The sequence below is a fragment of the Lupinus angustifolius genome, chromosome LG07 (genome assembly GCF_001865875.1).
Source record: "Lupinus angustifolius cultivar Tanjil chromosome LG07, LupAngTanjil_v1.0, whole genome shotgun sequence".
Classification (NCBI taxonomy): domain Eukaryota; kingdom Viridiplantae; phylum Streptophyta; class Magnoliopsida; order Fabales; family Fabaceae; genus Lupinus; species Lupinus angustifolius.
The window spans coordinates 12,602,046-12,653,637 of record NC_032015.1 but is presented as its reverse complement, the minus strand read 5'-3'; the positions used below and the strand labels follow the sequence as shown (position 1 = coordinate 12,653,637).

At 34.7% G+C, this 51,592-nt stretch overlaps 2 protein-coding genes across 3 annotated transcripts; both read left to right on the top strand.

Moving 5' to 3' along the window:
* On the top strand, positions 5,553-14,155 carry LOC109352383 (protein argonaute 10-like). 2 transcript variants are annotated; one of them, XM_019594353.1, is made up of 23 exons: positions 5,553-5,680; positions 6,606-7,160; positions 7,577-7,785; positions 7,959-8,108; positions 8,194-8,327; positions 8,416-8,525; positions 8,627-8,733; positions 8,832-8,970; positions 9,056-9,172; positions 10,167-10,274; positions 10,345-10,416; positions 10,551-10,673; positions 10,759-10,918; positions 11,053-11,174; positions 11,516-11,653; positions 11,731-11,873; positions 12,005-12,067; positions 12,335-12,398; positions 12,479-12,614; positions 12,726-12,799; positions 13,131-13,257; positions 13,672-13,873; positions 13,909-14,155. In XM_019594353.1, the coding sequence occupies exons 2-22, from the start codon at positions 6,699-6,701 to the stop codon at positions 13,869-13,871; spliced, it is 2,958 nt and encodes a 985-aa protein (XP_019449898.1). In that variant the 5' UTR covers positions 5,553-5,680; positions 6,606-6,698; the 3' UTR covers positions 13,872-13,873; positions 13,909-14,155. The 2 variants fall into 2 exon arrangements, with proteins under 2 accessions (XP_019449898.1, XP_019449897.1); XM_019594352.1 differs by having other exon boundaries at positions 13,672-14,155.
* On the top strand, positions 21,850-24,593 carry LOC109352381 (stem-specific protein TSJT1-like). The gene is made up of 4 exons (XM_019594351.1): positions 21,850-22,167; positions 23,139-23,379; positions 23,474-23,594; positions 24,149-24,593. Exons 1-4 carry the CDS (start codon positions 21,968-21,970, stop codon positions 24,334-24,336), a joined length of 750 nt encoding a protein of 249 aa, XP_019449896.1. The 5' UTR covers positions 21,850-21,967; the 3' UTR covers positions 24,337-24,593.

Here is a 51,592-nt window from a genome sequence, read left to right as displayed (position 1 = left end):
AAACTGGTTGGTTGAGTTTATCTTCACTTAGTTGATTTACTCTCTCTAGTGCATGAATGCTTAGTTCGTGTGAATTTGTTAATCGTTTCATACTTTTACTGATTTCGCTTAGTTTGATGTTTAGGTTCTGGAACTTTGAATTGATTATCGCTTAGTTAATTGATTCTCAACAAATTCGGAAGTTAATGGTTGGAATCTGAAAATAATCTTTTGAAACCGAGGATTGAGTTGTGAACAAACGAACCAAAGGGATTTAGCCGTTTTATTACATTGTTTAACTACTGTTTCTGAATTTGATTTATGTTCATACTATCCAACAACAAAACCCCCCCTTGTGTGTGTGTGAGTATAAGGTGTTTGAAGCTTTGCTTGAAAGATAATCCTTGGGAAATGACCTAGGAGTCACTTCCTAGTACTGCAGTTTAATTGTTATATTATTTGTATCGGGTACGGCCTCGATCAGTAAGACAGCTTTTGCCTGAGCTGAAATATGCTCAAAGAAAACTGGTTGTTTTCTTGCTTAAGCGAGACAGCTCTCGCTTGAGCCACAAGTGCCTTATAAAAATGGTGATTCCCTTGCTTGAGCAAGACAGCTCTCGCTTGAGCGAGAAGGCTCAATACAGAAAAGACTTCTTAAGTCGTCTGAACGATAACTCTCACATGTGCGAGAGTCTAATGACATTTTTGCCATCACGAATTCATTTACTTCCAATCCTATTCAATAAAACCTAAAACACCTTTAATGGAGATAATGTTCTTTCAATAAGTAAATGTTGTAAAGATGAATAATTATATGAAATTCTTGGAAATGATACAAAGAAGAGTTGCCATATCTAAAATGATGTATGTAAAGAATTGCATGGTTAAGGACAAGGCTCGCAAGTGTTATATTATGTCCACGCAACAAGATCGTCTAGTTGTAAGAGGCTTAGCTTGAGAGCCGTCAATGGTGATTCAACGATGGTTCGTAGTGGTGTTGAGGTTTATTCTCTGTGGTTTAAATGTTAATATTGGGTCCTAATAGAAACATTCCCAATGGGACCTGTACTCTCGGTTATTTCCAAATAGTTATTGGGAGGATAATGGGTGTAAGGATGGTGGACATATGCATAACATACATACATGGTATTTATCAATATTGATTCTAAAATCATAAGTTTTATACCTCATTCATCATTAATATATGTGTGTATGATCATATGATATATTTGTACTTGTTCTTTATCTTGGGGTGATATTCTGTGTAATTCCACGACGTCAATGATAAGTTTTTCATTAGATGTTTTCATCTATCTCCTCCTTTCTGGTGTACTCGTATACATCCATGTTTAGATGGACAGATCGGCGATGATAAGGGGCTACTGCTTTACCATGTCCCAGGAGGGGGCATGAAGCGTTGAAGGAAACATATACATCTACAGTGGTCCCTGCGGCCTGGAATTGGATCTCGTATGTGATGACTCTGTATTGTATCTCCCGACATATTACGCTGTTCGGGAAGCATCGTTCACCCTACCATAGCAAAGGTCCGTACCTGCCGGTCCATCCGCACCAACTGAGGCACGAGACAGATCGGAGGTTGTCAGGACCTGGCTCCAACCGAGATTCTCATCTAATGACTCAACGTAAAGAGGGACAGAAGGAGCAGGCATGACTACCTCATCGAGGCTTAGGGGTACACCCCAGACACTTGGATGGATTGGGCAGCAGATGAGATGGTGGAGGACCAGGACGATGACTGTGTAGAGTTAATTTGCATAGAGGATTCGATGGAGGTTATAGAAATCTCTTTAGACTCGGAGATCGAGGAAGACCCGAGTGAGGTTTCTAGTGCACCACCGGTCTAGGAGCTCATTTCTTTCTTTTGATAGGGAACCTATGTAGGATACTTTTGTAATGCCAATGCCCCCTGCATTATTTTATTTTTATTTATATTTTTTGTCTTTGTTAGGGGCGAAGAATAGACCTCGCCTTGTATTTTGTTAAACATGATGTACATATTACAAATTCAAGAATTGATTAATGAGAAGTATTCAGAAAAGAATTGTGTTTCGTTCAATTACATTTTAAGTATTAAGAAATTATTTCCGCAAAGGTTTGAAAAATGTGACGTCTTGAAAGAGAATAGATAAAATAGAAAGAAAAAAAATGATTTGTAAGTTATATGTTACATAAAAGAAAAGAAAAAATTAACCATTTTTCCAAGAGATTAAATATAGTAATTATGAAATGATTTTCGGGGCGTTACATCATACATATTAAAATAGATTAATTCTTTACCCATAAGGTAATAAAACACCATTAGTGTACAAAAAAAATGTAATGTCATTATATCTAAAAGTTAATAATGCCATATCATCATGGCTTTCTTTAGTTTTTTGATACACTTTATAACGGAGAGGATACTCACCTCTGTATAATACATATTTATTGAGATAGCCGATCACCTCACATATTCTATTTGGGTTGAGATCTTCTCTAGTATTAAAATGGGAGGTAAATGATGAGTTTAATAAATAATAATTTTTTTATTTAAAAATAATTTAAAATTTGGTACGTCAAAATTTTTTAGGGACACATATAACCATTTAAATGAGTACTTGACCCTCGAGCACCATAGAGAATTTAGTTTCTTGCATGAGTGTAAACATATTTTTGTGTGGATGAAATGACTAAGGGCAATGTTAAACCCATGTATGTTCATACTTCTATATAACTTAGCTTGCATGTATATTCTTAAGAAGGCATTGGGTATTCATCATGTTCACGATCTAACATAGGGGTAATAGGATTATATTATTTTCTCTATATCATTTCTAATTGTGTATATCTCTTGTATTACTTCTACCCTATTCTCTACGGGTTTGATTTGTTGTACATGTATGTTTAGATAGCTTGCATATACTCTTCTACCATGTATATATCTCATGGAACCGGTACAATATAACAAAAAAATGTTAGTTTTTCATCTTCTCATAATTCTCATATGGGAAGCAAATCTCTTACTAATCCTACCATAGAAAAAAAATATATGTAGAGTTTGATAGATTTTCACTGTACTATTCTATTCATAATTAATTATTATTTTCTCTTAAAAAAGTAATCCAAATGAATAAAGTGAATAATGTAGTATAATGTCTGTGTGTAAAGATTTATATTAATACTTTCATCCTATAATTAGTTTCACAAATAAAAGTCATTTTTTATCTAATAAATCCTTTAAATATTTTTAACAGATGAAAAAAGATGAAACATCAAATAAAAATATAATACCTAGGGAACTAACCCTATTTTCTTTCAATATTCTCATCATTTTTTATCATCCTTAAAAAATATATGCAATGCATTGAATGCAATATGCAAGAAGCATTTTTTCCTCAAATTATGATATGATTTCATGGAGGTCAACATGTAATGATCGACCGATGAACCAGATTTCCAATTTTGCAACTATCCAAATTATAATCTTGCAACCTTCCAAATTACAATCAAGTAAGGTTTGATCAAACCTAGTTAATTTCCCACCATGGATATGATTTATCGTGGGACCAACTTAGCTCCCAAGTCCAGGATATCATCATACACAATCTCTGCTTTAATTGCCAACTCAAGTTTTGTCTTCACACACAACATAATCCAATGATTACCACTATCCAAACCCACACTACACCCCCACCTAGTAAAGCCATGTATCATTTTCAAGATTCATGATCCCACCACCACACACAATACTATTTTGAGTCTAATACAAAATATATTGTAAGCATATGTAACTATTCTTTTATATTATTTTTTTAAAAATCAATAATAATTAAATATAAATAATAGATGATATATTGATAATATATAAAATTTATACATAATAACTACGTATATTTTTCTCTAAAAAGTTTCATATGTACAAATAACCCCTTGAAAAAGAAATAAAAATCCAACTTAGCACTTGAATATCACGAATATGAATCAACATAGTTTATGTTTGAGGTAATAAAAAATGTTAATTCAACTTACATTTGATATTTGTGACCATTATAAAGTTTTCAAATTTTCAAAGTAAAATCAATACACACAAAAATTTTGAGGTACCAAAATATATATTTAATTTACCATTTATTTGGTCAAGAATCTCATCACTCAAACTCATGAATAGTGTATATATCCCTATGGGCCATATCGAACAAAGGTACACTAAGATGCATTGAATCAAATACCAAAAGCCCCAAATAAAATGAAAAAGTAAAGACATGGAAAGTGGACCCCACAATTGGGCAAAGACAATAAATCGACCGTTACGAGGCTTACCAAAGCACTAGCAACAGAAGTGGATAACAATGGATGGGCAATGTGTGAAGTGAAACACTTTAAAATGTAAACATTTTTGGGACATTTACATAGGGAAGAGGGAAATGTATATTTTTATTATGAAAAAGTGTGATAGAAACATAGAAAGAGAAAAATATAAAATAATAAAAGAAAAAAAAGGCACAAATAAGAGAAGCCTGCAAAGAAAGAACACTGCAAGTTCGAATTATTCTTCTTCCTTGTATCATTGCTTTTATAATCCTCAGTACCTCTTTTGGACTCATTATCTTCAATGCCTCTCTCTATCTCTCTCATGTTTCATAATGCTCCACAGTCTCTTTAACAAGAGTTTCCTGGAAATTGTTTCTCTACAAATTTTCAAATTTTTTATATAATAAAATAAATTTGTTGTTAAAATAATTGTTATTCATTCAAGTAATTTGAATAAAAAATGAAATGTTTTTTAGTTTTCTTATTAAATTGAGGAGTCACTAACATTTATATATTATCAATGTAAATAAATTTGTGGTATCATCCACCATTATATGTACTATTATCTCCTCCTTCATTTAAGCTTTGTTTCCGACTTAAGTTTTGGAGTTTAAAGAAACAAAATAAAATAATTCAGAATATCATGAAATACACTCGTAGAATGGATAAACATACCTTTTCATTGTTTTTTCCCTAAAACCTAACTCGTAAACATACTTTTAAAGATAATGTGAATGGTAGATAATAAGCCAATTTAGTAGAAACTATATTACAAATATAGAAAAATATACACAATAACAACATAAGAGATTTTTATATTATTATTATATCATCTACTATTCATATTTAATCAATTAATTTTTAAATACAAATAATATAAATGAATGATGAATGATAATAAAAAATAATATAAATGAATGATATATTGATTATAGAAATATTATTATATATATATATATATATTATACTCTATTACGTATACTCTTATTTGTTTGTTTTTTAAACAAATAAAGACCATGCTAGTGATGCTACATGCCCGAGGAGAGTGCTAAAGAGAGAGGGAGAGAGAGAAAGGAACTTAAAATGAAAAGTAAAAGAGGGACAGGGGGTAAAGGCTTTTACACGTGATAAAGAAAACACCAAAAGCTCTTTTGCATGCGTGTATAAGATTCATCATCATCATCTTCCAACAACAACAATATCTCCCTTTCTCTTCTTCACTTTTTTCTTTCAAATTTCTCAATCCTCTATAAAAATAATACTTCATCTTATTATTACTTTATTTTTTTTGCCTTATATTCCATCTTCTATTTCTACCACCCCTTCATTCCTTTTATATTTACCTACATAGTGATAGTATCCAAGTTTAACCAAGAGAAAAGAGTGAGTTCAACTTATGTTTTTATTTTTGTTTGGTTCTTATTCTATTCTCCTTGTCACTTGATGAATGAGCTTGTTGGTTGGTTTTGTGGGCTTTCATTTTCTATTTTGACTTTGTTTACACTTCAAGGCATTTAATGAAGACCATTTTACTCTAGACTTTCTATTTTTATTTTATTTTTTTATTTAATTTAATTGTTCCTACAAATCTTCTAGATAGTGATTTTGCTACCCTTTTCAATGTTTATTCCTTCACTTATGTTGTTCTTGATTTTTGTTCTCTTCTGGTTGTTTTATTCTCTTCTACAAGATAGTATTCCTTGCAGGTTTCAAACCTGTCTTCAAAATCATTTCTTTATTCTACTATTTTTCCTTTCTTTATCTTCAAGTGTTTTTTTTTTTAATTTTTATTTATTTATATGACATTATTCCTTAGTCCTCTTAGTGATTTTCAGTTTTTGGGTTTACCATTTGTCTAATCACATTATTTAACTATGTTATTTCTTCTCTCGTTTTCACACAATTTAAATGGTTTTTGCTTACGTTTGTCCTTTGCTCTTTATGATATATTTGGTGTTACAAAAGCATTGAAATTTCCTCACTCTTCTGGTGTCTTTGAAACTTGAATCAAAAGGGTGAGAAGAAATGTTATCAAAATTTGCTTTTTTTATGGTTTCACTGCCATCATCATTTTTGTGTTTGCTTCCTGAAACAAATGTGATTATTTGGATTTTCAGTTTTGCAACGGAATAGTAATGTTTGTGTCCTTAAACAATACCCGTAGTACTTCACAGTTTCACACTTTATGTATCAATCCATTGAGTACTCATCATTAACTCTCACTTTTCACTTTACTGCAATTACTACTACCACCTACATTTTCCATCTTTGTTTCTGTTTCTTTGGCTGAAACAATATACACTGTTTTGCAGATATTAGCAAAAACTAAACCTGAAAAAAAATTGGATTTTTCTGAAGCTTTGTTTATCAACTTTTGACAAAGTGTTCCTTCTTCTATAGTCAACATGCCATTGAGACAGATGAAAGAAAGTTCAGAACAACACCTTGTGATCAAAACCCATTTGCAGAATCATATGAATCCACCTAAGAAGGTTCCTAGAGCTGTTCAAAATGGAAAAGGTCCACCACTATTGCCACAACAAGAACCTCTTCATAACCAAACTTCACCACCTAATAGGAACAAGGGAAGAAGAAGGGGTAGAGGGGGAAGGAAATTTGATCAAGGTGATGTTTTGATGAGACCTAGTTGTAGACCTTGCACTGATGTGGTTACAAATACTGCAAATGGATCTGTTGAAAATGGAAACATGAATGGTGGTTGTGACATTGAGATGGGGTACCCTACTTCAAGCAAGTCTTTGAGCTTTGCTCCTAGGCCTGGATATGGACAAGTTGGGACAAAATGCATTGTGAAGGCTAACCACTTCTTTGCAGAGTTACCAGATAAGGACTTGAACCATTATGATGTAAGCACCTTACCTTGTTATTTATCACTCTACTCATAGCCTTCTGCAAAAAAAATTTGTTTGATTCATGTATCCTTGTTCTAAAAAGAGAAAGCTTTATCTATATGATTTATATATGATATTATGACATCGTTTGATCGGTGTAGTCGACCCCCACATGGTAGAATAGACTTATAGATGTTATTGTCATAGTTTGAGTGACACAACTATAGTGACCCTTTATGGAATATTTATGTTCTTCCTGTGATTTCCTCTTAAATGTACTGTCCAATTGCAGAAGCAATTGAATGTGGTTCTGTTTCTTGTCTGTTCTTTTCTTATGGTACCATTTATGAGTCCTAAAATTAGTCCTGCTTCTTTTTTCTTATTGTTGCCTTTGCTTAAATCCTATTCTTTGTTGCTGCATTTTTTTGTAGGTTACTATTACACCAGAAGTGTCTTCCAAAGTAGTAAACAGGTCCATCATTGCAGAACTTGTGAGGCTGCATAGAGAGTCTGATCTTGGGATGAGGCTTCCTGCATATGATGGCAGAAAAAGTTTGTACACAGCCGGAGCATTTCCGTTTACTTGGAGAGAGTTTAAGATTAAGCTCGTAGATGAAGACGACAGAGTTAATTGCCCGAAGTAAGAATTGATTGCATTTTGCACATCATCATCCTTTTAAGTAAATACAAGATAAAGCAGAATAATCAAATACTTTATATGGACTTGAGCAACAAAAATGATGGACTGAGATATACCTTTCTTCTTTTGTGTTGAATAAGTTCAATTTAATTGACACATCCATCATTTTTCAGAAGAGAAAGAGAATACAAAGTGGTGATTAAGTTTGTTGCTCGGGCAAACTTGCACCACTTAGGCCAGTTTCTAGCCGGTAAGCGTGCTGATGCTCCACAGGAGGCACTCCAAATTCTTGACATTGTACTAAGAGAGCTATCATCTAAGAGGTAGCTAGCCATGAAAAATTATAATTGAGTGAAAAATTGAAACTTTTTAAGTTATCGTTTTTCTAAAAGGGCGCATTTTCTCAAGGTTTTGCCCCATTGGGAGGTCCTTCTTTTCACCGGATATTAGAACACCGCAACGGCTTGGAGAGGGATTGGAGTCTTGGTGTGGATTTTATCAAAGTATAAGGCCTACTCAGATGGGCCTTTCCCTCAATATTGGTATATTACTTAATACTCATCATTCATTATCAAATGAAAGTACAGTTTAACCTTCAATTTCTTGGCATTATATTCTTGCATTTTACAGATATGGCTTCTGCTGCATTCATTGAACCTCTTCCAGTAGTGGAATTTGTTGGACAGCTATTAGGAAAAGATGTGTTGTCAAGGCAATTGTCGGATGCTGATCGCATTAAGGTACTTACTAGTTACTATTTAGTAACATGGACAGAGTTGTCCAGTTCATGTTATCCGTTAACACTGTACAATTTACCTATCTACTTTAAGATGTATAACAGATTAAGAAGGCCCTTAGAGGAGTAAAAGTTGAAGTAACACATAGAGGGACATTTAGACGAAAATATCGCGTGTCAGGTCTGACATCTCAACCAACAAGGGAACTGGTGTAAGTTATTTTTCTTTCTGTTTTTTTCCTATACTAAGTTCAAAGAAGCTGTAATGACTTTCACTAGTTCTCTTAATAATGAGGATGTATCTCCTTAGGTTTCCTGTTGATGAGAACTCGACTATGAAATCGGTAGTTGAATACTTCCAAGAGATGTATGGTTTCACTATTAAATATACTCACCTTCCTTGCCTTCAAGTAGGAAACCAAAAGAAAGCTAATTACTTACCAATGGAGGTAATAGAGTTTCTCTGTAAATGAAATAGCTTCTCTTCTTGCTCATAATTACGTTGATTATATTTATGTGTTTCTGTTTCTCCAGGCCTGCAAAATTGTGGAGGGTCAACGTTACACAAAAAGGTTGAATGAGAAGCAAATTACTGCTCTCTTGAAAGTTACTTGCCAGAGACCTCGTGATCGAGAAAATGATATTTTGCGGGTATTCAATATTGAACGCACAGAAACTTCACACCCCTGCATGTATTTGATTGCATAGACATTAAAAAATGAAAGACCTTTTGGTTATTATTTTTTCCAAATTCCTTGCAAAAGTACTTATTTTTTTCCAAATTTCTAGCCTTATGTGCGTGCCTTTTACTACTAGAAAGTCAGGGTCATAAAAAATTCACATGACTATACAGGGGCAGAGGGAGGGTCAAAAAAGTCACTGAAGTTATTGGTTTTCCGTAATGGTTTATACTATACATATCCTTATATATGTATTAATGATATACTTTTTTAGAAGATATTTTGGTGTATGTATATTTCATGTCTATTTGCGATGCCCCCGGTGCCTAAATTCTGGCTCCACCTCGATGTGTATCTCTGGTTGAAGAGTCATTAGAAAATGAAGGGCTGGCTCCTAGACCCCACTTGGTGGGAGCGTTGTGGACCGGGCCTCCCCTTTAGTGCATACCAAATTTGGCAAGTTCTTACCCCTGTATATAATTGGTTGCAGAGTCCTTAAGAAATGAAGGACCTTTAATGTGTTTTTTCATGATTCCTTCCAAAAGAAAATAGCATATTTATAATCTAGCCATTATGTGTATGCCATTTACCCCGAGAAATTTAGAATAACAGAAAGTTGACATCACTTAAACAGTGATATAAGCAGCGTAGTAACTGGAATGTTCATATAACGATTCAAAAGCTTATGGAGTTATGGTAGATGTGACAAATAAACGCTCCAATTACATCAGTAGGGTTGGTTAAGGAAAACTACATTTTATATCATTGTAAACGGAACATGTATAAAAGCTTATGGAGTTATGGTAGATGTGACAAATAAACGCTCCAATTACATCAATAGGGTTGGTTAAGGAAAACTACATTTTATATCATTGTAAACGGAACATGTATACGTGATATTCGAGAAGAAGCTACATGACCATGTTGTGGCATCATATTTATTTTTCAATTTTGTTTGCAAGCAGACTGTTCAACATAATGCTTATGATCAAGATCCATATGCAAAGGAATTTGGGATCAATATCAGTGAGAAGCTAGCTTCTGTCGAAGCACGGATACTTCCTGCCCCTTGGGTAAATGTCTTTCTCCACTAAAATATGTTTTCACCTACTGTTCATTGATCCTTAGCGCTTTTCTCCGCAGCTTAAATATCATGATAGTGGGAAAGAAAAGAACTGCTTACCCCAAGTTGGTCAGTGGAATATGATGAACAAGGTATTGTACATTGTCATATAATTATTTCTTCTCCCGAAGGTTGTAAAATGAAACTATTTTGCTTTGTTTTTTTGGCTATCTCTTTAATACCGAAGTAATGATCTCTTTCTCTCCAAATACTTTGAATGATACAGAAAATGATTAATGGAATGACTGTTAGCCATTGGGCATGCATAAATTTTTCACGGAGCGTGCAAGACAGTGTTGCTCACACATTTTGTAACGAGCTTGCCCAAATGTGTCAAGTATCTGGCATGGTAATTTTGCATCTGTTTTATTTTTGTTTAAAAGTGTACATATTTTTTTTCCTGAGATTCAGTAAGGAGGCTTTTATTGGTGTAGGAATTTAATCCAGAGCCTGTTATCCCCGTCTACAATGCCAAGCCGGAGCAAGTAGAGAAAGCGCTGAAACATGTTTGCCATGTGTCAACAAATAAAACCAAAGGAAAGGAATTAGATCTTTTGTTAGCAATATTGCCCGACAACAACGGCTCTCTCTATGGTAAGCGATATTTGATAATACATCTACATTACTGTCTCAATCAATGGTTGCCATTTTCTTTAGTTGTTAGAGCATTGAAAGATATGTTCTGAGTTCAAATATTGATTTTTCATGTGCATATCTTTTGTTTTCAGGTGATCTCAAGCGTATCTGTGAAACTGAGCTTGGTATAATTTCGCAATGTTGTCTGACAAAGCATGTCTTTAGGATCACCAAGCAGTACTTAGCTAACGTGTCTTTGAAGATCAATGTTAAGGTTTGTGTTCTCTCAAATCTAAATCACATGAAATAGCACTTTCCTAACCAAAACATTGAAGTATACTATCAATTTTCGTTAATTGTTTGACAATTATCTTCCTTATTTGTTTTCTTCACTATTGCAAGGATAAACTTGTAGTTATTGCAAATTCATGTGCACTGGTTAGAACTTCTACCCAAATCATATATAATATATATTAAGGAATTGTTCTTAGGAGGGGGAGCTTCCTAGATCAGTCCCTGCTACTCTGGATATTAATGCCATAGTTGCTCTCACGTCTCTCAATTGCTTTCAACATGAGTGCTAATTATTGATCATTTACCCTTTTCTTGGTGCAGATGGGAGGTAGAAACACTGTTCTTGTTGATGCTGTAAGCTGCAGAATACCATTGGTTAGCGACATACCAACTATAATATTTGGAGCAGATGTTACCCACCCGGAAAATGGAGAAGACTCTAGTCCCTCAATAGCAGCTGTATGATTACCTAATCTATTTGTCTTGATATTTAAGTGCAATGCTTTGGAAACTGATATGAATTGTCCAATCTATAGGTTGTAGCATCCCAGGACTGGCCTGAAGTGACAAAATATGCAGGTTTAGTATGTGCTCAAACTCAGAGACAGGAACTAATACAAGATCTGTACAAAACATGGCATGATCCTGTTCGTGGCGTAGTAAGTGGTGGCATGATTAGGTAATAGTTATATGACTTTCACTTTTCTTATTCTTAATGTTGTTCTGGGTTGTTTTTATGATCAGATTATGGAAATATGATTTTCACTTTCCTAATTTACGTTAATGTCATTTTTATGTGTACTCGTGTAGAGATTTGTTGGTTTCATTTAGAAAGGCAACAGGACAGAAGCCACTAAGGATTATATTTTACAGGTTTGTATATTTGGTTTATGATTTAAAGTATACATAATGCATGTTTTACTTTTTATAACAAAAATAATAGTGGTTTGGAACAGCATTGATTTCTCCTTAAGATTTTTAATAGATTATGTCAATAAATATAATATGCATGCCTTTGGAATGGTTGGCATAAAAGTAATCTCCACATTACTAAAATTCTAATGTATCCATAGAAAGCGGGGCATATTTCATGTTTGACAAAACTGTAGTCACCAATTTGTTGTCAAAATATTTGAACAGGGATGGTGTAAGTGAAGGGCAGTTTTACCAAGTTTTACTTTACGAGTTGGATGCCATCCGCAAGGTTAGAATTCATTGCTTACTTTCATCATACATTGTGAAAGGTCTTTTTATAACACTTTCTGATAAACATTATCTATGCAGGCATGTGCTTCTTTAGAACCGAATTATCAGCCTCCTGTAACTTTCATAATTGTACAAAAAAGACATCATACTCGGTTGTTCGCAAATAATCATAGAGACAGGAACAGTACTGATAAGAGTGGAAATATATTGCCTGGTATTTTGGACATTCCTATTGCTTATTCTCAAAAGAATTTGAGTCATTATTCATGTTTAAAAGTATTTGTTTAATAATATTAGTTTTTTCTTGCTTTTAATCTGCTTTCAGGGACTGTTGTGGATACTAAAATCTGTCATCCAACAGAATTTGATTTTTATCTCTGTAGTCATGCTGGCATCCAGGTAAGAGACATTGTTTCTCTTTGATACCCGGGTTTATGATTAAATAATTCATTATGAAAAGAAACATTTGAGCATAATTGATACCAGTTAGATCATTATAGGGAAAGTCAGAGAACCATGAGGTCTTTTTAGTGGTCTGCAACTACAATTACGGTTGCGGTATTGCAATTTTGAAAACCACATAAGGACCAGAATTATGGCCACATTGTTTCCACAAATGTCTGCAATTGCAGCAAACAGAACCTAACCGTAACCACAATTTAGAATCACTGTGCTTAGCTCATGTATCTTGAGAAAGGTTCTAATGGATTCTGTTTCCATTATCATGCAGGGTACAAGTCGTCCAGCCCATTATCACGTTTTATGGGACGAAAACAACTTCACAGCCGACGGAATTCAATCTTTGACAAACAACCTGTGTTATACATATGCCAGGTGTACACGCTCTGTATCTGTTGGTAAGCCCCTTTCATTAATTTTTAGTACTTAATTTTATCCTTGTCACTAGTAAAAAAGAAGCTAGAATGGATGAAATAGCATACATTGAGAGAAGATATGCAGTTATCAGTTACAAGTCCATGGATTTAACTGGTGGTATGCAACTGCAATGGTGATCAAATTTTCTAGTTTTCCGTACTTTAATATCAACCACAGCGTTGCATCGGCTATATGTTCCCACTAGTGCCCACAATTGCAATAAGAAGGAAAATGAGTTCTATGAACTCAATCTAGCATTCTAATATTAGGCTTTCAGTAAACCTTAATCTGTAGCAGAATTATCCACTCTTAATTTCTCTATTAAATTCATCTCATTGAAGCTTCAACTTGTTTTGCAAAATATATAAAACATGATGGACTTTCATCTTTTGCAGTCCCTCCAGCATATTATGCACATTTAGCCGCATTTCGAGCCCGTTTCTATATGGAACCAGACCTGCAGGAGAATGGCTCATCAGGCGGCGGTAGTGCAGGTCATGGTGGTTCCAAGGCAACACGAGCAGCCGGAGATTGCGGTGTCAAGCCATTGCCAGCCTTAAAAGAAAATGTGAAAAGAGTAATGTTTTATTGTTAGATCGCCTTGTCGCAGCAAGGCAGTGGTAGAAGCAGCCAATAAAGTCATAGAATGCAATGTTCAATCTCCCCTCTAATTACATGTTGTAACATTAGGTAGCTCTTCAATACATCCATGCTTTAGTTCATAGGCTTAGTTTAGGATTCCTTAGAGGAATATTTGGCTAGAAGTTCTATTAATCAAATCTTTATTGTATCAAATTTTGCTTAAGGTCTTTAAAGATGATGATTAGTAGAAATATTTCCATTTCCATTTCCACTTCATGTTAGCTAATGGAAACTTTTCTAACACAATATTACGTAAGCTATCAAATCTAGTCTAACTCAATCTGAAAAAAGTAAAGGAACGAATTATATCCACAGAAAAGAACACTGGTTATTTATGTTAGGAAACATTATATTTCTACTTGAGCATCATCCATGCATAAAATTTTTTACATAATTAATATATCATTTATTTGTATTATTCTTTCTGAAAAATATTGATGATAAAACATAAATGATAAACGATGTGGTGATGGTGTATAAAATTCATATATCGATCAATGTATACTTCTTTTTCCTCAGTTTCATTTGCTCAATATGATGGAGTAGATATACGAGGCATTGCTACCATTGATTTTTATATTTGTAATGTATGAAAAAATACACCATTTTTAATGTTAACATTGTATTTTTGAGTTTCTTAACTGGGAACAAAACTCTTACAAAATTACAACTGAAGCTAAAAACTAAAAAAAGTATTTAGTGCTAAAAGTTCATCTAAAATAAGCTTATACAGGTTTATGTCTAATTTAATCTAAAGAAATCGTCTGGTCTCTATCTAAGTTACTTATAATCGAGTTATATGAATCAATACAAGTTGTTAAAGTTAATTATTCCATTACTTTTTTGAAAAGAAAATGACATTTACCATTTTATTTAAAGATGAAACAATGTGGATCCTCCTTATTGTAAAACAGTAAAAGCATATAATAGTGAAAAATGAGTTTTCTCATAAATGAAAAAAATTATGGGGAAAATTAGGGAAAGAAATTAAATGTTTCATAAGGAGTATAAAATGCCTATACTAACTTTGAGTTTGGATGAATAATAAAGGATTAAATTTGTATAGCATAAAGATAATACATAATATCTTTGTTTAAAGATAATGAGATGTTTTGTATATTTAATGAATTTTTTTCATGTTTCCATATTAATTATATGATTTTAAGCTTTAATATTTTCAATATGTCTTTATGATCTAGTGAATTGGTGATACAATGATGTCGCTCGTAATCATAATACTTAAAAGTGATGATAGGTATCTTAATTATAGTGTTTTGAATGCGATAATGGGTCTTGGACAATAAACCAATCTTTAAAATATAAATATATTGGATTTCCTTTAAATAGAAAGTGCTTCCATTAAACCTAAGCTACCTTAATGGATCATGCATCGAAAGTCTTATTTGTCTAATAATGACTTAACACTTAATTTAAGAATAAAAATGTCATTATAAATGTAAATAAAAGAATATAATTGATATTTTATTTTAATTGTGTTTTTGTTTTGCATAACACTTCTATCTCCACAAATAGAGAAGAGTCTAACTTCTTAAATTTATATGTCCATGTGTCCAATACAAACTTCGTCCAAAGGTTGGTGTTATTATATCATACTCTTAGTCATGTGCGTCCAAAGCATGATATTATCAAATGCAACTCGTCCAGACCTTAAAAGTTTTATTTCTTATAGAATGCGTCCAAGAGCAAAACATCCTAAATGAATAATATTTTTTTTTGTTTTTCACATATATCATCGCACTGGAGCTAACTCTCGCATCGAGTATTTTTTCCATCCACAAGACTCGAACCCAAGATTTTGCTTAAGGAGAATCAATCACGTAGCACTTGAACCAATTGGTAAATGAATAATATTATTGTTCTTAGTATATGCATGAATATTTGTTCTTGCTGATTTTATTATTATATTCATTGCATTAAATACAAGTTTATGGCAGGAGAAACTCTACATAGCTAAAAAAAATATTATGTACATGGTAATTAAAACTTGTCATTCACTTCTAAGGACAAGTTTTCTATCAGATCCAATTGCAATATATCAAGACACATTGAAAAGAAAATCAATGCATTAAATGCTATACTTTCAACGAACAAAACTCTTCTTAGAATGGAATCAATGGATACATTCGATCTAGCGAATCATACAAACAAAGCTACTTGAAGAAGAATAAGAAGAAGATGATGATGAAGAAGAAGAAGACCATTAAACAACTAAAGACTATAATAAAGTATGCCTATCTGTTTTTGGTTTTGTAGGTTGCCTTTGCTGCTCAAATTGATCATCCCTGCATCTTAACCAAGTCTGCTTGGTGCAACAGGGGACCTTTTGATGCACCTGGTTCTTCTTATTGGCTCATCTCCTTTATTCATTATTCAGCAATATTTTACATAGGAATATCATTAGTATTAGTGCAGTGGGGCTCTTATTCTCACGTGCTCTATTTGTTTCTGTTAAGTTGTTATAGTTAGTTGGCTTTCTTGTTTTCCAAGCAAGATTGTTATTTATTGCTTCTCCTAGTATAAATTCTGCTAACTTCTGTATTTTTATAATCAATCAATAATGTACAAAATTTACATTTCTTCTTCATTATATTCTCCAATATGGTATCAGAGCTCTCTTATTGAGAGCTCTGCTGCACTAACCATTCCTTCCCCACATTCCTTCTTCTGCTGCGCCATTCTTCCCTTCTAACAGCCCCCTTTTTTTTCGTTTCTCTTTTCTGTCTTAACAAATTCTCACAATGGCCATGGACACTCAATCTGATCAAACCAATCACAATTACACAGTTTCTGATCCTACACAAAATCCGTATTATCTTCATCCAGGTGAAAACCCAGGTTTTGTTTTAGTTTCACCTCCACTGGATGGATCAAATTACCATACTTGGTCCAAATCAATGAGGAGAGCTCTATCATCAAAGAATAAGTTTAAATTTGTCAATGGCACAATCCAAATTCCACAAGAAACAGATCCAATTTTTGATTCTCGGGAAAGATGTAATAACATGGTAGTATCTTGGATTGCAAGATCACTCACACAACAAATTGCTCAAAGCACAATCTTCATTGACAATGCTCAAGAATTATGGGAGGATCACAAAGAAAGGTTTTCAAAGGGTGATCATTTTAGAACTTCAGATTTGCTACAAGAAGTGCATTCAATAAAGCAAGGTGAAAGAAGTGTATCAGTTTTCTTCACTGATTTGAAGACCTTGTGGGACGAACTTGATTCCCTTAGATCTGTCATCAAATGCACGTGCAGAATCCAATGCAGCTGTGATGCTTTGAAGTCTCTCAGGAATTACAGGGAATCAGAATATGTTATTTGCTTCCTCAAGGGCCTAAGTGAGCAATACAACACAGTCAGAGCACAAATACTCCTTATGGAGCCATTGCCATCAATAAACAAAGCCTTCTCTTTGGTGATACAGCAAGAAAGACAAAATGATGGAATAACTTCACATGAGGGCAAGAACATGGTCAACTCAATAAACTCCAACAAACCATGGAGAAGCCAAGGTCTTAGAGGCATAGGAAGGGGCAACTCAGATTATAATAACAAACCAGCAAGGAGATATCCAGGAAATGGAACCACATGAATTCTAGGCAAGACACCTGGATCAAACACCAACAACAAAATGTGCACATTCTGTGGTAAAGAAGGTCACACTGTTGAAACATGCTACTTCAAGCATGGTTTTCCTTCCAACTTCAAGTTCAAATCTAGACCAGAAAATGGATCTATCAACAACATAACTACTAAACATCAAGACCAATACAAACTTGGTGCCAACAACACGGATCAGAAGGAGAATAGTGATGAGCATCAAGACCAAACACTACAAATAAGCATCAACAATGATCACATCATCAACCAAATAAGTCATGAAACCACTTCTGATGATCATCTCATCTCAGGTAAAAATCTCAACAATAACTCTTGGATTCTTGATAGTGGGGCTACAGACCATGTCACCAATGATGCATCTAACTTCACTAATTTTAAAAAGATTCGACCTATACATGTTAGACTTCCAAATAATATAATTGTCTCTGCTGAACATTCTGGAAACATTCAACTTAATCCCAACTTCACTCTTTACAATGTCTTGTACATCCCTAAATTAAAATATAACTTGATTTCAATTCACAAACTTGCTTGCTCCCTTGGATGCAAGCTGGTTTTTGATAAATGTACTTAACAATCTCTACTGATGTTCTTAACAATCTCTACATACTTAACACGGATGAATTCCTGGACAAAATTACTCACACTGTTGGTTCTTTAGAAAACTGCATTAATTCTGCTTTTGATGTTTAGCATCTTAGATTAAGACACCCCTCTCTTTCAATTTTGCAACATGTTAAGAAACAATTTCCTTTTGTGAAGTTTGATGCTAATAAAGTGTGTGATTTCTGCTATCTTGCAAAACAATCTAGATTGCCATTTCCTAAAAGCACCTCACACACATCACATGCCTTTGAACTCATCCACATGGATATCTGGGGGCCCCTTGCTATCCCCACCATTCATGGCCAAAAATACTTTCTCACCATTGTCGATGACTTCACAAGACATACATGAATATTTCTTATGATGAACAAACTTGAGACTAGAAACATTATGCAGAATTTTTTAGGCTCATTATGACTCAGTATGACCAGAAAATCAAGGCCATTAGAACTGATAATGGCCTTGAATTCATTCAGCCAACCTTTTATGACCAACTTGGCATCATTCACCAAAGATACATGCGTTGAAACACCACAACAAAATTCTGTTGTGGGAAGAAAACATAGACATATTTTGAATACTACTCGCTGCCTTCTTTTCCAAGCTAATTTACCAAAAAGTCTTTGGGGATATGCTGCCAAACATGTTGTTCATTTGATAAACAAACTTCCCACTTCAGTCCTCAATTTCCAATCTCCATCTCAAGCCTTATTAGGAAAGAAACCTGACCTTGATGGCCTCAAAGTTTTTGGTTGCTTAGCCTATGCCTCAACCCTTGTTAATCATAGAACCAAATTAGATCCTAGATCAAGGAAATGTATCTTCATTAGATATTAACCAGGAACAAAAGGTTCTATCCTCTACGACCTATCCTCTAGAGACATTTTTATTTCAAGAAATGTTATCTTCCATGAAAACATATTTCCTTACAGCAACACTATACACAACAATACACCAATTGACCCACCTATTTTGCATCATGATCAATCCTCTTTCCTCCAGTTTGATGACAACCCTGTCCAAGTTATCCATCAACATCCCACATCTTCCATTCCCCCCATCACTGAGCCATCCAACATTAGAAAATCCACTAGAACATCCCACCCACCAACATATCTACAGGATTATCACTGCAACATCCTCACCACCAATCATCCTGATCACAACTCCTCTATCAAACATCCCCTCCAAACTGTTCTGTCCTACCATGCTCTCTCATCCACTCACCTGGCACACACCTTATCCACCACCACACACATTGAACCTAAAACTTATAAGCAAGCCATCAAGTCTAGCGATTGGATCCAAGCCATGAATAATGAGCTCATGGCATTACACCAGAACAACACATGGACCCTTGTTCCCTTACCTTATGATAAACATGCCATTGGATGCAAATGAGTTTATAAACTCAAATATCACTCTGATGGCACTATTGAAAGGCACAAGGCACGCCTTGTTGCTAAAGGATTCAATCAAACCGAGGGCCTTGATTATCATGAAACTTTTGCCCCTGTTGTTAAGTTAACAACAGTTAGACTCCTCCTAGCCTTGGCTGCTATTCATGGTTGGACCCTCCATCAACTTGATGTTAACAATGCCTTCCTTCATGGTGATCTTAATGAGAATGTCTATATGACACTTCTTCCTGGTGTCACTCCTTCTCAACCAAACCTTGTCTGCAAGTTAAATAAATCCATATATGGATTGAAACAAGCAAGCATCATGATCATTCCCTCTTTACTAAAACCACTGACTCTCATTTCACTGCCCTTTTAATATACGTTGATGATTTAATTTTGGCTGGGAATGACTTATCTGAAATTACTAATGTTAAACAACATTTGGATACCAAGTTCAAAATTAAGGACCTTGACACACTGAAATATTTTCTAGGTCTGGAAGTTGCAAGATCTAAGCTTGGGATCACCTTATGCCAAAGAAAATAGTCCCTAAACTTGCTATCTGATACAGGATTTCTCACCTCCAAACCTGTTCCAACCCCTATGGTGAAGAACACACATTTGGCCCAAAATGACAGTGATCCTTTCCCTGATCCCATCCTATATAGACAACTCGTGGGTAGGCTCCTTTATCTGACCAACACAAGGCCTGATCTTAGCTTTGCCATTCAACAACTAAGCCAATTCATGGCTGCTCCCACTAATAAACATTACAAAGCTATGACTCGTGTCCTTAGATATATCAAAGGCACCCCTGGTCAGGGTCTCTATTACCCTGCTTCCTCTACCTTACATATTAAGGGGTTCAGTGACTCAGATTGGGCAACTTGCCCCGATACTAGGACCTTTTGATGCCTATCTAGTTGCCTTTGCTGCTCAAATTGATCATCCCTGCATCTTAACCAAGTCTGCTTGGTGCAACAACGGACCTTTTGATGCACCTGGTTCTTCTTATTGGCTCATCTCCTTTATTCATTATTCAGCAATATTTTACATAGGAATATCATTAGTATTAGTGCAGTGGGGCTCTTATTCTCACGTGCTCTATTTGTTTATGTTAAGTTGTTATAGTTAGTTGGCTTTCTTGTTTTCCAAGCAAGATTGTTATTCATTGCTTCTCCTAGTATAAATTCTGCTAACTTCTGTATTTTTATAATTAATCAATAATATACAAAATTTACATTTCTTCTTCATGATATTCTCCAATAGACTAGAGCAAGACATTCACTATAGTACTGAATACTTCAACATCAACAACTTAGTGACTCATGTTGAACATACACATCTAGATAGTTGTTATAGTTGTACACTCTTTTCGTACATAACAATTTTAAATAATTATTGCAAAACTAAAAATGAGAGATAGAGAAAACGAGCTCACTTGTTAAAAAGAAATATCTTCAGAAAACTCTTAGAAGATAATATCATTAGAGTTTAACAAGTTCTAATCAAATATTCTGAATAGAGAAAAGGAAGAAGTGTTAGAGTTTGACACACTCTAATCATTAATTCTGTGTAGAGTTTAACAAGTTTTATTTTATTACTCACTATTCTTGACCTAAGAATTGTAATATCATTATGTGTGACTAAAAATAGATCAAACCCAATAATATATTATGTTAGATTGGATACTTGGTATGTTAGAATACTTTACTGAGCCTGGAGGGTCTTCGTAAGAAATAATACTTTAGATACATGTTTAGAGATACTTCTTTACTCAAGAATACTCAATAGACCCTAAAGAGGTGGGAATACTTGTATTATTGAACATAATACTTAATTTTCTTTCATTTGATACTAAAAAAAGATTTACTTCACAAAGAAGATGATGTATTACATAACTCAAGTCGAGCTAACCCATATTAATCATTGTGTTTATCCTCTCTCCTTAACTCCTTATTGCTTTTACATTGCAACTAACCATCTGTTTTGGATTTGAAGACGTGTAAACTTTTGCAAAAATATTTTAACATTTTCACAATTATGCATCATCCAATCTAAAAGCTTATGATGTAGCTAAAATGTAATTCTACATTTCCAACCTAAAAGCTTATATACCATTAAGAGTTGGGCTTACTCATGAGCCCAAAATATTCCTACCAATTATTCTACAAAAAATAATATCTAAGGTATCATCACTGAAACCTAAGATTCTAAATCAAGTGGTAAAACCTCACCAATTATTTAATGAATTTCTTAATATATCTTTAATCTAAGTGTAAGACAAAAAAACAAGGAAAAAGTCTTATCTGCTTTAACTACTTTGGGTTCTGATCTTAGATTTTTCCTTCCATTGAATTCAAAGAAAAAGGAAAAGAGTTTCATCAATCAATCATGCTTGCAGTTTTTGACAAATCAGTGGCTAAGAGCCCAGAGGCTCTGCACAATCTTCAATCCAATTCAGTTTCAGCACTCAAAGATGACTTTTTATCTCAACACTTTGCATCTCTTCACCCTTCTTCTGTTTCCATTAACCTTTCTTCTTCTGGTTTTTTTGCTTATTCTCTTCATAAACAGAACCCTCTCCTTCCAAGGTTAAATACCCATTTCTTCTATGACAAAAATATGTATGAAAAAATATACCTTTGATGCTTCTATGTTGTTGACATAATTTGGATTTTGTTATTTCAATATTTTTTTATTTTAAATTTTAATTTTTTTTATCTGTGTGCCTTTGAAGAGATCAAAGTTGGAACCTTTGGGATAAACCCTTCTCTGTTTGTTGAACATTGGATCACTGTCTCTGTACTGTTTTGTTCTTATCCATCCATGATTGGTTGCTATTTTTTTATCATGTTTTTGTTTATTATATTATTTGGTTTAACTTAGATCTATCTGAACATTATTATAACTTTACCAAGCCTCAGATCAACTATTAACAACCTCTTCGTTTACGATGATAAGACCGTATATATCTACCCTCCACAGACCGCACTATGTGAGAGTCTCGTGTAATGAGTCGGCCATGACATCTCTGTAGGTTGTTTTGAGATGCATACCATACTTGTATTCTTTACTTCACTTTCTGGCACTATCTGTTTAGTTTCTGTTGATGACTTTAATACAAGATAGAAGAAAGACTTAAGCATTTGACCTATAGATTCTATACAAGAACATTTTTTCTTTTGCAGTTATATTATATAAAAAGTGCAACGATTTGCACTCATGTAATATCATCTTTAGTAAAAGTGCAACATTTGCACTCTCATTCGTAATACCATCTTCGTTATTGCTTCTTCTTAGTGTGATTTAATGAGACTGAAGACATCAACTTATTTGAGCTACACTTGCCTAGTATTTTATCTCTAATGTCACATCTAATTTTCTTCTCTTATTTTCCTTAGAGTTGTGTCTTATACTTTGGTATTGAAATGTCTGGAAATGCCTTATCTGAGTCCAATCATAAGGAAGTGACTTTATGGAAGAGGATCAAATAAAGTTGTGTAAATTATGATATTTTCTCTAAAATGTGTCATTTATTTTTCTTACCTTCTTATCTTGGCAGGCTCTTTGCAGTTGTGGATGACATCTTCTGCTTGTTCCAAGGCCACATTGAGAATGTTGCTAATCTTAAGCAACAGTATGGATTGAACAAAGCCGCAAATGAGGTGATCATTATCATAGAGGCTTACCGGACTTTAAGAGATCGCGGTCCCTATCCCGTTGATCAGGTTGTGAAAGGTTTTCATGGCAAATTTGCCTTTATTCTGTTTGACAGTCATTCTCAAACCGCATTTTTCGCTTCCGTGAGTACTCCTTAACTTCATCTTATTCTTCCGTGCTGTATTTGTCAATATTTGCTGTTCTAACTTGGCGTACACATATCCTGGTCCTTTACAGGATTCTGATGGAAGTGTTCCCATCTTCTGGGGCAATGATGCTGATGGAAATCTTGTTCTTTCCGACGAGACAGAGATTATAAGTAAGAGCTGTGGGAAATCTTTTGCACCATTCCCTAAAGGTAATAACCTTTCTTTAGTTACCCCACCAAAGGATGCCGGAAGCCTAACTAAGCTTCCCAAGTAAGCATTTAACATTGAATTCTAACCATGAACCAAAAGAAGGGTCAGTTGTGAAAGAAAATCTTTTTTCGAGGACCTGATCCAAAATTTTAAAATGAGAGTCAAACCATAAAATTTTATATTTGCAGGGAATAAAATCATATTTATGCGTAAAGGCTACCATGTGAGTGTAACTGTGTAAGTATATTAAAACTGACATTGGATGAAGTAAGCAATGATGAGTTGCTGGCTTAGAAAGTGAGAATTATTGGGACATCGACATTATTTCTCTTTATGATGTGCAACAAATCAAATCTTGTTGGTTCTGATCCCCACCCTAGGATTGAATTTCCAGTTTTTCCTTTGCCATATCCTGCTTATTTTACGTTCTTTATGTTCTGTAATTGATTTTCATCCGTCAATGTTTCTTCCATATAGTAGTGAATGCGTTCTCAAATTATTTGATGCAAATGCGATACTTGAAGAAGTAACGACTATGTTTGTACATGTTTAGGATGCTTCTTTACAACATCTGGAGGATTGAGGAGCTTTGAGCATCCGCTTAATGACTTGAAGCCTATCCCGAGGGTCGACAGTTCTGGTCAAGTTTGTGGTGCAACTTTCGCAGTGGATGCCGAGTCTAAGAAAGAAACAACTGGTATGCCAAGAGTTGGGAGTGCTGCTAACTGGTCTAATTACTGATTGCAACTTCATTTACTTTGAGCTGAGACTTTTATTTAGTTGGACTGTGTTGAATTTTTCAGCTGTACTGATCATCTTTTCCTGTCCTATGGTATCTTTGAAGCTCTAGAGAGTGATTACATTTATCTTATGTTAGTTTAATTCCTGACCAGAGATATGATTTCATGAAGCTATATTTCTTGCAATCAATATTAAGCTGATACTTTCTTGGCATATACTATTTCATATTATCAACTTCAGCATAGGTTTTCCTTAAATATAGAATATGTGCTGTCATTGTGTGGTATCATTTACAAACTATTAATCTGATGGCTCTTCCCCTATAGGCTTAAAGGTTTTGTTTGCGAGATCAGTTTTCAAAGGAAAAGAGATGATTTAGAGCCACGAGATACATTTGTAAGATGACTATGGAGCCTTCATTTTTTATGCTTTCCTTTTAGAACCTAACTCACAAATAGACCCTAAAGATTAGTGACATGGGATTGGATCCTAATGTGATAGTTGCAGTCTGCACTTATAGAGTTGGTACTGATGCTAATTACTCGTTAGTAGGGCTGGAAACGAGCCAAACCGAGTCGAACCAGAGCTCAGTTCGGTTCAGTTCGATAAGGATTGATTCGGCTCGAAACTCGACTCGAGTTCGATACGAGTTATTTTATAGCTCGAGTTCAGCTTGGTTAAAGTTTGCGAGCTGTTTGGCTCAGTTCGAATTGGTTTAATTAGACAACTCAAATAATTAATTTATTTTTAAAAAATACAAGAAAAGGTTTTACATATATAAATGTAACCTTGTTTATAAATATAATAATATGGATCATAATAAACATAAAATTTAGTTTTTATATATATTGAGTTAGCTAATGAACCTAACTAGTTGAACTATATCCAACTCAGGTACGGCGAGATCAATTTTCAGCTCAAATTCCACTCATTTGGTTCATGAACCATGTTTATCGAGTTAAATCACGAATTGAGTTTTGAACGAATACCGAGTTGGTTCGATTCATTGCCACCTATACTTGTTAGTAAATAGTAAATTGTTTTCAACATTGCACCTTACTTTCTAAAGCACCATGCACCTTGTTAGAAATATCAACTTGAGAGTATTATCTAACCACTGTCCCTGATGTGAAATTGCATAGTTAGCCAAAAGGTATGCTATAGCTGCCTTTTCGAGCGAGCCTCTGGGATCTCCTGTAAACCTGTGAAGTAAAGTGAGGATATTAAGGAAGTAGTGAGTGGAGATTCTCCTGCAGAGAGCCAGATGAGGGGAGACCTTCACATCTGGTTCGGAGGGTGGGGATATCCCGACCCTACTATCATTATGCCTTTGCAATGTTACTTGGTTCAACTCTATTTGTGACCATTTCTCGTATCTGGGACTCTATACCTTCTTGGGTAGATAATCAATCGTCTTTAATTTTGACAGTAAGTAGTTTTTATAATTATAAGTCAAGTCAATAATAATAAGAATCGAACTAGAGGAGCGAAAAGCCATCCTGGTCTGGTAAGCAAGTGACCTATTATGTAGGCGCCAACTCCCATTTCTTTCTCTTCTTTCTTTTTAATGGTAGTTCATCAAAACAATTGCTAGATCGAGCACACGACGCATATAGTCATAAAATGAATCTGTCATCTTGATAGAGAAGATATGGTTTTACCTTGTCAGATATTTATTCTAGTATCTAGAGCACGAAATATAGAAAATAGATTTTAACGTATTAGAACTATGATTCATAACTTAATATTTAGACCTCGCAACCAGACTAATTTGTTTTCAAAAGGTTGGAAGTTATAATAAATAAATGTAAATATTTTTATTCTTTCAAACCATCGGCGATTATCTTTATTTTGATCAAAGGACAAACATTTCTTTGGGAATTTTTTTTCATTATATTTATATCTATTCATTGAATATGTGATAATCCAGGACTTCTTACTCGGGGAATTTTTGGGCTTTCGTGCCTATCTCACTTGTTTACAGCTCTTATGGGTCTTTTCGCTGCTTTCACATGATGTAATATCTGGGCCTCCTAGACCTGCTCTCTCGCCCAAGCCTCATAACATTCATATTCCAAGCACTAAGTCTTCCATGCCTGCTCAGATGCATCAATCCACCTATCGGTACCCTTTTCCCCGCATAGAGAACTTGTTTAGTTCTTGGTAAGAGGGAACTAATATTGTAGATAAGGTTCATTGCTATTTGCTCTCCCATCACGCTAGCACTTAAGAGATTACCTTAGCCGAGAGTGAGGGATCACAATAAGGATTACCAAAAGTAGGCATGCGGTACCAGTCCACGACTACCATTTCTATAACTGAACTTCTGTGCCCTCTGTCCACTCATAGTCTCCTTTTCGGACTTCAGGAGCATTGATTAAAGGTAGGCACGAGGGCTGGAAGATCTACTCATTCAAAGGGAAAGCGCACCCCTTCACTCCTATTCTTTTTTTTATCTCGTTTTTTTTGTCAATCGTTGTGAATGAAACGAGAATTAGTTCTAGTTCTATAAAACATCTTTTTTTAATCACACGTCGTAAATGTGGATATCATACAAAATTATAGCTACTAATATATAATATATTGACTATATCGAAATCTAATAAAAATATTTAAAGTGTTATAATTGAATGAACAAAAAAAGGTTCATTCGAAGGAAATAGAAATTGGTCAAACAAAGAGTATTTTTAGGAAAAATAGGAAAAAGATCTTTTATTTAGATAGACCATTTTCCTATTTTTTTTTACATTTCCCCGGTAATCGTTGATATTTTACTATTACACTTATTTTGAAACATATACTTATTGTATTTATCTACCTTATTGCTACATCTTTCTTTTTTTTTATTATAAAATTATTTTGTAAAATTATTTCTATTCTTTATATTTCATATAGTTATGTGTTCCTTAATTTGATTATCATGAATTGGAATACAATACATTGCAGCGGGCTAAACTTAAAATGGATTATTTCGAAAACAGGTCAATGATTGCCTTCCATGGATTCACCTACATAAGCCGCAACTAAAGTAGCAAAAATGAGAGCTTGAATACCGCTTGTAAATAATCCAAGGAACATGACCGGTATAGGAACTACTAAAGATACTAAAGAAACAAGAACAACAACTTATGAGAGGATTTTTTTAATCAAGCCAAGAGGAATCGAATTAGCAATCCATACCAGGTAGATTTAGGAGTGACTGTCAGTGAATGCCCGGTAGCAAAGGTCTCGAAGCATACTCGACTTAACTTCACTTTAGTTCGGTTTCCCATGGAAATGATGGAATAAGCTTTTCTTCCTCTTAGCGACTATGAGCTCATAGGGAGCCGGGAATGAACTTGGTTAGCTGGGACTAAGAAGGGATATGATTTGATTAACAAGCTTTCTGCTTGTCCTTTCCTTACTCTGTCGATGGTATACCTGAGATGGCAGTCTTTCTTCTTGGCTTGTACTCGAGATTCGATGTTCGAAAGACAACCAATCCTTTTCCAGTAACCATTTTGAGTAGGAGTTCAGATCTATGTTCAAAGGATGGAGTCTATTAGCAGAGCATCGATAATCGGGTTCTTGCCTTGCATTGGTTTTTATTTTATTTCACACTATCTGGTCAATGGTTTGAAGTTAATGCTCCGTGAGTGTGTAGCGAACCTAATGTTCTTATTTACTTGTTGGATAGGTTTGAGTGTGGATGGCAAGTTAGTGTCGGCTTTTCAAAGAGATATTTTGATCCATCCTTGCCAATAGGAGAAGGGAATAGGCCATGATTTAATAGATTTATTTTTTCTATAGATATATCATATCTTATAGACATAATAAAATTTAAATTGATATTTTTTTCTTGTGTTCGGAAATAAACGCTATTTAAAATAAAACGACTTGTGTATGTTGGAACTTGGAATAAGCCCTTCTATATGGAGGAGGGGAATACAAATTTATTCTGCTAGAACCTTTAGGACAAGACACGATTTAATAAAAAATATCGACTGATTATGGAGTCCAAACCAAAGAAGTATTAAAAACAATTGAAGATTCTAATGGACGAAAGACTTTGCTTTGTATAGGCTCCACTCATACTTAAAAACTTAATAAGTATCTTCCACCAAAGGTGTTTGAAAACGAGAAGCATGTGGTAGACTTCACTGATAAACCTCTTCACGATTGTAGAGAGAACACTATTGAAAAATCTTATTGCGATAAATTTACTTTTAAAATAGGAACTCACCTAGCCTATATGAATGGATTATGAGATGAACCCTTGAGAAGGAATTTTTCGTGTCTTAGGGCCTTGAAATAATAGGTTTTTTGCATCAAATCAAAAGGCTGTGAGGAAATAAGTAACATAGTTAAGAAGGAAGGGGTATGCATATTATCATCTTATATTCTAGAATAAGAAAGGAAAGAGAAATGCAACATTTTGATTAAATATTACACTCTTGATGCATTTTTTAAATTAATTACCAATTTGGTGTAGGTTTTCTAGACTCGTCGATGCCATTGGTGATTTATGAAGAACTCGACAATGGAGTTGATGAGTTTCATATTTTTTTTGCCCATATAGGAATCGACAATATGGTTGGCGATTTGTATATTATATGAATTTTATACAAACTCGTCAATTAAATTGTGTGTAATTTAAATGAAGTTGAATTCATGATTAGGGTTGACGAGTTGTGTATATTGTTGTCATTTTTATTAACAAGTTTATTTGTGCCCTAAGACTACCCTCTTCACATTATATATTCATGCAACTTCTTCAGAAAATATACATGGAAATATAAGTTGCTTCTCATATAAGTTGTTCATAAAATATAAAGCTTTCAGAAGGGAGATTTGGAGGAACTTTTGTGGATAATTGACAAGAATAATTATGAAAATAATAAAAAGGATTGAAATCTAATTTAGGAAGAGTTCCAGGATTAGGGTTACTGCCTTTACACTCGCAAATTCTTGTTTTGGTCCTTTTCATGAATTTTAAGTTGTGAGGGTGAATTGCTCTTTGATATGTGTCATCCTCTCTCAAGCTCCGACATGTGTACTCAATTAAGGTCACACATACTCTTGTGGTACGATTATCAATCGAATCCTTTACTTGGATCTTTCTATCCAATCGTTTCGTAGCAACCCAAGGTGAATTCCAGAAACTCTCGAGAATCCTAAGACTACTCTCGTGAATTAATATTCTAGTTTGAATAACTGAATGGTCAAGTAGTTGGGTTCACCTCTCGGTTCTTCCCCAATGTATCTAAGAGGTGTAATTTGTTGGCCAGACAACTCACACTAAGAAAACTCAGTTTAATGATTCAAATCACAACACTCAATGAAATATAAGTAAGAACAAGTGTTTATTGAATGTAAAATGGCATAGCCCCAATCGTAGAAAAAAATGGAATTACTCACTCATTATGGACAAGAGAATACCAAATTCTAAATAAGAGAATTGTAATGTCAAGTGTCCAATATCTTTGAGGGAGAACCGTTATTTATCATAATTACAAAATATTGGGCTAAGCCCAACAAAACAAATCTAAAAAATAGGAATAGGATATAATATCCACGACTTCTTTTGACCATTCAATTGGTCTTCGCATAGCCTCAATACCAAATTCAATCTTTTTGCATCCAATCTCTACTCTTTTTGACTTTAACCATTCAAACTGCACAACATAGCCAAGAACACCCGCTCAACCCGAACTAAAAGAAATAAAAGCTAAAAACAATAATAAATTCCTAATTATGTCCTAAAATGCATGTTAAATGCAATGCCAATATAGCATAATTTCACACTCATCAAATCAATTTTTGGCGCCGTTGCCGGGGTCTTTGTCAAAATTTCTTTAATTCTCAATTAATTCATTACTTTACTCTAGTGTATTACGCGTTTTCCTTTTTCTTGGTACCTCCGAAGGTTGCCCATTTGGTTTATGCAAAGTTCGAATTACTACTCAGAGCTAGAAAGGAGTTTTTGTAGAAGAAGAAGAAGGCAACAAAGAGAAAGAGCAAGAGAAAGACATGTGCGTGTACAAACAATGGTTGAACGGGATGAAAAACCACTTTGCGACTCTGCAACCCCGAATGCTCGTAGTTCACGTCCTGGAATAATCCGCCCAGCTATCGAGGTAGAGAACTTTTCTTTGCCATCTACTCTGATCCAAATGGTGATGCAAAACCAATTTGGAGGAGGAGCTCATGAAGATCTGAATGCCCATATTGATCAGTTCTTGGAATTATGTGAGATTGTAAGGATCCATGGTGCTTCTGAAGATGCCATTCGTCTCCGCATGTGTTCATATTCCCTTAGAGATAGAGCCAAGACGTGGCTAAGAAATAAAAATTCTGAAATTCAAGCAACATGACGAACATTGGAGGATGCTTTTCTTAACATATACTTTCCTCCTTTCAAAACTGTGCACTATAGGCACCTCATCCAAAACTTTAGTCAAATGGATGAGGAGTCAATTGCTAAAGCTTGGGAAAGATTAAATGAGTTGACTGAAGCTTGCCCTCATCATGGTATTCCACCTTGGATGTTGGTTCAGAACTTCTATAGTCGGTAGACTTTCCATCACAACAACTGTTGGACTCTTGAACAAGTGATGCCTTTATGTGAAAAGGAATTGATGCTGGTTTCCAATCATCACCAATGGGCGAATGAGAGGATACAACATCCAAGGAGAGACTCTGGTGCACAATATTCAGGAAATCAAATGGGAAAAGTAATTTCTACACAAGAGAATCTTCCTTAAAGGTTTGGAAAGCTGGAAAAATACCATGCTAATGTTATTGGGTTTACTGCAACATGTGTGGGGTGTGGAGCAAATGGGCATGAGTGGTCTGAATGCAAACAATTCAATGAACCTGTACATGGAGCTTGGGACAATGAACAACCTGAATCATGCAATTACTATGACTATAAGGAGATGAGCAGACAACAATTCAACCCACCATACAGACAGAACAATCCCAACCTTTCCTAGAGGAGCAACAACACTTTAAATCATCAACATCAAGATGAGCAAGGTAATAGAAAACCTATAACTTTGTTTCCACAGGTACAATCTTCTTCTATTGATCCTACTCTTATAACAATAACGGAATGTTAGGAAAAATTACTGGTTAACCTTAAAATTTTTCAAGAGGATCAAATCACGATTAATAATAATGTTACATATATGTTAAATGATTTAAATTCTAAGATAGGAAGTCTGGCCATCCATGGAAAGATGTTAGAAACACAAATTGCCCAACTTTAATAGGCAAACATGGATGTTTCTGGGGCAGCCTGAGAGAAACCCAAAATAATGAACATTGTAAGGCTATCCAATTAAGGAGTGGGAAGGAACTCAAGGACGTTCCTTGAATTGAGAATGATACAAAAGTGGAAGAGAAACATACTGAGACACAACTCCCTGAAGAGGAACAAAACTCTGAAAATGTGTCTAAGTATGTAGCTCGTCCACCATATGTGCCACCAAATCCTTTTCCCTAGAGATTTGCAAAGGCAAATTTAGAAAAGAAATATGGAAAATTCTTAGATATCCTTAGGAAATTATATATTGAACTGCCCTTCATTGAGGCACTATAAGAGATGTTTGTGTACATGAAATTTCTTAAGGATATTCTATATAAAAAGAGAAGACTAGATGATTATGAAACAATTGCTTTAACTGAGGAGTGTAGTGCTTTAATTCAAAATAAATTGCCTCTAAAACTAAATGATCCTGGTAGTTTCTCTATCCCTTGCTTAATTTATAATAGTAATTTTGGCCATGCTTTATGTGACTTAGGGGCAAGTATGAGCCTCATGCCCTGATTTGTATGTAAAAAATTGGACGTTGGTGAACTAAAACTCACTATTATATCACTTCAATTAGCGGATTGGTTAGTCAAATTTCCTATAGGCATCTTGGAGGATCTTCCTATCAAAGTTGAGGAATTTTTCATTCCAACGGATTTTGTAATACCAGAGATGGAAGATGCACTAATTTCAATCATACTAGGTAGATCAGTTTTGGCTACCTCTAGTGCTATAGTTGATATTAAAAATGGAAAATTTTCTCTAAACATAGGGGATGAAGAGGTTGAATTTGATATTACTAAATCTATTAAACAACCTTCTCTTGAGGATTCACATTGCATGGTTGATATGCTGAACCAAGTAGTGAAGGAGGAAGTGCCTAAAGTGAAATATGAGGATCTCATTGAAAGAAACATGCTAGTAGGTGACACTTCGAATTTTGATGAGGAAGTGGCTGAGGGTAGTGATTTTATAAATGCAAGCTCAACACTCCCCTGCAACCCACATGAGGAGAGCTTGAGGGTCATACATAAATATGATAATTGTGAGAAATGGAAAATACCTAAAATGAAAGTAAAAACACTCACTCCACTCTTGGGTATGAGTTCTTGGGATCCTGCGTGATGCGAGGGATCAATCGTTAAGCTAATGACATTAAATGAGTGCTTTGTGGGAGGCAGCCTACGTTGGAGGTACATTTTTTAATTCATTAATTTTAGTGTTTTAGTGTCTCCCTGAGTTTGGAGTATTTTTAAGGGGATGTAGATAGTGTCAGCCACAAAAAAAACCATAATGTCTAAAAATAAAATAAAAAATAAAAATTTTTACATGGAAAAGTGCTAACACGAGAATGGCTATTAAATGCTTCATTCAAATAGGATATTTGCACCTAGTCCATCTAGGACATATGGGTCATTTGAGACCTTTTTCTCTCTTTTACAGGTACTTTCACTACACCCAATAAAGCCAACCACTTATGATTGGCACATGAGTTGAGGACACTTCCTACCTAACCCATGAGTTTTTTCTTTTTCTTATAGTTTAGATTTTTACATTGGGGACAATGTAAATTTCTGAACTTGAGGGGTTTTTTGCATTTAGATAGTTCATTCATGTCATGTATACCACATAGATTTTTTTTAATATTCATATTATCATCCATTAGCATATGTTTCATATCTCATTTATCCTCTGTTTTGTTCTTTGTGTTGTCTGTCTGCTTTAAATGAAAAATTATGCATGAATGATGATTGTTGATATGTGTCCCCATTGAAGAAAAAAACTTTCGATAAAATAAGAACATGAAAGACATTATATTTGACAATTGTGAATTAAATTTGATTAAATAAAGGTCATCTAGAATTAGGAAATCTTTTTATATATTTTAGAGTTCTGATATGATTGCTTAGTCTAGGTTAGGTAAAGCAAGGATGAGTATCTCACGAAGCTAAAATTAAATAAAACTTAAGATAAGAGTCCTTCATCTATTCATGATAGGTAGTATGCATGCAACTCATTTGATAACACATGATTTCATTGCATCAAAATAACACTCATTTTGATATCATACTTTGCATATGCATACACCTAATAGAAGGTTTACCATACATAAAGAAACTTTCACTTTGCACACAATTAATCCATTATGTAATAGATTAATTGATTAAATGATCATGGGAACTATTAAATCTATTATGAATTTCACTAATCGATTAAAAGAGTGGAAACAACTTATGACTTGGATTTCTTTGTAATCGATTAAAGTCGAACATAATAGAACCTATTTTCAAAGGCATTAATTGATTAACTATATAGATGATCGATTAGAGCAATTAAAATCTGTTTTATATATAAGGCTGCACTTTAACCCATGAGCAAGAGCTAGACTTTCAAAATTTTACATCATACTCATCATACGAAAATTCTCTGCATCAAACTTTCAAGTGAAAAATTGCTAAGTTCTTGAGTGATTTTCAAAGAGAAAATTAAACTTGATTCACCAATATTCAAAGAGTGTCAATACATCTTCATACGCAAAACCCTCATAGTTTTTCACCAACTTCTTTGTATCTTTGTGAAATTCTTATGTGAGGTTTTATAGTTGATCTAAGAGTGATTAAATTGTACTTAGTTAGTGCCTCTCAACTAAACATTCTTGTTAGCCATTTGAGAGAAAAATCACCCTAGTTGTGGTTAGGTTGATTAGTGTTCTTCACTGCTTATAAAGGGTCTTAGAAAGAAGCAAGAATCGGCTACGACAAATTGCATGTAGGTGAGGTATCCGAAAGATGCGAGAGAAAGTCAAATCACATTGCTTGACTTAGAGTTCAAGAAAGGAGCGCTTGTAGAAGTGTCAAATTGGAAGCTTGTTTGTAATTGACATTAAAGTTTCTACTGAAGAAAATCTCCCAAATTATACGGGATGACTAGATATAGATTGCAAGTGGACCCGCTAACGAATTAGATAAAATTCCATGGCTTATTCTTCTCTACCTTTATGTCGTTTATTTTTACGTCTTTACATTCTTTAAAGTGTTTCTTGATTAGTTTTATTGATTCATTGCTTTCCCATTAACTGATAACTGTGTGGGACATTATGTGAAACTGATCTATTTTGGTAAAGATTTAATTTCCAGGATATCGACTGTTGAATAACTATTTTCATGAAAATCAAGAACTGTCAGGATAATCGATTAAGATTGCCATTAATCGATTAAGACATTAATGTCAATAATTGATTAGGAATGTTAATAATCAATTATACTGGTTATTTTCAGAAAGTGGTAACAAGTGGTATCAGATCTAGTTCAAAAGTGCTAGCTTGGCCGCTTACTTCGTTGATCCAAGGGATATCACTATGGGATCTACCAACCCTTTCGGCAGTGATGGTGCATCCATCAACCGTGCACTGATTTTCAGTGGCGAGGGGTACGCCTACTAGAAGGTTCGAATAAGAATCTTTATCGAGGCCATTGACAGAGATATTTGAGAGGCCATGGTCAATGGACCTTACATTCCACTCCATTTAGTGGAAGGAGAAACTGAAGAAAATCCGAAGAGCCTTTGGAGTGATGATGAGAAAAGAAAGGTTCAACACTATTTAAAAGCTAAAAACATCATCACTATGAAACTATCTTACGACAAATTCTTTAGGGTTTCTCAATATAATAGTGCCAATGAAATATGAGATACTTTACAAGTTACCCACGAGGGCACCAACAAAGTGAAACACACACGACTAAATACTTTGGCGCATGAATATGAGTTGTTTAGAATGTATCCAAATGAATCCATTAGCGACATGCAAAAGCGCTTTACTTATATCGTGAATCATTTAGTCGCATTAGATAAAATGTTTGCTAAAGGTGAAGTGACTAATAAAGTTTTGAGATGTCTTGATAGAAATTGACAGCCATAAGTGACCACCATCATGGAGTCCAAGGATCTCGATTCGATGTTGTTAGCAACCCTTTTTCAAAAGCTCCAAGAACATGAGATGGAGGTAGGACATTTGACTTTGCATGAGGAATTAGAAAAACACAAGAAAGGAATTTCTCTTAAGGCTTCAACATCACAAACTCAAGAGGAGAAATGCGATGAAGACTCTTACACCGATATAGATGATGATGCATTGAGTGCAGAAAAGTTGGACATATGAAGTTCCAATGCCCAACCTATCTGAAAAAGGTTATGGGTGAGAAGAACACCTCGAGGGACTTCAAGTCAAAGAAAGCATAAATCGTTTGTGACGTTCCCGAGGAAGAATCAGCTTCAAGCACATCAGATGAAGAGGAAACCACAAAGCTATATCTTATGGCTCACACACCAGATTCCACCAACTTATCAGATTATGGAGAATCTAGTGAGGTACAATCCCTTCATTCTAGTTCATGTTCAAATAGTTCTAAAAACATGCTTGATTATGATGAACTGTATGCTGCTTTTATTGAGATGCATGAGGAACTTAAGAAACAAGTAATATTATTGCATGGAAATAAAATAATTGAAATGTAAACTTTGATTGATGAGCTTAAACTTAAGAATGAAACCATAGATCTTATCTATGCATGTGCCTCATGTAACTGCTCTTCTATATTACGTGAGACTTCTATTTGTGAAAGTTACAAAAAGTTAGAATTTGAAAATTTTGTTTTAAAAGATAAAATCGCAAAGTTCACATATAGTTATCAAAATGTTGACAATTTACTTGCAAACACAAAAAACATTGATAATCATGCTGGAATTAGATTCATTCATGCTAAAAAGAAGAAACCACTTAGAAAAGATGTACCTCAAAATAGAAATATGCACAATAGTAAAATGCCTACATGCTTTTATTGCAGTATTCATGGCCATACTTTTGCTTCATATTATATTCGTAAGTATAGAATACCTAGTGAGAAATATGTTTGGATTGAGAAGGGACTACTTCCCATGGTTTCTAAACTTAAGGGACCCAACATAAATTGGGTACCTAAAAGCAACAAGTAAATCTATTTTGTAGGTATGCCTTCAAACACTTGGACATCATTGGTATTTAGATAGTGGATGTTCGAGGCATATGACAGGAGATAGAACCAAGTTTATTGATCTATCGTTAAAGGAAAAAAGGTTATGTGACGTACGGAGACAACAACCATGGGAAGATACTTGGAGTTGGAAAAGTTGGAATTGTCTCTCACACTATCATTAACAATGTTCTCTATGTCGAGGGGCTTGAGCACAATTTGCTGAGTATCAGCCAACTTTGTGATAAAGGTAATAAGGTATCTTTTAACTCTTATTGTTGCGTCATACGTGATCATATAGATAATTAAGTAAAGTTTATAGGTCATAGGATAAATAATATCTATATGATTAATCTGGATGATATCATGTATCTGTTTTCAAACTGTTTTATTACAAAGGAGAATAATATATGGGTTTGGCATAGGAGAGTCACACATGTCCATTTGAAACATTTAGAAAAAGTATCAGCAAATGAACTTGTGATAGGGCTACCTAAACTAAATTTCAAAACTAAAGATATTTGCGACATCTGTCAAAAGTGTAAGTAAATTAAAAACTCATTTTCTTCAAAAATTGTGATATCCACAACAAGGCCATTGGAGCTTCTTCATATGGACTTGTTTGGACCATCATAGGTCATGAGTTTTGGAGGTAGCTATTATGCACTAGTTATTGTTGATGATTTCTCTAGATTCACTTGGACACTATTTCTTGCTTTAAAAAATGACACATTTAAATCTTTCAAAAACCATGCCAAACAAATTCAAAACTAGTTTAATCATAAAATAATGTTCATCCGTAGTGATCATGGTGGTCAGTTTGAGAACCACAGATTCGAAAAGTTTTACGAGAAAAACAGTATCCTACACCCATTCTCGGCTCCTCGCACCCCTCAATAAAATGAAGTTGTTGAGAGGAAGAATCGGGTCTTGGAGGAGTTGACAATGACTATTTTTAATGAAAGCAAAGTTCCGAAATATTTCTGGGAAGACGTGGTTCACATTGCATGCTACATGATTAATCGAATATTGGTTAGGCCAATGCTTTTTAAAATACCTTATGAAATTTTAAAGGACCGTAAGCCAAACATATCTCTCTTCATGTTTCAAGTGTAAATGTTTTATATTGAATAATGAAAAAGATAATTTGGGAAAATTTGACTCAAAAACAGACGAAGAGATATTCTTAGGTTATTCATCACTGATCGAGGCCGTACCCGATGCAAATAATATAACAATTAATAACTGTAGTACTAGGAAGTGACTCTTAGGTCATTTCCCAAGGATTATCTTTCAAGCAAAGATTCAAACACCTCATACTCACACACAAGGGGTTTTTGTTGTTGTTGGATGGTATGAGCATAAATCAATTTCAGAAACAATAGAAAATAAGCAATGTAATAAAATGGCTAAATCCCTTTGGTGCGTTTGTTCACAACTCAATCCTCGGTTTCTAAAGATTAATTTCAGATTCCAAACACCATCTTCCTAATTTGCACAGTTTCACAACTTAAACATTTGACTAAGCGAAATCAGAGTAGTCATGGAACATTAACAAATTCACACAAACTAAGCATTTATATACTAGAGAGTAAATCAACTAAGTGAAGATAAACTCACAAAACAGTTTCTAACAATGGGATTAAGCAAACCATATTCATAAATAGGATAGAGAAATAAATAGTAAGGAAACCGAAAATGCATTAATAACAAAACCTGAAGAGTTGTGATACATTACCAAATGAATTTAGTCTAGAAGTTTAGCCTTCCATGGAAATGGAAGCAAAACTTAAATTAAACGAAGAAGAAGAATGAAACTCGAAAATGCTTAGCAAACCCTAGCACAGCCAAAAAGAGGGAAAACCAAATTCTAAAGTGAGTGAATGTAAAAAAATGATAAATGGAATTCAGTTTCCCCTTTCTAAGTAATTGGGTAAAACCGAAATGGGCCCAAAACAATGGGCCCAAAACAAAATTACAATTAAAAACTCCTAAAATACAATCTTCACTTCAACATATATCTTTGCCTTCTGTAATGCCCAAAATGTCCTTGGTGCCAAATATGATATGAAAATGATAATAGATTTAATTAGGCTAAATAATCCCAAATTAACTCATTATAGGAATATTAGTCCAATAAAGTCTAATACACTAAACCATGTCAAACAAAGTCAATTAGGCACCAAGAAACATTAATCATGCTAAATTAAGGTTATGAGTAGTGTATAATATATTGCTCATCAAATACCCACACTTAACATTTTGCACTCATGGGAAAAATCAAGAAATAAGGCTATGCTAACCAATATGCACCAAAGTGAGTCATCGAAGAAGATCACAAAAACTAGGAAAATAAAACACCTAAGAAAATCACATAATTCACAACGAAATCTAGGAAATGCAAGGAAATCGAAAAAATCAAACACACAAGAGTGAAAGAATCAAATCAAGATATCCATGAACATCATCCAATGAATTCAAGTATTCCAAGAAACCAATCAAACCAAGAGGCGAGTCACAACAATGATAGAACCTCACAAGATATGCTCTCTAAAGTGTTTACACTCATGTGTCTTAGGTTGCAAGTGTTTACACTCAAAGCATTTCATGAAAACAAACACAACCATAGGCTTGATAAGCCTCTAACATCAACATCATAAGCACATGCACATAAAGATCAAAAGGACTTTTCAAGGTTGTAATGAGGCCAATGACAAGGTACGATAAATATAGGATATGTAGCTAAAACCAAATGGAATAGAGGAGCAATGAGGAATAAGTAAAAAGTAAGTAAAAATCAACCCCAACATAAGACCAAATCTCTAATTCCAATCCCCTTTGCCTTACTCAACCTTTTATTAACTTTTGTTTCTCTTTTTGTTGTTTTTCTTTTTAATTTTCATTTTTTATGAACACTTATATACACAATTGTATCAACCATTAAGACATAACCAAGAATCCACAAGATTTGAAGAACAATGCACCTTTTCTTACTTAATACTCATTCTTAAAACAATTCCAAAGCTCCAAAGTTTCCTAAGGTTAGGACGATTATGGTTTTTGACTTATAAGCTTGTAATGAGCTAAATAATAAGGAAATAGTTAAATAGGCTCAAAGGGGCTATCAAAGGATAAATTCATTCAAGGTAGGCTTATATGGCTAAGTGGCTTATTCAAAAGAAATGCCTAAATCACTTCAATATGTGCATGTGAATATCAAGTATCAACAAGAAACAAGTCAAGTTCTAGAGTGCAAGTAATCAAGAGTGCAATCACACATGAAAGAATATTAGATGGCATACAACAATCCATCCACAATTAAGGCTCAAATTCTCACAAGGGACAAATCTATCACAAATGTTTCAACATATCAATTCTCAAAAGCAACTTGACACACAAAAATGCATGGATTCACATTACAAGATATCATGACTTAAGTGAAAGAAAGTATGAGAGGAAATGCCCAAACCTAACCAAAACCTAAAAATCAAAGAAAAGAATGCATCAACCTTACCTACGACCTACAATAGTCTCCCCCACACTTAAACTACACATTGTCCTAATGTAGCACAATCAGAATATCCAGATATACATATCGATTAATTGAACTGGACAAGTGCAATAAAAAGTAGAGAATGAGAGAAATAAAAACTCTCTGATTCATGGAGGGAGAAAAGCAGGTTCAACCAATGAGTCCTCCTCCACAATTTCATCCACTAAGGAAGGATTTGTGAGGAAGGACTTGAGTCGATGCCCATTAACCTTGAAGCTCTTCTCTGTGGATCCACTTTTGAATTCTACAACACCATAAGGAAACACATTAGTAATAACAAAATGACCAATCCACCTAGAATGAAGCTTACCACTCATGAGTCCAAGCCTAAAGTTGTACAACAATAGTTTTTGGCCAACCAAAAATTCCTTTCTAGAAATCAAATTATCATGGAATCTTTTGGTCTTCTCTTTGTAGAACTTAGAGTTCTCATAGGCTTCTAAGCGGATCTCATCGAGTTCATTCAATTGGAGCTTTCTTTCTTCTCTAGCTTGATCAAGAGCCAAGTTACAAGTTTTCATAGCCCAATATGCACAATGCTCTATCTCTACAGGAAGATAACATGCTTTACCAAAGACAACCGGATAAGGGGACATCCCAATGGGTTCCTTTAAGCACTCCTATGTTCCCAAAGAGCATCCTCAAGTCTATTGCTCCAACCCTTTCTATTAGGCCGTTCCATCTTCTCCAAAATCCTCTTTATCTCTCTATTTGAAATCTCATCTTGCCCATTACATTGAGGGTGATAAGGTTTGGAGACTCTATGAAAAACCCCATATTTCTTGAGAATAGCTTGCATGGATCTATTGGAGAAGTAGGTGCTTTGGTCACCAACAACGGCTTTGAGTATGCTAAACTTGCAAAAAATGTGAGACCTAACAAAATCCATTACAACACGAGCATCATTAGTTCTGGTTGCCTTAGCTTCCACCCATTTAGAAACATAATCAATAGCAAGCAGAATATAGTAAAATCCAAAAGAAACAGGAAAGGGACCCATGAAATCAATACCCCATACATCACATACCTCAAAAAACAACATAGGTTGCTGAGGCATCTATTGTCTCCAAGAAAGAGTACCACATGCTCTCTAACACTGCTCACAAGTACTACAGATCCTCCACGCATCTTTGAATATGGTGGGCCAATAAAATCCAGAGTCAAGCACCTTGTGTTGTCCTTTGGGTACCAAGATAGCCACTCACTGCAGAAGAATGGCAAAACTAAAGGACTGATTCAATCTCATGATCTGGAATGCATCTTCTAGTAACCTGGTCAGTACACAATCTCCACAAATAGGGATCATCCCAAATATAATATCTAACATCACTCTTAAGTTTGTCATTTTGAGCTTTAGATGCAAGTGGAGGAAAAACAGATGCAACCAAATAATTAACAATGTTAGCAAACCAAGGGGTGGGGAAAGAAACAAAACTATTCAAAAGTTGTTCATTAGGAAAATCATCTCTGATAGGCATCATATCAACAACTCCCTCATTTCTGCTCAAGTGATCAACCACCAAATTTTGTGCTCCACTCCTATCGTGAATCTCCAAATCAAACTCTTGGAGCAAGAGCATCCATCTCATCAGCCTTTGTTTGGAATCATCTTTCTTCAACATGAACTTCAAAGCTACATGGTCAGTAAAAACAACAATTATAGAACTAGCAAATAAGATCTATATTTATATAGAACAAATACAATAGCTAAAAGCTCTTTTTCAGTTGTGATGTAATTTGTTTGTGCAGCATCTAAAGTCCTGGAAGTATAATAAATTACCATAGGCACTTTGTCCACTTTTAAGCAAGGACAACCCCCAATGCATAATTAGAAGCATCACACATTAGCTCAAAAGGGATTGTCGAATCAAGTTCCTGGATAATAGGAGTGATGGTCAAGGCTCTCTTGAGGCAATCAAACGCCTCCATACATCTCTCATAAAAATCAAAGACCATCTCTTTTTGCAACAGGTTGGATAATGGAAGAGCCTTCTTGCTGAAATCTTTAATGAACCTGCGATAAAAACCTGAATGACCAAGAAAAGAACGAACCTCTCACATGCAAGAGAGGTAAGACAATTGTGAAATAACATCTATCTTGGCAGGTTCTATCCCGATTCTCCTATTTGAGATCACATGCCCCAAAAGTACGCCTTGCTCTACCATGAAATGACATTTTTTGTAATTCAGAACAAGGTTAGTTTCAATGCATTTATCCAAGATTTTATCCAGACTATCTAAACATGTATCAAATGAAGACCCATAGACAATGAAATCATCTATAAACACCTCTATGCAACTCTTTAAAAAATCACTAAAAATGCTCACCATACACCGCTGAAATGTACTAGGGGCGTTGCATACGCCAAAAGGCATCCTCCTATAGGCAAAAGTGCTAAAAAGGCAGGCGAATGTGGTCTTCTCCTGATCCCCAGGAGCAATATAAATCTGGAAGTACCCAGAAAAACCATCAAGAAAATAGTAATGAGATTTACCTGCTAAGCGCTCAAGCATCTGATCAACAAATGGCAAAGGAAAATGATCATTTCTTGTTGCTTGATTGAGCCTCCTATAATCAATTCAGACTCTCCAACTGTTCTGCACTCTCTTAGGAATCAACTCATCTATCTCATTTCTCACCTCTGTAATTTTTGTCTTCTCTAGAACCACGTGAACCGGGCTCACCCGATGATTATCTGAAATATGATATATAATCCCAGCTTGTAGAAGATTTGTGACCTCTTTCTTCACAACCTCAAGGATGACTGGATTGAGTCTCCTTTGTAGTTTCCTTACTGGTTTAGCTCCATCTTCTAAGAATATCCTATGCATGCACATAGATGGGCTAATACTAGGAATATCAGCTAAGGTCTGACCAATTGCCTTCTTGTGCTTCTTCAGCACTTGCAACAACTTCTCATCTTAATCAACATCAAGGGAGGTGGAAACAATAACAAGAAGCTTCTCATCATCCTCAAAGTAAGCATACTTGAGGTTTTCAGGCAAAGGTTTAAGCTCCAACACAGGTGCCTGCCAAACAGATGGAACCAAAGTAGCAGACATAGATTCTACAGCCTGCACCTGAACAAGTAAATCAAATTGTTGTAAGATGTCTGCAACAATTGGGTTAGTGTAATATGATTCTACAACATTTGGATCAACAGAAATATGAAGAAAATCATCAATACAAGAATTATACATTTCAGAATCAGTGCATGTATGACAAGTGTATGAGTCTATCAATGACATAGAATCAAAATCATTAAGAAAATCAGAGATATGGTCATTAGTTAACTCATGAAGTAAATGAATATGAAACATAGAATGGTCCTCAAATGGATGCTTCATAGCATCAAAAATATTAAATTGGACCACAATATCACCAAACTCTATAGATAATGTTCCAGCATGGACAACTATCTTGGTTCGGGTCGTTCTAAAAAACGGCCTCCCCAAAATAATAGGAACTGTGTTATGGGAGGATCTTTCTTCCATATCGAAAATATAAAAATCATTAGGAAAAATAAGTTCACCAACCCGAACCAAGACATCCTCTATTAAACCAACATGATAGGAAGTACTCCTATTTGCTAATTGAATCACTACCCCAATGAGTTGCATAGGTCCAAGTGAAAGAGACATGAAAACAGACATAGACATAAAATTAATCGAAGAACCTAGATCTAGCATGGCATTCTCAAATTTGCTATTACCTATTATGCAAGATACAACAAACGTACCTAGGTCCTTACTTTTCCAGGAATGTGAGGAACAAGTTACCTATTAGTGTGGAAACATTTCTGCCCAAGCTGATCATCTTATTACCTTTGAGCCTCCTCTTGTGAGTGCACAACTCCTTTAGAAATTTTGTATATCTTGGAATTTGCTTGATTGCATCAAGTAAAGTTATGGTCACCTCTACCTTTCTAAATGTGTCCATGATCTCCTTGTCTACCTCTTACATATTCTTACATGGAATGACTCTCGGAGGAAATGGAAGAGGAATGGAAGATGGTTCTGCAGCACTTGTGGAAGGTTCACTAGCACGAATTTCTTTACTAGTGCTCTCAGTCTCTTATAAAACTAGTTGCTTCATTTTTTATGCAACTAGTTCAACTTCAATCTGTTTGTATGACCTTAGAGTGATGCCACTCATATTCATCAGGTTAAACACAGTCTGGGAAGGTAACTTGTCAGAATTCTAAGAGTATAATATGTTTGATGAAGTGGCCAACTGTCCCATCTGGGTGGTCAAATTCTGAATGGAGGACTCTTGTCTCTGAATGGAAGCTCTAGTCTCTTGCTGGAATTGCATATTCTGCAATGTCATCTGCCTCACTAGTTCTTCCAATGAAGGTTCACTAGGAGCAGGATTACTATTCACTTGTTGATGCCTCTACTGTTGGATTGGAGGAGGCATATATGGTCTATTTTGTGCAACATTATTGTTATGAAATGGTGGTCCTGGATGAGATTGTGAAGGATCAGACCATCTAAGATTCGGATGATTCCTCCAACTAGGGTTGTATCTGCTTGATGAAAGATCATAATTTTGTTGTTGTTGTTGAGGTCTGTTGATGTAAATATTTGCAGCATTGGCCTCAAGATGGTCACAATTTTTGGGCTTCAAAAGAGAAGGACACACATTAGCCTAATGGTCAGTTGCGGTGCAAATACCCCGAACTCGTGCTGCAACTAGAAGTTTCTGCTGATTCATGGCAAGTTGAGTGACTAGGGTGGCAAATGAGTCAATTTTTATCTCAAGTTTATCTTGCCTCACTGAATCTGTCCCAACATCATGGACACCTCTGACCACTATAGCATCACTACTCCTAGCATTGAACTGTTGAGAGTTGGAAGACATCTTCTCAATCAAACCTCTAGCCTCTAAAGGGGTCATATCTCCAAGTGCATCACCACTAGTAGCATCAATGATATTCCTCTCCACGTTGTTCAGACCCTCATAGAAATATTGTAGGAGGAGTTGTTCAAAGATCTGATGATGTGGGCAGCTTGCACATACTCTCTTCAATCTTTCCCAATATTCATATAAACCTTCTACATGCAATTGTCTGATTCCAGAGATATCTTTTCTGATTGTAGTAGTCCTAGAGGCAGGAAATAATTTTTCAGGAAAGATCCTCTTCAGGTCATCCCAGCTAGTAATAGAACCGTGAGCCAAGTAATACAGCTAATCTTTTGCAGGGCCCTCAAGCGAGTTTGGGAACGCCTTCAAACATATGTGATCCTATTGGAAATTATGAGGTTTCATGATGGAATATACAATGTGGAACACCTTAAGATGCTTATGAGGACATTCACCTACAAGTTCATGAAACTGAGGCAACAAATAGATTGTCCAGTTTTGAGCATATATGGCACATCATCATTGGAATACTGGATACACAAGCTTTCATATTTGAAATCAAGTGTAGCTAGCTCCCTTAATGTCCTCTCACATGGGATTGTAGGTGGTTCAACCATATTTTTAGAGTATGCAGCAGAATGCACAGAAACAACAAAAAGCACAGAAACAACATAATCAATATCACTATCAGCTTGATTAACACTATTATGAAAAGACTCACTATCTAAATTTAAATTCCTAACTTCTCTAACCAACCTATGAAATGTTCTATCAATTTTAGGATTTATTAGATGCAAAGAGTCAGGATTTTCTCTAGTCATGCACTAAATGCAATAGTAAGAACCATGTAGGGCAGTAAGTGAAATACATGTTAAATTTTAGTGATCAACCAAAACTTTGCATCAATAAATCCTAATACCATATGAAACATCCACAAAAAGTTTTAAGACAAAACTCAAAGCCTAACTAATTTAACTAAATACAACAAAATCAAAACAATTGGAAAATAAAACTTATAAAATTAGAAAGAAATAGTAAACAAACTCTTTTTGGATTTTAAATGTGGATTCTGCAGATATAGTGAGTAGAGAATTAATCTTTGGGTTTTTCTACCCCAAATGCATATATAATATGTCCAATTCTGATTAACGGTTCCAAAGTTATGCCAAAAATAGAAAATCAACTACAAAATTAGTGAATACTTGTTTGTATCTCATAACCAGCAGCAAGGTGACTGACTATGGTGCATCCAACATTCAATATGTGATTAAAGAAGTATGGAAACAACTATATGAATCAACCAACAAGCAAATGGCTAAACAAGACAACAAATATCAAACAGTGAATATAACAAGCAATTTTTGAAACCCAAACAAAATGGTTAATCTAAGACACACACTAAACTATACTAATAACCTTCGACAAAAACCGATTATCTGCGGCAACGGTGCCAAATTTGATCGAGGTCGTACCCAATGCAAATAATATAATAATTAAGAACTATAGTACTAGGAAGTGACTCCTAGGTCGTTTCCCAAGGATTATCTTTCAAGCAAAGATTCAAACACCTTATAATCACACACACAATGGGTTTTTGTTGTTGTTGGGTGGTATGAACATAAATCAATTTCAGAAACAGTAGAAAATAAGCAATGTAATAAAATGGCTAAATCTGTTTGGTTCGTTTGTTCACAACTCAATCCTCGGTTTCTAAAGATTAATTTCAGATTTCAAACATCATCTTCCTAATTTGCACATTTTCACAACTTAAACATTTGACTAAGCGAAATCAGAGTAGTCATGGACCATTAACAAATTCATACAAACTAAGGGTTTATGCACTAGATCAACTAAGCGAAGATAAACTCACAAACCATTTTATAACAATGGGATTAAGCAAACCATATTCATAAATAGGATAGATAAATAAATATTAAGGAAATCAGAAAAGCATTAATAACAAAACCTCGAAAGTTGTGATACATTATCAAAGGAATTTAGTCTACAAGTTTAGCCTTCCATGGAAATGGAAGCAAAACTGAAATGGAATGAAGAAGAAAATAAAACTCGAAAATGCTTAGCAAACCTTAGCAGAACCAAAAAGAGGGAAAACCCAAATTCTAAAGTGAGTGAATTTAAAACGTGATAGATGGAATTCAGTTTCCCTTCTCTAAGTAAATGGGTAAAACCGAAATGTGTCCTAAACCATGGGCCCAAAACAAAATTACAATTAGAAACTCCTAAAATACAATCTTCACTTCAACACATATATTTGCCTTCTATAATGTCCAAAATGTCCTTAATGCAAAATATGACATGAAAATGATAATAGATTTAATTAGGCTAAATAATCCCAAATTAACTCATTATAAGAATATTAGTTCAATAAAATCTAAAACACTAAACCATGTCAAACAAAGTCAATTAGGCACCAAGAGACATTAATCATGCTAAATTAAGGTTATGAATAGTGTGTAATATATTGCTCATCAATAACATAACAAAGCCTATCGAGTCTATAATAAGCATACAATGAATGTAGAAGAATTTGTGCATGTTCACTTCGACGAATCTTCTCTAAAAGAGAAGAGGAATGTTATATTTGATGATATTTCAGGTGCATTAGAGGATGCACACACAATGGAATATGAAATGGAAAAGGAAGCACAAATCGAGTATAATGAGAATCAGGAAGGTGATGACATGCCAAAAGCTTGGAAGACGAAAAATGATCATTCATTCGACAAGGTCATAGGTGACATTACTAAGGGAGTGGCAACTCGAAACTCTTTTCTTATTTTTTATAATTTTGTAACTTTTGTTTCTCAAATCGAGCCGAAAAATGTTGATGAGGCCCTTGAAGATGAACACTGGGGTATATCTATGTAAAAAGAGCTAAGCTAGTTTGAGGGAAATAATGTGTGGGACTTGGTCCCTAAGCCAAAGGATCACCCGATCATTGGCACCAGGTGGGTCTTTCGCAACAAACTCGATTAATCCAGCTTGATTATTCAAAACAAAGTACGACTAGTGGCTCAAGGTTATAATCAAGAGGAAGACATTGATAATGATGAAACCTACGCCTCGGTTGCGAGGTTGGAAGCCATTAGGATGCTATTGGCCTATGCTTCTATAATGAACTTCAAACATTTTCAAATGTGAGTACCTTCTTGAATGGTTTCATTCAAGAAGAAGTGTATGTCAACTAACCCCCTAGTATTGAACATTTTAAATGTCCAAACCGTGCGTTTAAACTCAAAAAGGCTATATATGGATTAAAACAAGCTCTGAGGGCTTGGTATGAGCGTTTGAGTTATTTTCTTTTATAAAAAAGGATTTGTGAGGGGTAAGGTCGACACAATACTCTTTATATTGAAATATGGAAATGGTATATTGTTGGCACAAATTTACGTTGATGATATTATTTTTGGTGCTACTAATGATATTCTTTGCAAGGATTTTTCTAATTTGATGAAGGAGAGTTCAAAATGTCGATGATGGGTGAGTTGACATTCTTCTTAGTACTACAGATTAAGCAACTAAGTAGCAGAATCTTTGTGCATCAGTCTAAATATTTCAATGAACTATTAAAGAAATTTGACATGGACAAAGCCAAAGATGCATCTACTACTATGGCTTCATCATGCTACCTGGATAAAGATGAAAAAGGGAAATCGATTAAGGTAACCAAGTATCGAGGTATAATAGACTCTATACTCTATCTTACATCTAGCCGTCCTGATATCATGTTTAGTGTATGTCTTTGTGCTAGATATCAATCAAATCCTAAGGAATCACATTTTACTATCGTAAAACCAATCATGAAATATCTAAAAGGAACAATAAATATGGGACTATGGTATCCTAGGGATGCCTCATTATCTCTAATAGGGTATTTTGATTATGACTTTGTCAGTTCTAAGTTGGATCGTAAGAGTACAAGTGGGACTTGCCACCTATTCGGTAGCTCCCTTGCTTCATGGAAACAAAATATATAGCCATTGGTGTGTGTTGCGCTCATATCCTTTGGATGAAGCAACAATTGCAAGACTACAGTCTTAATCTTGATCATATTCCAATCAAGTGATATAACACGAGTACCATAAACCTATCATAGAACTCCATCTTGCATTCACATACTAAGCATATAGAAATTCGTCATCATTTTCTTAGGGATCATGTGCAAAAAGGTTATTGTGTGATTGAATTTGTAGAATCTTCAAAACAACTAGCTAATATATTCACCAAACCCCTTCCATGGGACACATTCTTTGTTCTTCAGAGAGAACTTGGAACCTTGATGAATCATATCTAACCTAGCTTCTATTATGCAATTATATGTTGATATGTGTTGAATGCGTGTTATAATGCTTAATTGCCTTTATGATTTGTGTGTGGTTAAAGTATGTTGCTCTTAAAGCTTTAGGAAGTGTGTGTCTGGCTTGCATGCCTTAGCATCACCAAGATTGAACCAAAATCTGTCTCTATTGCTTGTGTTAATCAATTACCTCTCGATATTAGTCGACTAAATTTTTTTCTAGAAACTTTAGAATGCATTTTCGAACAAAAATAATCGATTAATTAGACAATTTAATCAATTAACGACAATAATATAGTAGATCTTAGTTCAGTTTTAGGGTTCCAAAAGTAAGAACCCTAATTCTCAATTTGTGCCCCTTCATCTTTCTATCAAAATCACTTATGATTAAGTGCTTATTTATCAAATCTGTGCATCCCCATCTTCCTTCTTCTCAAAATCTTCCATACCAAACGACTAATTTCTCCCTAAACCAAAAATCCCAAATTTCCCCTAATTTTGAAACCAAAACCCAAACTTGATTTAATCCACATTAATTAATTAAATCTTCATTTTACCTTGACAATGAGTGAACAAAGGCGTGTTAGAATAAAGACCACCGCAAAATGACTTCGAAACACTAAAACTGGTGGGTCTTCATCTGATGAGAGAGATCCATTCTATTCTTTAACTCTTCAAGCCTCACGTTTGGCAAAGGATCATGGATGAAAGTTGACTTATGTCAGATATTCCAACATGACGTGGTTGGCTGAGCAGGGCCTTGAGTTCCCTCATCAAATGGAGTCACAAGGAGCTAACCAGTTTCTGGAATTAAACAGTAATATTTACCCATCTTTGGTTAGAGAATTCTATAGCAAGTTTCAGGTTAGGGATGACTTACATATGACTATGGTTAGGGTGAAGTTAATTGCATTGGATGAAAATCTGTTTATGGAAGTAAGAGGTATGTCAAGTGGATTGCCCTTAGGTAATTGCGAAAATGGAGCATGAGAAACTTTTGATGTTGTTATGATGTACAAATCATGCTTAAGGGGTTCTCAATACTATATGCAAGGTGAGCTACTCAAAGCTAAGTCTCTCACCATAAAAAAATCGTCTTCTTCGTTACCTAATTGCCTATATCATGATTCAAAGGAACACCAACTTTGCTCAACCAACGATAAATGACTTGAAGTTGATGTTCTCTATTAGAGAAGGTATTATTGTTAATTGGCCTGCTGAAATCTTGATAGTTATATCCAGTATCACATCTTCATCTTCTAGACTGCTTGCATATGAGATTTTTATATTGAGGATTATCCATAATTTGGAGATCAATTTATCTGATGTAGAAGCCATGACCACAAACTTTCGTGAGCACCTTGTCGGAGAAAATCTAATCCAGAAAATGGGAATTTATAAATATAGTGATACTTGGAAGTACCAAGAAGATGATACAACTATGAATTTCGATTTCTTCGAAGACGAGGTAATGTGAATCAGGGTGAACCAAACACTGCACAACTGCAGACCGAGACTTCAAATGTGTCTCATCATTTTGCTTTTGGTTTTTCTCAACTTGATGCATTGGAACAACGCCTAAATGAGCGTATGGACGCAAGCTTTCAATATTTGAGAGATGCAATGGCGACTGAGTTCTAGAGGTAGGAGGAATAGATCATGTAGGAAATTGACCATGTTATTTTCATGTTTATATCCATGCAAGGCAACCCACCATCTCCACCGCCACCACAAGAATAGTTTAGTTAATGAGTATCTAAGTTAGATTAGCATCTAGGGTGAGTGTGAGTGGTTTTTTGCTTTTATATGTTAGTACCGCCTGACTCATTTTAAACTCATAGTCTGTAATATTGTGAATATCTCGTTTTCTCATATTTCTTTTGTAACCTGTTATGAACATGTCTGACGATATTTGCAATTTATGTCGAATACTTAATATATCATGCATGCCTGGTGCTTAAACTGTTTGTGATGATATATGTGCAAATGATTGTCCTGAATGTATGTTCATTACATTATTGGAAAACTATAATTTAAGCCTATTAATCAATTAAATGCAACAATTAATCAATTAAGTGTAGATTATATGCAATTGTTCAATTTTCTGGATCTGAGTTTAATCAATTATATATTCCCTTAATCGATTAAAACCAGTAAAACTGTTATACATTTCCTTTCGTCTGGCTCATTTTAACATTTTGATCATGCAAAGGGG

Excerpts from the sequence above, each read along its gene's own strand:
- LOC109352381 (XM_019594351.1), top strand. The coding sequence starts at position 21,968 with ATGCTTGCAGTTTTTGACAAATCAGTGGCTAAGAGCCCAGAGGCTCTG. Across the intron at positions 22,168-23,138 it reads CAGAACCCTCTCCTTCCAAG|GCTCTTTGCAGTTGTGGATG; the intron begins GTTAAATACCCA and ends TTATCTTGGCAG. Across the intron at positions 23,595-24,148 it reads TTTTGCACCATTCCCTAAAG|GATGCTTCTTTACAACATCT; the intron begins GTAATAACCTTT and ends GTACATGTTTAG.
- LOC109352383 (XM_019594353.1), top strand. The coding sequence starts at position 6,699 with ATGCCATTGAGACAGATGAAAGAAAGTTCAGAACAACACCTTGTGATC. Across the intron at positions 10,275-10,344 it reads GGATACTTCCTGCCCCTTGG|CTTAAATATCATGATAGTGG; the intron begins GTAAATGTCTTT and ends TTTTCTCCGCAG. Across the intron at positions 10,674-10,758 it reads TGTGTCAAGTATCTGGCATG|GAATTTAATCCAGAGCCTGT; the intron begins GTAATTTTGCAT and ends TTATTGGTGTAG.